Raw genomic sequence first — 72,089 nt, 5'->3', positions numbered from 1 at the left:
TCAGAGCYCAGTAGGCTTGCGTCTGCTCACAGTCAAGCTCGTGGAGCATCACTGACACAGCTGAGAACTTATGAAGCGGCCTGTGATGTTACACAGGGAACAATGAAGTGTCTTTAAAGGTTTGCTTCTTTGAAGGGATGCAGTGTCTCCTGGGAGAACTCAAGGGTGCACATTAGTGTTTTAGTTTTGTTGAGAAGTGTGCTTCTGAAGCGACTCCCCTGATCATTTTTACTTACAGCACTTTGATTAACGTCAGGGACTGCTTTCAGCTCACTCTAACTGGGTTTCTTTTGAATGAAACTAAACACAGAGATGCTCTCCAGGAGCACACTGAATGTACTCCAGTTGCGGATGGGTATCCCATTCAAAGGACCAAACTAYAACTAGTCCAAAGTAAAATCTCCTGGATTCTCAGTGCTGACTATTTCACTTTATGAAAGCTATGCTCCTTTATGTCCACTTGCAGGGTAGACAGAGACTCTGACTGTGCTTGAGTCCTGGGAACGTGAAGTAAACAGTTCCTGAGGCAGATGAAACTGCTGYTTGAGTCAAGAAGAGTAGCATGATGTTGTGCCTCAGATTACAAATCATGCCTCACTTTGTTSATATGGATATGCCTTTTTTCTGTTCCACAGTTGGCTCAGGCATAGCTTGCTATTTTCTTTACTGGACTTATTTGTATGTTACATTTATACTCATAGATAATAGAGAGCTTTAAAAAAGAGGATAATACTGCGTTGCTTGGTGGATTCAAAAGTGCTTTGTCCACTATCATCGCAGTTTCAAACAGCATTAAAGTTAGGATTACAGTTTACCTTAATGATAAAATGCTACTAATTAGGACTTCTGCACCTAACAATGCTTAATGTCCATAGAGCTTCTTGTTTAGAAATATCCAAACAACATATCTGAAATCCTGAATGGATTCCAGTTTAAACATATCCTTAAAATATTTTTTGATTCAATTCAGCAGTCTATAGAATTTTCTGATTACAAGACGCAAGCWTAAAGAAATAACAGCATACATGAGGATACATTCAGCGAAGCTTGTCTATTCAGTCATTTTATTCTATTTTATTTACTCTATATAATTAATTTTTGAAATACCCAAAGAAAACTAGACCTAGTTTATCTGTCTGATTTTCAAAATTTTTAAATGTATCATTGATGTAAGGAGAGTATGCTTTAAACTGCTGGCTTATAAACCTAGAATGTATATAGCAGGAAGTAATATCAGTGAATCTATTTCTGACTAAGTTTATGCAGGTCTCACTGACAGAAGGAGAAAATCTTCCTCTTCAGTTAAGATGACAGATTTGGCTATTGCTTCTTCAATTATTATATTGCCTGCAGAATTGTGCATGGAACCTTCATTCTCATTATAGAAAATGAATGGCATTGCAAATTATTTAAGCCAGAATGACTTAGGACCTGGCACAACCTAGACTAATATGAACAAGGCCAGAAAATACTACTTAAGTAACAAATGTAGGGTGTCTGGCATAGTTACTTAAATCTTTTCATCGTCTTATACTAGTGCCAGCACCTTTCAAAGAGGCAAGAGTTGGATTTTTTAATACTGGCTGCAAATTCTCAAATACACTGAAAGACACCGAAAAAACACCCAAGCCTCAATGTAATTAGATATCAGTTATATTAGTTTTGAATATTTATGTCAAATAAAAGGTCAAGTACAAAAAGTGACATTTTTTTAAAGACAGAGAGAGTTTACTGTTATTAATTTGTGAACAAAATTTGACTTATTGAAGGAAAGACAGGAAAAGAAAACTGCCTGGGAAGCTTAGCATTAGCTGCTGTAGTGTATATCTAGAATTATGTTTGACTATGTAGCCCTTTACTACCATAGTTAGCTGTGGTACCTTATTTTCCCCATATTCCTAATATTTATAATAGTGTAAACAATTACTTTGATAATGAAATACAAACATAGAAGTAGCTATTTTCAGTGATGACCTTAAAGCTCTATTTATGGTCTAAAAAATGGTTTTCCATTTCTTTTTGCTATTTTGAAATAAGTTTTGATTATTAGAGGGACAGGTTGTATCGTTAATTACAAATTATGCAAAATTCTGTGTGTAGCTGTAGTTTGGATGAAAAACTGAAAGGTCAGTATGGAAATTTTGCTTTCTTCTTACAGTTTGTTTAGTATCAAGTATTCTAGTTGAGTTTCTTTTGAGACATAACTTTTGATATTTTACTGTTGCAAAGTGTYATGCTGCAGGTTGCTTGAGCATCTAATTTCAGGAATGCCTATGTAGATAACTGAAGGAACTTTTGAGTTTATTCAGATCTTCTCTCAAAAATTCATCTTCCACTCATCTACAGTACAGATCATATGTTTCTTCCATGATTGTCCTTCAAGCCTGGAAAAAATAAATCAATATAAGAATCTAAATGCTACTTAATATTATTGCCTCAAATCTTCTCTTTAAACAATTTATTACTATGAGGCTTACAAAAAATGAACAATGGAAAGTTGCAGGTATGCTGATTCCACTGCACAGAATGCTAGTCAATAGTGCCTCATCTTTTGGTAAAGTTAAAACTTTATACATATATGCATCTTCTTATTCTTGTCTTAGACATTGATTGTAAGATCTTAGAGAAATTTACTTTTTTATTTACAAGCATTCAGCACTACAGAAACTTAGTTCTTAACTGGAGCTCATATCTTAAAAGATGATAGTAGAAAAATATATTCAAGACTTTGGGCACTATCATCTTTTTCACTTATGTATAATCATAAATTAATACAAAAGAATCACTGCAYATAATCATCACACTTATTTTTCCTTCAGAGGCTGAATTAATARTATTGGCAGAAGATATCTAATGTCATTTTTAGGACTCTGAGTGAATATGAGCCTACCACTTTGCACTCGTATGGATTTTTTGGTATTTAATTACCTTTGTTGTTAGACAAATGTGCATCCAAGTTGAAGGCTGAATTTGTGTAAGTTCAAATTCCAGCCTTTGGATCTTGTTACATCATTATATTCAAGACAGAAAAGCTCCCTACTAATTGCTGCTGATATAATGATGTTATGTACAACGACAGATTCATACCCCTGCGTGTATTGGTATTCTCCTTCCAAGGAGTCTGGAGATCCCATTTCCCTGGTTTGCCTCAGCAGTGTGTTGTGAGCTTATCACAGAATCATGGAATCAGTAAGGTTGGAAGGGACCTCTGGAGATCATCTGGTCCAAGTGCCCTGCTCAGCAGGTCACCTAGAGCATGTTAGACAGGGTTGCATACCGGCGGGCCCTGAAGATCTCCACAGAAGGAGACTCCACAACCTCCCTGGGCAACCTGGTCCAGTGCTCCGTCACTCTCACAGGGAAGACTTGCTTATGGTAAGTCTTTAGAAGTGATATGGTGTACTTTTCTTAAGTCTTCTTCTTCCTAACTCAACCTCAAACTACCTGCCCAGGACAGCATATTTTAGCAGTTGCTGGCTACCGGGATATCACATGTAATGAGAAACCTTTGAAAGGGGTAACTCTTTTACCAATGATTTTTCAGTAGGGCCCTGATAGGTGTATTTGATGTAAAATACAGAGTTTATCAGGAGTGTCACATGCCAAATATAAGCCTGAAATATATTTTCCCCATTCATGATTAGTTTGGTCATTTCTGATAATAAATGTACATGACATATTTGCCTTTTGGGGTTAGTCCCTGTTGCCAAAGTTAATGGTCAATGAAATCTCTGTTGGTGAAACTTGTGTTCAAAATGCAAACCTGAAATAAATAAAAGATTGGCTGCTGAGGGGGCAGGCAGGGTAAGTTATCTCAGTCATGTATGGCATGCCAAATTATATAACTCTACCATGTCTGTAGGCACACTGCAATTTCTAGCTTTCAATAACTAATGCTTCTCTTTTAATGCTCATCTAATAAGTAAGTGCTGGAATACTGCTGCAGGCTTGTTTGCATGGCAGTTGACATTTCAAAATACTGACAAAGTGACATATCTTGAGTAAACACTTCTAAATAAGTTGGCTATTTCCAACGTTCTTTTTTTTTTCGTATAAACAACACTAAGAATGCATGTACACTGCTGTCATTACTGACATCTGCAAAAAATGTTGTAAAAAGTGGAAATTGAAACAAGATTACATGAAGTGTTACATCAATGTGTTTTATATTTGCCAACGCAAAACTTGACATTTACACCAGTCAGATCTGATTTTAAAAACAGACAGAACTAAATACGCAAAATCTTCAAGTTTTAAATTATTATAGACTAATACGTATCACAAAGCATGATTTTGCTTGTTTGTTTCTTTCTATTTGTTTTACAGATTATTAGAGAAAAAAGGAGGAAAATTTTCTCAAATACTTGACAACTCATTTATTGTTTGAAATTTATTCTTAAGCTGAATAAACTTGTAAGAAGGAAATGGTATGAAGGGATAGGTGAGTACAGCTTAGATTAAGCCACAGTTTGAGAGACAAAGATTTGTTTTTCTGTAGCTTTTTTAAATTTGGCTTATATTGAGCTTAATAAAACATCTACATTTTTAACGTATATAATTAACTAGATATCTTTTATTTTTCTATTCTATTCTAGTTTTGCTAACGTCCTTGAAGTTTGTCAGTCATTGTATTTGCCCAAACTGCATTCCATATAGCAATAACATTCAAAAATTAATCATAACAAATTACCAGTACATACAGAACCAAGCAAGCTAAACTCCAGTCAAGCATGAAGAGAAAGAAGATAGCTTGTATCTAGAAAAATTCAGTAAGTATGGTTTGGCTCACAACTTATGTTCCCTAATTTAAAGCTGGGCAAGATACAGTTATCTCGTCGTGCACAAAGATCAAGAATCCCTATTCTGCACTGACATGAATACAAGACTTTAAATAATTCACAAAAAATAAGGTTCACCAACACACGAAATAATCTTATAGTGTCTCATTTACCTTTTAGGAATCATGGCCTAAATCAAGTTTTTTAGAATTGTGCAGGTCCCTACATCTCCCAGAAACCTCTCCTTGGACGTCCCTCTGTGCGCCCACTACAAATTGTATTTTCAATCTAATAAACATTTTCATGTGCAAATGTGGTGTTCAGAAATGAAAGTTTCCATCTGAATTAAGTAATAATAAACCATTTTATCAGAAAATTCTTAACTGCTTTATCCTAGCTTATTTCCCATGACAACAGTGTCTGTGGATAACAGCAATATAATTTTTAAATTTTTGCTTTCTTATGATAGTTATTAGAATTGATTACTTTGAAGAGAGAATCATTTTGATCATGAAAATTGATGTCTTTCAATAAGGTTCAATATCTAGGAGGTATGTTTCAGAATATCCCTTTTTCATATTGAAAGGAAAAAGGAAGTATTATTTCATCTGGATCTGGATGATTTCCAAATAATATTTGTTTTGTTTCTGATTCTAAATTTGTAGTATTATATTTCAAGAATTAGTCTGTCGCTAAAACTCCTGCTGCACCTAGCAGACAAAACAGCGTCTGCAGGTTCTTGACCTTCTGCTAATTCCGCAGCAGCTCTTCCTTTGGCAACGTGCACTCTTCTGATTTGTTCCGCGAACAGGTGTAAGAAGGATAGATTGTCACACTTATGTGTTGTTTTTAGAAGTATTCCTGATTTTCTCAAGTAGTTGGTGACCCAATTTTTGCAAATGTTCTTAATGGCACTCTGTACTTTCTMAAGAGAAAATGGCTTAAGCACTGGCCACAAGCAGCTAACACGTTTTTAAAAGCGTTGAACTTTTCTCTGTGATGGCTGAGAAGCCATTTTTAAAAACCTGCTAGCAAACACGTTTTACAAAGCATCYTATTTTCCTGTTGTTGAAAAGACCAGAACAATGCTTTGATATAGCTGAATTACTTCTAAAAAAAACCAGGCTGAGTAATGGGCATGTGCTAACCATGGAGTTCTGTGCGCTAATTTATCCTTTCGTGGAGGTTGGGAACACAGGAATAAAAATAAGATGTTTCTTTCCAGATTTCATTAGACAAAAAAAAGTGCATTTCAATTTTTCATCTTTCTAGTAAAGCCCAAAATTGAAAATTAAAAGTAATTTGTGTTGACCTCAGCAAAAGTTGTTTTTCAGATTTTTGATTTGGACAATTATCCAGAAAAATAGACTCATKTCCAGATTTTTAAAGAATAACACATAATATATTTTTCACGACAATTTTATAAGAAAAACGTCATAGACAATTTGGACAGAARTTATTGTTACTGCTATTGAAAAATATTTATTTTCAAATGTAAGGTGTTTCCACAGATTAGTGAAATGATTATAGGRTGTGAAAAAGGTTTCACATCATTTCTTGTTCTTGTTTTTAAATAATTTTGGATTAAGTTTGTTTGAAGAGTGAGATGTTTTATGAGAAACACTAATTGCATTTTTTTATGTCCAAAAGAGAATGAAAACAATTTTTCTCCCAGAAAATGATTTAAAGAAGTGATTTCTTTACTGTACTACGTTTTAATGTTTTGCTTCTCTATATTATCTTTATTCTCTTATATTATTTTATGACACATAAACTGTCTCGCACAATAATAAAAATGGCATATCATAGYTTAGAATTATGAAATATGGAGTTGGAAGAGACCTTGAGGTGTCAACTGTCTCCTATTTAGATAAGCTCTGTCTAAATCTTTTCTGATTGATGCTTCTCTATACTGTTTATTGTCATTTTTAGCAATTTTTCTGGGAAAGGGCAAGAGGGAGAGAAGGAAGGAAGAGGAGAATACAGGGTGTTGCTTTATTAAACTCCAGTGACAGAGATTAAGCATGTGATATTTCTTTCTTGTTAAGTAGATATGGAAACAAAAAATCATTATGACAGTTTTTTGCTTCTATTTTGCTTCTACTTTYACCTTCTGAAATTTGTTCGTTAAAGAATACAGCATTTATCAAGCCAGACAATTTAAACAAACTAATTGGAACAAAGAGTATTTTCCTGCTCTTCAGATTCTTGCATTGTGTAATTCTGCCTATTGTGTAATGAACTCTTTTTTTCTGCATTTATTCTGACTCTTTTAGAGCTAGGGACATGTTCACCTTCATTTTAGCTCAGGCACTTTTCCAATTGCWGTTGTAGAAACCTAGATTCCACCACAGAAATATTTAGGAGAGATAGGTGGACAGGAAAAATATGTATTGGTATGACTCACCTTTATTAAAACCTTAGAACTGCCCATTTATGGTAGCAGCTTTCCCTTTCTGTCCAAGGACTTTGCTTGTATTTCTGGACTACAGGAAATCATTAAAAAATTACAATTATGACAAATCTTTGGGAAGGACGCAGTTTTTTGTTTCTCATATTTGAGGCCCGCTGTTCTCATATGCCCCTAACAAACTCTTTTAAAGAATCATATAGTGTCACTGGACAACCGTTTTTACAGTCCCGGACCCTGTGGGTTTCATGGGGCATGAGAGAGGGGAGGAGGGGGAGAAGGAGATTTACTGCATGACTCCACAGCTTATTTCAAAGATCAAAATTTACTACACAAGTTACAATAGTACAAAGCAACAACTCTTACTAGCAAACTTAGCTCAACTAGAATATTTTCTAATTACACTAAAAGTTATGCTAATGGTAGCTACTTAGTAAACAGACAAAGCTAGCTAATTTATACTAACTAGCTACCCAAATAAATGAACTAGGCAAGCCAGTGCTTGTTGATCTTGATTGCTGTTGCCTCAGCGTGGGTAAGCCAACATACACTCAATCCCAGAGAAGTARATGCAGGAGGATGTCCCCATCTCAAGGGCTTCTGCAAGTTGGCAGACCGACTGTCACCTGCAAAGAGCCAAAAACAGCCTCTGGGGCCTACCTATTTGTACCCTTCAGGGGAAGGTGGAGGTGGAGTCGCGAGGCCAGTTGCAGTTCTCTTCACACGGTTGCAGTAGCTTTTGGCCGCTGCARGGTTCAAGTCCCCTCCATCGTTGTTATGATGATCGCACCCACAGTCATAGGGTGGGAGGTGGCTAAATACCCCCAACAGCAAGCTAGCTGCCTTGAGTAGCACTGAAGAAATGTTTGAGTGATGCCAGATAACTGCTCTACTTTTACAGTGGTGGATCCAAGGAAAGATTCCACAGCTGGAGTAAGGAGTTAATTCCAGACCACCACAATTAACAGYGTCCCAGCAGYGAGAGGAGGCTTTGTTTCKCAAGGTCCTGATGCCCAAGCAGGCCTTATCTTAAAGTCTTGACATCTTMCCCTGTGGAGTGTGAGGCACAGCAATGCAGACTGCTTGTAACYGGCACTGGATGAGGGGGGAACCTGGAGCATCCCCCCAACTATGGTTTAAAGAAAGTATAAGGTGCTTTGGAATTCGAATATATTCTTACAACTCAGTTAAGAAAATTAGTATATTTGAGTATTATATCTTGCAATATTTTTCTAGTATTCAAAAACTATGAGTATTTTATGGCACTCTAGGTTGAGGGGTTAGACTGAATATTTTAATATCAACCCATTCCTCCCTTCTAAAGATTTCATAGCTGGCCTTAGACAGGCTTACTTTTCTGTTTATAAACTTTCATATTGCTCTCATGCTTAAGACATATATTTTTATTTATTTTTAAGGGGTGTTATGTTAACCGTTCCCTTTATAAGAAGATACGACATTTTTGTCAGTATCTTGTTTCTTCTGTCTATGATTCTGAATAAAACTATAATTCTCCATTTAGAATTATGATTGATCCTATTTAATAGTTGATGTTGCCTTTTTTTCTCAGTGTTTCTTTCAGATTGCCAGTGACAGAAATAACAAGTGTATTTCTTGAAATCCAGACACTTGAAAAAAAGCAAATGAGTCCTATTATCTTATCCCTGTTCTCATCTCCAGGAAAAACTATTCCATAACAAGAACTGAAGACCTCAGTTGTGTAAGTAGAGAGACAGTCTTACAGTTTCTTCACAGTAATAAAGTGGAGCACTTGCATAAGTCTGCAAGATGATAGCCAAAAGCAATTTTTCTTTTGACTTCTGAGAGTAATTTTTGCTACTGTGGGAGTTAGGAATGCACATCACAGAGAAAACAAGCTCCTCTAGCTGATACTCTTTATCTAAGAGGAAAATAAATAAGCACTAAATGGAAACTGCTCAGTTTTGACRTTGCTAGTGGATGCATCAGCAAAACTGCCTGCAACAGCTTGATGACATCACTGACAGGGAGGAATCAGTTCACCAGAAACCTGGCGCTCGGTGAAGCACTGGAAGAGAGCGCAGAGCAGCAGATGGAGGACAACTCCAGTGTCATTAACTAAATTATGAGTGGAGCAAATGTTGTCATTGAGAACTGTTGTTTTTCTGTTCTTATGGTAAAAGCATTGCTACAAGTTTTTTTTAGATGTGACTGAGAAACAAGGATGGTGATTTGGGGTTGTTTATTTTTCCTTGAAACTGTCAGACCAAGGTGACCTCCGTATCTGGTAATACCATTTAAGCAATCTGAATTTATTATCAGGGTTATAGATTCCTGCATAACCCATCATGGGCATTATAGGCCAACTTCAGCAATGGCAGCTTGCAGCTGTGTATGGAACAAATGTAATGACCTCCTGAAGTACATATCTTCTGCTTAAATTTAAGAGTAGATTTAAGCTGCAGCGGCACTGGACCTTTGCAAATGGGAAGGGAAATATACAATAGAAAACAATGGCTCTACAAGAGCTAATTCTTTTTACTTCTAAATACATAACAAATATTAGGATTGTTTTACCAAGTATTAATATGCCAAGTCAGTTCTATTGCCACAGAAATCCCTTCTGATTTGATTGTTAGCACGATCAAGAATCACCTAATATAAATAATGAGGAAAGTGGAGTGAAATGAAGTTAGGCAGGAGGCAAGGATTCATAAGGATTCATAGGATTCATAAGAAAGGCAATTTAACTTGGTTGTATTCATCTCCCCTGTAAGTACAGGCAGAAGAGAGTAGACGATAAGAAAAATTCCACTTCATCCATTCCACTGTTTAAGCTTAGATACAGGTACATATAGGGAAAAAATAGTTTTACAGAAACAGAAAGAAGCAGTTCTTTTCAAATATAATTGGAATTACACTAAAAACAAAGGTGAAAATGAGGACATTAAAACAAGCCTCCAAAAAGAATGTCACACATGCATTATCTTAGTAGGGAAAGGCTTTTGCAGGAGATATTTCTATCAGCAAAATGGTTKAAAAGATAATTACAGTAATAGCCACAAATCTAACCAACTTAATAGAAGTAAAACGTGAAAGATTTCAGTCATATGCTTGCAAGCACTRCTGAAAAAACAAGTTAGGAAGGAACAGCTATTGTTTTAAAGCAAACCTGTCACATCAGCTAATGTGATTGTGCACTGTTCCTTGGGGATTTCAGGTGGGGAAAAAAATGCCACTTCCTCAAGCTGTACCTGGAAATTTTAATCATCTCCTAGAAAATATTAGGAAATGTTTGCTTCCAAAAGGACAAATATCAAAAGCATAGGAAAAAAATGCTCTCCTTTTCAGKATGCTAGAAGCAAATTAATAATGCTGTAAAGTCAAGGTTAGGAAGCACTAGACCTGATTCATCCCTCTTGTGGATATACAATGTGATATAGTGTTCAGTTTCATGATCATTTACTGTTTTTTCCATTGATCTTCTTCTTTTTACGTTGCACCAAATTGATGGTTCTCACCTAATGAGCAGTATTTGAATATTTTATTTTGTCTTCTTCATTAAATGTGAGGTTCCATACCTTATTTACTATTTCATTAAAGAAGGAATTTTAAACAGACTTTCTATAGCATTTAACATCACTGTATAATTTCTGATTGCTTCAAAACATTAATTAATGGATTTTCACAAATGGCCATAGCATGGAAGGGGTAACATTATCTGTTTTACAGATAAGATCTAAATCAGAGGGAGATAAATATCTAAAGTATCTGCTAATTTTAGATGCCTGATTTGGAATGCACAGAACCTCATTTCCCAGTGTACCTAGTATTATAAAGTATTTCATACGTTCAAAGCATAGCTCCGTTTGAGCTATAGCGCAGCTGTGAAGGCTTAGTACAGCTGTAAATGAGGTATTCAGAGCCTGAGATCAGACACCCAGAAAAACAGAAAACCAAATAATTGATGACTTAGAAAAATTCTGTTGATTATCCTGGCAATTCTGGACAGAACAAAGGAGAAAYAGCTCCTGAGGGCAATCTTTCTTTGTTTTAACCCCGAGTTTGTTTGGTTGGTTTTTTAATTCTGCCTCATTTATTTAGGTTGTTTCTGCCTGAAACATAAGATCTGTAAACAAAAGGTTTCCTTTCTATAAACAGTGATTTATCCCCAAAGAACTTCTATACTATGCATTCACAAAAAAGAAATGTGGAGTAAGATAACAATACCTAATTTAAAAAATTCATTAAAAATACTGAATTAACGTATTTTATTAGAAGTTGGTTTGGCAGCTTCAATGTCCATTTAACATACCCAAAGTGAACGTATTTGCATGTATACCTACGTGCTTAATATTAATACGAGCTGTTTCCCTCTGTGTGGTGTGTCTGCACAGTTTAAATTTCTAAACATGCTGCTATTTCATCTAAAGGAGAAAATAATAACAATATYAGTGGCTTTCTTTCTCTATAAGTGACCTTTATCCAAGGAGTTTTTGTGATATTAGCTGTTAGAAGAGAGAGGGATCCAGGAGTCTTGTGTTTCGTTCTGGGCTACAGAAAGCAATGTACACACAATTTCACCYCCTAACTTGATCAGTTCTTCCTTAGCCTTCCTGCTGTTTGCACCTTACAGATGCTGTACTCTTGCTTACCCACACTTAATTTCACTCATCTCAACTTTCTTCTTTATTTTTCTCAGCTTCTCTTTTTGTTGTTTCCCCAAATAGTTCTGTATCAGATCAATACCCTTATTTCTTTTGAACCGACTCTTGTCCCTTTTGCAGAATCAATAGCATCCATACTGCATCACCCAAACTGGAAAGACAGAGAAAATGGAGGATGGCTAAGGGAACTTAAACATGGGGTACACATGATATTTTTATTTCTAAAGTTTGCTTTTGCAGAACTGAAAAATGAATTGCCCGTGATCTTACTAGACCATTCACACACTCTATTTTCCATATAGCCCAACAAGTTGTTTCATAGCTGGCTGTTCCCAACAGCAGCTCAAGAGTACTGCTCTTCATTCCAGAGGTTTTCTTCTAAATATACAGTTCTGAATATCACTTGTTGTCTTTTCGTTCCTACAACCCTTAGAAACCATGAAAATCTCTTTGGAGGCAGTATGAAACAATAATTGAGTTTCATACTATAGAGAAGGAGAGCTTAAATGTATGCGAAAAGCATAACCTATTCTGTAAAAGTGCTTAAATCTGGTTTTCTTTCTCMCTATACTATACTATAATCACCAGCAGCAGTGACTTTTTTTTCTTCCTTATTACCACTTAGGGCCTTTCAGCATGAAACTTCCCTCTACTGCAATGAATTATCATCACTGTATATGGTAGTTGCACATAACAGGACTAGAAGGTCAAATTACTTTCAAAAATAAACTTCTCTGCAAAAGAAATATGCTTTTATACTACTACATACTATAATCATAATTAGTTTTCACTCTTTTCTTAATCAAGTCTTTTTCAGAAATCTATGATTAAGCTTAAAAATCTACCATATGCTGAAACTTCTTAAACAGCTCTCCTTAAATATAAAATGAATTAAAGAAATGTGTTAAACCTGTTGTGTGCAAATTTGTGATATTCAGTGCTTTTATTTAATATGTGCTTGCTATATCTACAACACAAGTGTCAATCAATTTTCATATTTTGGAGATAGAACTTATTTTGCAAAATATAATGACATTCAGTTTATTTGTATGGAAATAGACCAATAATGAAGGATGGAATTTTAAAATATCTGTATCCTGGTAGAATCCTGACATTGAATGACTCCTGCTGGCTACCCCTCAGTTTCAACTGTTGAAATTAAGAGTCTTGCAGTATTCAGAAAAAAAAATAGATTARACATTCATATGGAAAACAAGAATATTTTGGTTATAATAGTTCAGTAATGCACATATTCAATGTTTAAGCTAGCTTTTAGAAATTTGTCTAAGGGCAAGGAAGTCCATAGCTGTGCTGCAAGTTTTCTTCAACCTCCTCCTGAAATATTAGCTTCCTAAATGGAGAGATGTGACCCATATCTTATGACAATGAATTCCTTTGAGTGTCTGATGCAGAAAGCTATTTTATTCTGTTAGTTTTGAATTTACCATCTTTCAGTTTCTTTGTATGAACTCTGAAGAGTAAGTAAGTTAGCTGTTTCAATCCGTTCATGCACTAAAAGAAATATTGCTCTAGRACTTCAAAAATTTAAATCTCTGATAAACAAGTCCGCCTAAGTCTCAAAGGCAACCTTTAGTGGTTGTATGCCTACCAAAATACAGCAGATCTTCAAACTATTAGATCAGACTTTCCTATACAAACCAGGAAAATAGAATTAAATGTTGATTAAAAGATAGTAAGGATTGAATTTTCTTTTTTATTCCTAGGAATTGTTTTACTGAAATCAGTACAGATCRGTACTGGTTCACATGAGAAAAGCAAAATGGGTTGTAGCCCTCTATAGTTAAACTTGCTGTTCTTGCACACATGAAAATACATCTRTAGGTTAAGCAAAGTATAGTTGTTGCTACAAAAATATATGCAAGCTTACAGTTTCTTTTGGAGATCATTTTGATGGATTTCCTATATCCAGAGAATCAATAATCTTTGAATCAAGCTCCTCTGAGATCTTATTAAGATTCCCACTAAAGGTTTTAACAATATCCTCAAAAGAATTAAAGAAATATCTTTTTTGGAGTCTGATTTCCTCCAGTTGCCTTCAATGGTTCTCTTCCTTTTACCCATCACAACTACTGTTATTGAAATGGAGTAATCGATTTCCCTACTTTTCCCATATTCTTTATATTACATTTAAAAATAATTAGAGAGTCATTGAGATTTGAAATGAAAACTCTGTCTGGTTTATTTACCTGGAAACAGATTAATCTCTGTATTCTATGTATACCTACATAAAATGAATGAATATCATGTATGATCTCCAAAGAGGAATTATCACTACATAAGAAAGCCCTATCTATTCAACGAAAAWAAATATAACTGGATTGTATCAACAAATGTCCAATTGTCAGGACATCGGCTTTTAAAGCATTTTTTAAAATATCTGTCATTAGGCTTTCAGATAAACAATGAGCAACAACAACAACAAATTTGTAAGGCTTTGGTTTCCTCTCTTTGTGGAATGGCAAAATTCTGAAACAATCTGGTACTTGCCAAAACTGGAAAAAATATTTCTAACATTTTTGAACTGATTAAAATAAATAAAAACAGTGGAAMCTAATTCTGATAGTAATGTGATTATACATGCAGGTTAATAAGAAAAGGGAAGGGGAGAAAAAGAAAAAAAAAGACAGATACTTCCTGGCTTTCATTGCTATTCTAAAATACATGATTCATMATAAACATTTTTCATGCAGCTCAACTACGTTAACTTTCCAGTTAAATATAAATCTCATCATTTAGATGGCCCCGTTTATTAAATAGACTATTATTTAGCCAAGTTGATCATCATTGACCACAGTACATTGTGGATTGCATTTTATATTATAAAAATTTGTTTTACTACTTTTACAATATRTCTTCCGTTCTTAAAGAGTATACCCCAAGTTATGATAGAGCAACGAGTGCATTCTTAATCAACATCCTTATCTCATGCTGTCAGCAAACCCTAAAATTAATTTTCACTTACAAATTTCTAGAAAGATTCAAGGCAATAATGTGAGAAACTGAAAAGAATCATTATGTGATTGAGGTATTACGAGCATGTTTAATATTTAGTTAAAACTTCACAATCTTTTTTCTTATTTTATGATATTTAGTTATTTTAACTGGAATCAAAGAAGAAATATGGATTGATATGATTTTTTTTTCTTTCAGATCTTCTCTGATTATCCAGAATAATGCTATAAATTTGGGTTGACCTATCTTGGCAAATCTTCTGTTATTGATGAGACATCAGTCATGACACAAAATCTTTTTTGATCCYGTCAAAATCTTATGTTTCACGCCACATGTTATCTTCTGAGGAGCAGAGGATTACTGTAGCAGATGATTTCCTCGTCCACTACCCTCTTCCCTTTGTCAAATTTAGAATTTCATAATTCTAGAGATCATTAAACAATATTCTCCTAGCTCTCTGTCAGACAGTTTCTGCCACCATTACATGCTTTGCATCACCCAGGAGGTAGTTTGGGTTTTGCTTTTATTCCCTACATCAAATACAAAACAGTCCATCTGTGGCTTGGTAGTTCCTGGTCAGATGAAGCAGGTGCATCTCACACAACGAACATAAGCACTCACCATCTAGATTCACGTTTATTTTCAGTTTTCCGCTTTGGTTTATGTAGTATTAGCTTTACCTTCCATCTCCATAAAAGCTTTTCGTTGAAGAAGACATTCTTAAACACTTGTACTAGAAGTAACTAGTATAGCCAGCTAACAGGTTAACTAGTATTAAGTGCCCTCCGTGCGGTCTTGCTGTGGGGGGCACGTTTTGCCTCGCGACCCTGGTCCCGCAGGTCCCGCACGCCGTCTGGGGCTCCTGCCGCAGCAGAGCAATGTGCACAGCTTTCAGCCCAAACCGAAACTCCAAATGGAGCCACAGCTGTCGGTAGTTCCACTGCAAAACTGCAGAGATTTACCTCATTTGGAGGAAGGAACCTTATTAAATAGTAACATTCCTGTGGCTGATACTGTCTAGCTTTCTCTCTTTAGTCTATTCTGTTTTTAGAATATATTCCCGCAATATTTATAGAACATACTTTGAATTTCCGCACTTTAAAATGTGTGACCCCTCCCACCTCCAAACTGCAACAGTTTTCCCCAAACAATCTTATTTCAGGAAACAAGGTGTTTTTTTATTTAGTATATATAAAATAATGATAATCCCTGTGCATATCCTTAGACTTAAAAATTCTCAGTCTTTAATTGTATCTTCAATATTTTTAAATACTACCCCATATTTATCTAATATAGCTCATTGTTTTTCTRTCTGATGCATATCTCACTTATAATTCAGAAATTCTCTAATCTAATTTCTAATAACGTTAAATCCCCTAATTTCTCCAAGCAAGTAGAAACACCCTTTTCAAATGGGACTAAATGATGTAAATTAATCCTGATCTCAATATATGCAGTCCTCAAAAATTTTGCCTCTTCCTTCTTTCCAGAATATCCTGCACTTCTGAGTGATTGGTAAAACCATCTAAATKATCAACTTTTCATTTCCTCCTATTAAGTTTCTCTTCTTTTTCAGTATGAAATTCAAGATACTGGAGAATGAACTGTTTTCTGTTGAACAAAAAGCTTCTTTCTCCAAATGAAAAAGTCAGGATGTTTGCTTTCTTTTCACTTTGTTGCTGAGGCAGAGGATGATCGTATTTTAATATGTTTTAAGATTTTTTTTTCCTGTGGCAAAATTAGCCAGCCTTAAACCATAAGGATCATGTAATTTACATCACTCTCTTAACTTTCACTCAGTGAGCTCCCACTGTTCATCAGTGTTTCTGAAATTCTTTGTGTGGGTTAGGATAAATTGAAAATAAAGCAAATGTTCATGTGTTGGAAAAAAAATAAATTTCCCTAAATAGAGGAATAAAAACATCTTCAAATTAATCACCTTTAATTTTTTACTGAAGAAAAAATAGCATGGAAATATTCAGATAGGTTTTTTAAATATTTTTTTCTTTATTTGAAAATATTTAAATCAAAGAAATAAAATAATAAAAATCTTAAAGATTTTTTTTAATATTTTTTAAAAAAACAAAGTCCCTCCTGGCTTATTTTTTCCATTCGATTGCCAAATTGGAAAAATCAGAAAAAAATTGTATAGTCCTACTATAATATTTACCTTCCTGTCCCCAGGCAGAAGGGGCTGGTTTCCAGAAATGCCATGTATCACCTGAATGAACAACTCTTATCATTGTAACTGCACTGTAACTGCAGCCACAAAAACCTTATGCTGGATTTGCAAAAAAGCTGCACGACAGAAGCCAGTAAGCTGATTCTTCACAGAAAAGGAATACTATACTACTGCATAAATCTTCCCAAAAGGCTACAGTATTGAAGAAAATTAGAAATCAAGTCCTTAAAATCTCTATCATTATTTGTTTAGGGATCATTTCTAATCTGAATATGCTCTCTACACTATAGGCACCTTCAGGAACCACTGAGTTTCAGAAGCCTCTTGTACTGAAAAGAACATTTTCAATTTACAAATGGAATCTTCCACGTTAAAACTTTTGTGCTCTTCATGATGCCAATTACTGGCATACTATTACAGCACATCCAGTTCTCCATATTGTCAACCTAACCCTGCTGAGATTCTATTATCCTCTGCATTTTTTTATTAGATTTTTCCGACRTGTGAACTTTGCCTTCCAATTTTCCATTTTTATTTTCTATTCACACTGTTCATTTTCAAATGTTTTCAGGTTTATTAAAAGAAAAAAGAGCAGACATCTTTTCTATTACTGGCTTCTTTTTGAATTTAAATGAACTCTTAATTGCTTAGGTTACAAGGAAATAAAATTTAAAATGTACATTTTTCTCTTGTCATCCTATCTTATCTGTTTAACATGTAGGTTAATTCCAGCGTTTGAACTTTTTTACTGATAGATAAAACAGAGTGAGGAAAAGCTGGGTCATTTAGGAAAAAAGAATGACAAAACTGGCCTTGACTATATAGCTATCTAACGAACTTGAYTATGTAAAAAAATCCGTTTAAAATAAAGTTACAACAAATAGAGGATTTTGGCAGGCTGAGTAAAAGTAATGGAAAAAGCAGAAATAATAATAATAATAATAAGATGAAGTCTTTCAAATCTCTTCTGGTCTTTTCTTCTATTCTGAATACAAACAGTGGTTTTATTCTGGCTGAAAAGATAGATGCCTATATCCCCTTCAGCCAGAGCTATACGGCTTTTCTCTTCAGAAACCTGCATATTTTTATTCTGTATAGAAAGGATGAATGAGAAATACTCAATTAAATAAATTTCATTACTCCAGCACTTAGACAGATAGACAGACAGGTTTGATGAATTCTCTTGCTTTCCATATTTTCTATGGACAGGATAGAATCATCTCAGCAGAAAGGCCTCTCATTTTGAACTTTTATTTACCCTATACTTTTTTATTTAACCTGAACTTTTTTTTTTTGATTATCCAATAGCTCACACACTTAAAAATAAAATATTGATAGCTGAAGAAAAAACATTTCAAKGAATATATTAAAATGTTTATTATAAATTTCTTTCTTTTTCCTCATTCTCATCATTTAACATAAGGTATCATATATCTTATGTGTTCCTTGAGATTTTTAAATGTCTGCTTTTGAGAGACAGCATTCATTTTCCCAATATCAAAAAAAGCATTTGTGCTTTTTGAAAATAATCAACATTTGCAGGAAGCAGGAATGAAGATGCAAGTGCAGAAAGGATTCCTTAAATCTCTTCCTTTTCTTATTTCCCATATACATATTTTACTATTACRTATACATTTACCATATGTATACTTTACTCTATTCACTGAAGATTTTACTGCATGCACTTAAGATTACTACCACCTCTCAGACCTAAACTTCATCCTTAAAATGACGTACGAACAGATAAGCATGTGTGCTAATCCGTCTATCTTAAAGCCAGTTTTTGGATCCCACGCAASAAGCCAGGAATCACATTTGGTGTCCTAGTGAGCGTAGTTATCTGCCTCACACCTCCCCTCTGCTCACAAGCCAGCCATAAGAATTCATACGGATTATTGTTACCTTGACTGGACAAGAGACCTGATGACTGCAGAAAATGCTATTTTCTTAAGGCTCAGAAGCAGTCCTTCTAAGTCAGGGTTGAGCTGTAATGCTCTGAGCATTGCAGAGTCAAAAACACTGAGTTTTCCCTGCTCTTACTTCGTGTGTTACAAATAGAGGTTTCATGGCACGCTACCTTTCAGTAGCCTGGGAGATATTTAGAGTGAGGCTAAAAGATTTTCACAGCCACCTTGCCTCCAAGATAGTAACGTAAAGAAAAAAGGATAAAAAGTTACTGAATATTGTAAAAGTAGATTAGCTCATTAGTAGAGAAAAGCAATTGATTTACTGTTTGTATTTGATATTGACAAGTAAAGGACAAAAGGGAGCCACAGCCGAGCTAAAATTTCATAGCACTTTATGAAGTGCTGCATTTCACAGCGGCTCCCCCTGAAAAGTGTCCTTACCTGGAGAGCAATTTCCTATGGTTCCCTTTAACGAGAAGCCCAGGGCAGGCTGGAGAAAGCGCAGTTCTCCCCTGAAAGCGGAGCGAGGGGCTGGAATCGTCGTTCAGGTGTCAACGGTGAGAAACAAGCAAATAGAAGCAGCGTAACAGGTTTATTCTTAACATCTTTTCAGATTGCTTTCTGCATTCATCCGCACTATAAGCCACACATTTATTTCCTTCCCGTTAAAACTATCCAAATCACAAATGCCCTCTAAGGCCTGGCTGATACAAAAACGCTGCTCTGGAATACTAAAGCAGCTCTCTATGAAAATTGGCTCCTGTGGTTTAATGTCAGCACTTTGTTTGAGYGTGTTCGGTTTCAGCAGTGACAGACATTTCGGTTGGAAAGAATACTTAAGGAAGTAATAAGCTACTGAATTTACATACAAATCCCAAAGATGGGAGAAATTTATACGATGAAGGGAAAAAAAGATTTTAATTTGAATTCCACTTATTTATATGCAATACATAACCGGTTTAAAAGCATGATTATTTTATTTGTGATCTAATACATGCTGTTTCTTATCCAGTTCTACCAGGGGGACGGTTCTTAGGGCTTACCTCTTTAGTGGCAGAAAGGGAGAGGGTTCCCATGAACAAAGAGGTGACTTACACCTGATTTCATCCTAAACAGGAGGCTTCATCAGCTTCATGGCATACAGTAATTCCAGCCTCAAGCTTCCCTTTGTCCCAGGAATGGCAACACAAAGAATTTCATAATGCCAACGCTGTCCTGCAGTGCTCAGAAAAATCAGTACTCACAATTCTGTGTCAAGTGTAAGTATTACGCTGCAGACTGCTGTACAAAATTTCTGCAGAGGGATACTTCTTTCTGCCTATCTATCTATCTATATAAACTATCATCTGTTGCACATGTCAACTCAGATGTTGACTTGAATTAAAATTTAATGTATAAATAACAAGGGGAATGGAATGAAGAGACAGACTATGGTAATATTTATTTTTCTATACGGAGAACCGTGACACAATCCATTTGTCCATCTTGGTTTATCAAACTTTGTTGATAAAACTAGTGAGTGAGGCTCGCTGTATAGTCACTTAAAAAATAACATGCACGAATGAACCYTACTGGGAGTGTGATTCAGAGCATTAGCAGTCTCCTTTTTTCCATTGGAGGCATAATTCAATGCTTGTAGTTAGTGTGACTACCATTCAGTGCATGAAAATGTAGCTAGAAAAAGCAATTTTTTAATTAGCAACTATTTTAAAATATTTCTTGTAACAACTATAAATATAAATATATTTGAAATCCTTGAAATTTTCACTTTTAAGCAAAATATAAACTCATATATCATTCAATGCTTGAGACAGAAGACACCATCAGATCATCTACTGTGAYAGTCTGTCTATAACAGCTCATAGCCTTTCAACTAGTTTTAAGCCAAGAACTTGTTTCAATAAAACACATCTTCCCCACAAAAATTTAGTCTTGATTTTAAAGCAACAGGAAATGGTGGATCGGCTATTTCCTTTTGTAGTCTTTGTTACATTAGATAATCTGCAGATAAAAAAGATAAAAAGTTTTTRTTCATAAAATGCATTGTTCAAATACAGTTACAGACAGCAACACTTCCTCTGTTACAAGCAACTACAATTAAAGCTTCACTTATTATATTAATGGAACATTAATGAAAACCTGGAGACATCTAGAGATATATACGTCTCTTCAGTTTTCTCTGAGAGCATTTGCCTCCATAAGTGCCTACCTCATTCAGTGATGTCGTATCCTCCGGTCCAGATCTGCAAGGAGATGAATGAAGCAGGCAGGCAGGACAGGCTGCTGTGCAGTTTCCACCGTTCGGCAGGTACCCATCACGGAAAGCGGAAGCCCASGTTTCCGGGAGGTACCATGGTGTGCATTCCAATAAGACACTGGGAGGTAGCAATTGAAATACAAGATAAGAAATTCAAAGTAAACCAAAAGAGTTTACTACGCATGCTGTGTAGTTAACCTGGGGGACTCTTGGCAACAGATTGTTACTAATGTTGAAAGTTTATCTGGACTCAAGAGGAAAGTTTATAAAAGATAAAACCTGTGAAGATAATGAAGTACATGGAGAACAATGATTAGAGAAGCAGATAAGAGATCCTCAGAATCACCTATTTCTACTGTGTTAATGCTGTGAAAAATATACATTGTTTTCCAGAGAAATTCRAATCAAAGTGATACTTCTTGAATGGGACACTACCTTTCCTTGAAATAAAATTTCATGCTTTCCTTAAATCATTGGATCTGTTAAATATGCATAAGAAGATATTAAAATATACCTTTGGGCATCTCATTGTTTCTACGGTAGCTTCTGCTAACTTTCCTTCATTAAAGAACCATTGCTACATTTGATTTGTACCTCCTGGGCCTTAAACTGCTTTCTTCAAAAACATACGCAGATTAATAGTTTTATAAAGACAAAATCATCCTTATGCCAGTCCAAGAAGCAGATTCTGCCATGTTTTTGAGCTGTTTACAGTCAGTTCTGGTTCAGATTCCATGTAGCAAAATGACTGCTCCATTTGCAAATGCTTGCCTGGTTCCCAGAGGCCTTCCTGCTGGTGCAGGCATGCTGGATGTAGTACTGAGCTCWCTGCTATCTCCCCATCCTTGCTTGAGGTTGGTGTCCCACCACCTTGAGGATGATGTCCTTTCACCRTCCTCATTGATGTGACTGGTTTCTGTGCTACAAGGTGTTGGTTGCCACTGAGCAGAGAAGTGCTGAGACTGGCGTGACATTAGTTTTCTTCCAGTCCTCAGGCAACYTTCCTGTTCTCCAAGACCTCTCAAAGATGATAGAGAGTGGCCTAGCAATAACACCCACCAGCTCCCAGTGCATGCATCCCATTGGGGCCCATGAATTTGTGGGTGTCAAGTTTGCCCAAAAGATCTCTAACCCAATCCTCCTTGACCAAGGCATAGTCTTCCTTTCTCCAGACTTTCTGCCTTGTCTCCAGGCTCTGGGATTCCTGAGGGCTGTGTTTAGCTGTAAAGACTGGAGCAGAGAAGGCATTCAGTAACTCTGCCTTCTCTGTATCCTTCAYCAYCAGGGCACYCATCCCCTTCAGCAGCAGGTCACRTTTTCCCTAGTCYTCCTTTTGCTGCTGATGTATTTGAAGAAGCCCTTCTTGTTGTCCTTGAYATCCTTTGCCAGATTTAATTCCAAATAGGCCTTAGCCTTCCTYGTCACATCCCTGCATACTCTGACAACATTCCTATGTTCCTCCCAAGTGGCCTGTCCCCTCTTCCACATTCTGTGTACTTTCCTTTTCCGTTTGAGCTTTGCCAGGAGGTCCTTGCTCATCCATGCAGTCTCCTGTCCCCACTTGACGACTTATTCATAGAGATGCACTGCTCTTGAGTTTGGAAGAAGTGATATTTGAATATTAACCAGCCCTCTTGGACCCTCCCCCCTTCCTTTTAGGAACCCATGGGATTCCTCCAAGTAGGGTCTCCGAAGAGGCCAAAGTACTCTCTCCTGAACTCCAGGGCTTCATACTTATTGCCTTGCTTCCTCCTTGTATGATCTCGAATTGCACCATCTCATGGTCACTGCAGCCAAGGCTGCCCCCAACCTTCACATCTCCAACCAGTCCTTCTTTGTTAGTAGAAGGTCCAAGGTCCTTTGTTAGAGATGAACTTTAAATGAAAGTTTCATAACATAAAATCTTTTTWAAAAATCACTTATTTGCCTATGAAATAACAGATTACATGGACCAAGATTAAGTTATGTGAATAAAGTTATTCTTAGTACTCTGTAAAAGGCTGCGTAATTTTTCTTGTAAATAGAGAGAAGGTAAATATAGGCTAAAATTGCATATCATGAATAGCTATTAGATCCCTCTCTCAACCAGGCAAGAAATCGCAAGAAGTTTAACCAGTTGCTGAACGGGCAGACAAAGCAAAGCAAGAGGAATCTGATGACAAATTATCCATTAAAAAAAATCAATTCTATATATTTTTAGGAGATTTAACATAACTTTACAAAAGCTTTTTGTCCACCTTATCTGCTTACTAATGCTTCTTCCGATTTTTGAAATTTGATTTCTTTTTTACTCTTTCCATTTAGTCTTCTGAAGTGACTGTATTTCAGTGCCATGAGGATGTTTATAGATGTCCATTAGTGTCAACAGGGGCTTCTGAAGAATCACAAAACTCATTCATGCAACTCAGTTCAAAATTTTACTTTTGATAATTTAACCAAACTTTTGAATCCAAAGCTAAGAAGGATGGACTGATAAAAGATCAGAAAGAAAAAAAAAATGTGGCTGATATTTTAAGCCACATTATGACTGTGTGCAAAAGGTAAAACCTCCAGTATTGATGTGTGTACAGGAGTACATCCAATATTACAAGTAGCTTTCAAATCCTGTCCCAGAAATGATTAAAAAGCTAAAATAATAACTTTTTGTCAGATACTTTATCTATAYAACCTAGTTAAATTATTCCTATTACCATCGTATGTGAAGTCACATTAGACATTGAATACATCAGGATGCCAATCTTTTGCAATAAAGAAATGYTACCACCGTTTTTCAGATAGTGAGCTGAGCTATGCAGGAATAATGACTAAGTTAATGGCGAGAGAACATAATAAAGATGATGAGGCCTTATCGTCTTCAGAATTTTAACACAAAGATTGTATTGTTATCTTATATAAGCTGTCATGTCACAATATTAAAAAAAAAAAAAAAAAAAAAGATTTGTCTAGATTGCATGTGACTACCTTTGACTGAAATTTAACTTGTGAATTCCAAACAGACAAACGTATTTTCTTATAACTTTCCATAAGGAATTAGTTTTCATACCTATCCACCACATTTCATAATTTACTTATTTTAGGGTGAACAGGGAAATATATGTAAAACTTTCTCTAGACTACATTGCTTTCAAGGCCCTATACTACTCAATGTTTTSTGTGGACTTACTAGCTCCTTTCTAGATTTAGTACTCCTAGAACTGTTAGTCCATATGCTGTCCCAAAAAGGTCACTAAGAGTTGTTTGCACAAAACCCAGAATGCTAGTGTGATCAGTTTTTCAAAATCAAAGACAGCACCGCCCTGGAATAGAAGAATTTATCCCACCAAACTTCTATGTCCGGRGGAAAGGTACCCATTCATGCTGTGAATTTAGAGCCTTAACGCTACTGAAAAGCATATAAATAGTTAATAAAATTCTCATTTTTGTTTCCTTAACACATTTTCATCATTTTATTTCTTAATTACTTTACATAAAAGCTATAGAGAAAGGCCATCTAGATATGTAATACTGGATAATATATCTTATTAAGGGAAAATAAAAATAAAATAGCAAATGGAACCTGCAAAAGYTGGGGATCATATGAATCTGCAGTTGATGCAATAGAAGGCCAAAGCTATACTTCTAATTACCAACCCAACATAATTTGCGTCAATAAAAATACATTTATGTTTGTCTGAGATTTGGTTCTTTAATCTCCTCCCCCTGGAGAGTTATCAGAGGTTGTTCTCTTGCTGGAGTAGTATTCCCTTGTCTCGAGCTCTGAATTTCACGATTAGAGTAAAAAGCTGCTTTTTGGCTGCCTTTGAGCGGATGCACATTGCTGAAGGAGTTGCTCTCTGCTGATTCACCAGTGTCCACCTCAGCACTTCCAGCCTCCAGGGCAGCTGTTGGTCTTAATCATAAATTGAATACATGAGGAAGAATAATTAAAGAGCAAACTGTAATTATGAGCAACAGCCAAAGGGAGCAAAACTACCATTGAATGTAGGCTTTAGGTTTCCTATTAGTGCATTTAGGATTAACTATAAACAGTCTTGTTAAACTCAGTTAAATAGTTCATTAGATGTATTTTTCTTATTAGAACAGGGTAAATGGCTTGACTTTTAGAACTATACTGTTTGCTGAGGTTTTCTTTTTTCTTAACTGTTACTTGTACACTTGAATTGATTTCCTTTTCCTAGGAGATATATTCCAAATAAATAAATAAATAAATAAATAAAACAGAGAAAGGGATTCTTAGCACAACTTTAGGTTTAGGGTGCTTGGGTTTTTTGGTTTGTTTTTATCACCATCCCTTCTACATCCCAATGGTGTACTGATGTGATAAACAATGTTGAATTATACTTGCCTGAGAAGCAGTGATATCCCCTTGTTCATGGGGCACCTGATAATTAGGTTATTTTTTTCTTCCCCTACAATTGTCACAAGTTTACTGTTACAATTCTACAGTGGATATCAGTTTAGAAAGAAAGAATTTCTTTGCAATATCTGCTGAGTCAGGTTGGGGTATGTTCTGGTGCATTTCCTCGTGCTCTGTTCTGTCCCAGTCTGCTCAGTTGTGGCAAATGTGTGACAGTAAAATTAAGAAGGATGAAGTAATGTGCATTTCATACAGTAGAAATATTGTCAGCTATTAATGCTTAATTGAACTGCATGAAGCTATGTTTGAGGATTTCAGTGTGAGTAAAAAAACTCTTACAAATATTTTAGGGATCTATCTTGCAGAGTGCTAAGCCCTCTGGGCTTTACCCATTGTATAACTGCATATTTAAGCTTCATTCAAAATTTAAAATCTACTTAACTGGATGAACTTCAATTACTTTTTGTGAGTGCCCTACTGGAGCCTGAAGAAGAGTACCAGTAAAGTCTCTTTCTTGGTGTGGTGAAAAGTTAACAGTGCTTGATTTGTTTTTCTCCTGGTACCCCAGTTTAGCCTCATCCCCTAAGTCATGCATGCCAACTGCAGGTTCAGATGCTTGGAAAGAACAAGTTTATACACAATTAAATACAACAAAGAAGGAATTCCTCTTGAATTTAAACTTGTATAGCCTACCTAACACCAATACTAAACTGTGCTTATTTAACTGTATACTATATAACCCTGTAGCTCAGTAATATAGCATTGACATTCCTTGTAAAGGACATGTCCTTTATGCTAAGACTGATCCTGTGCTTCCCCTGTCTGGACTTGCCTTGACCTGCCTGGAGCTTAGCTGAGCTGTGATAGTAAATTTCGTGATCGCCAGGTAGCTATGGAAAATTTGTTTGACTTTTGCTTATCTTTGTATGGTACAGCCACACTTCTACATCATAATAGTGACAAGTATTATTCTTTGTAGAATGGGACATTTACAAYTCTAACATGATGATGTAGTACAGAGAAATAGTCTTGGTTATGATAGCAGAGGCCTTGAGAAGTGAAGACAGGATGCGGCGCAGAGGGGCATGGAGTGGGATGACAAGAGCATGGGGGCACAGGCTGGCACTGGAGACCCCACACCTATAAATAATTCACCACAAAGATGTCATATTTATCACATGTAAAAAGCACTTACATGCTAAAATCAGATGTGATGTGATTTACAGACCAATGAAGAAAAAGCAAGGTGTAAAAGCATGTTAGCACATAAAAAATATTAAACATAAAAATCACTTCAAGAAAATCCTAGAACGAAGAAGAAAATACAGTCAACATCCTACTCATGCCAGCGAGTAACCCTCATCACTGTACCCCACAGCTCCCACTGGACTGCAGCTATTCACCTTCAGAGCCAGAGAAGCAGTGGAAAGATGGGCACAGCACTAGCAGAAACAGGTAGATACCAGGAAATGTGTGTGTGTGTATAACAGTTTTAAGTGTGTTATCCATTTCTTTACTTTGTTTTTCTTTTTTTTATATAATAATTAGATCTGAACTAATAATGAATCTTTGATTAGTCTGATAATRTTTTAATTCCGCTAACAATAATTTTTTTCTCTATCTATATGAAGTCTGTTTCCCTTTTTGCCATAAAAGATTTTGAGAGTAACAAGATGTGTCATCTCCATTTAGAGAGCTTAAAACAGCATTTCGAAAAAAAGTCAAAAAAAATATTTGGAATTGTAAGTTTTAACTATCTGTGAACTGAATTAATCCATTTAAATAAATAGAAGTTAGGGGTCTTTGAGCACCTTGTCCTTAACCAAGCTAATCAAATTTGAAATCCAAGCTTATCACAGGTAACAGAAATTTTAGATTGTATTTGATTCAAGAGATCAGAGCGGATGATCTTAACAGTCCTTTCTTCTTTATCATCTCTGAATCCACAAGCCTGAGCTTTCTTAAATGCATTTTTACAGCATCTCTCTGGTAATTCAGTGCTCTCATTGCAATAAAGACTACAGTCTGTTAGCGTTTCTGTTATAGATCCTGTTTCACAATGGATTTAAACACTCAAATATGAATATATGCTTCCAGATGAAATTTTATCTCTTCTTATTAATGTTCAACAAAGTAATTTCCTAGATTTCTTTGGATGCAATACCATTTTCCTAATGCATTATTTTAAGCATGTGATTTTACAGCTAAGTTTTCTTTTAATTTTTACACTGTGAAAGTGGCTTTTTTTACAGTGTTCAGCATCTTTGTTTATCCCACCCATTATTCCTTGCCCCTAGAGAAAAAAATTGTTAATGAAATAGTAGGCAGCCAACCACTAATGCCCTAGGCTAACTGCAGAGAATTAAAATAAAAAAATATGAGATGTAGAACTTAATTTCAAATGCCAGATGCAGCTTGCTTCATTATTTCTACAAATTCTATTGTGTGCAATTATTCTCAAAACTTTGTTCAATTACTTACACTAAGAAACCAATTTTTCTTGGTCTCTTTCTGAAAAACAAATACTTTTACTTTTAGTATAGTTTAACACATTTAAATTTATATTAATGTTTTAGAGGAATGTGCTCTGCTTTAACAAGGACAAAGATATTTTAAATGGCTATTTCTTCCACTATTTACTAAATGTAACTGTTCCTATTAAGGTTTATTAGATAATTCTGTCAAACTATATCTCCCTTAAATACAAGCATGTAAAATGAAAATATATTTCAAGAATCAAGAAAATAATTTGTTTATTGGTTTATACTGTAAGATTTATGATCTTACTGTATGATACCATATAGGCTGCTGCTAGAGCTATACRGTGCCAGTTTGAAATTCCATCTGGCTTGTCAGAAACAGCTCTACATTGCAAAGTACATTTTGTCTAAATTCCCGTGTGATATGTCTTGTACAAGTGTTTAGATCACTTTATAGTCTTATTATAAGAAAAATTGTTTTAAAGAGGTTTTGAGGTCCTAAGCAATTTATAGTTCAGAAGTCATGAGGGAAATGAACTTATGTCATTGCTACATCAGGAAGGTCTAACTCCCATGGACGCTGAACAGCTCTGCATATAGGATTCTACCACCTAATTAAATAGAAACATTGTCGACTTTCTAATTACATGGACAATGGAGAGGAAAAATGAACATGAAAGGACAATAATGGAAAAATTACTTCTGACCTTCAACTCAAGACTGCCAGCAGGCAGAATGACATTATTGCTTTGGGGGATTTATTTTGTTCTTTTTTAATCACAGTAGCTATATGCAAATTGTTTTCTATCCTTTACAGTTTTTCAGAATTTCAAAAATCAGTCCCTCTTTTATGATCCTTTTGTATTAGTTTTGTTCTGGTATTATATTTTATATTTTGAATGTAGTACTTTAGATGTCTCAGCAGACAGTCCAGCACATACCAGTACCGGTTAGCTCTCTAACTGTTCTGATGTGACTTCCCTCTAGCACATTTTTTTCTCTCAAGCTCATCTTAACTCCAGAAGATCCAAGAAGAAAGAGACACTGCACAGCTTTTCTTGGCTATTTTCAACCATTTGCCTCACAAAGGGGTAATATCATCTGAGCTAAATGGATCTTTTATTTTCTCACCTCAACTGCTTTGTATGTTCACTGTACTTTTAAGAAGGTTGTTACTTTCCAACTGAGAAGTAGCTGCCTTTTAGTGTTAAATGAGCTGATTTTTCTCCCAGGAACCTGGAACTCACTCCCATCCTTTGCAAAGTGCTTTGCTTTATTTGCATGAAGGTTAAGCAGTGTCAGTTGTTATTGTTATGTCATAATTATCAATAATTTATGCTCCCTTTCATATGCGTGTGCTGGTGGGAATACATATTCTGAAGCACTGATGTCGACCTTAGATTGTCATTTACTACAATAGGAGCAAGAGATCTTGAAAAATATTAAATTGATGAGTAATTGTGTGTAAGATGCAAACAAAATGATCTGAAATTGCCTGTTTGAGAAAATAATACTTATATTAATATATTGTTTTCTTTATTTTTTTTCTTTAAAATAAGTGCAATACTAATTTGAAATCAAGACCTAGGTATCAGTCACTGATGAGAGGGTTTTTTCCTGTCTGCTGTTGCAACTGAATACATATATATATTTATATGTACATCAGTTAGGGAACTAGAGATCACCATGATGGAGTATTTGGAAGGCTGATGAATCAGYCTGGTTTTAAGCTTTAAATTAAACTTCCCTGAAGTTATTCATTCACACACTCCTTGCTGATGGTACTTTCTTACACAATATTAAGCATCATGACTTATGAAAAAATATTAGTCATTAAAACTTTTCCTAAATTAGCAGTGAGTATACGGTACCCTGAAGCTGATGCTGGGTTTGAGGACACAATCCCTCCTCAAGGTTGTTAGTCACTGAGGTCCGGGTGATCGGGCTTGAGAGCTCCTGACCATAGAAATGGGAACTGAAGAAGTTTGGAGCTCTTTCTTCTCTGATGTTTCTTGCTTGTCTGATGCTTTTATGCTACTGATCTCCTCCCTTGCTTTCAATACTGTATGTCTTATTTATCTTACCAGTCTCCTCCTTGCTTACTCAATACGATGCCCTGTCTGCTTTTAGTCCCATCTGCTTATCTCGTCCTCTGCCTGGCAACTTTTATTACTTGGAGGCCTCCTACGTGCAATTACACTCATTTTTCTTTGCTCCTTTCGTGACCACATTGCTCATCTAGCTAAGTAAAATTGTGTTTGGCTATGCTATCACAATGTTATAAAATACTTATACAGTATTGTTAGTTATACTATTTTAATACACATATACAGGTTCAAAGCAAGCTAATATTACTAGTATTCTGACAGATATTTATAATTTACTGATGTCATAGATCTTTGCTTTGGCTATAACCTTCACAGGAAACCTAAATACTGGTATTTCTTACAAGAACATGTCTTTGATTAGGTGGAAAGAACCCAGACCTTACTAGTCTATGGTCTATGACCAGATAGTTTTGCATATTGTTACGATTAATGAAGAAATTGTATTTGGTTACTACATACTGACGGTTATGTAATTAAAACAAGTTCCAGCCCTTCTCTTCCAGAATTTCGTGCTTATATTCAAATTTTATCAAACTAATTGATGATCTAAACCATCCTAAATTTAAGTTAATATTTAGCCTGTTAACCTCTGTGTAATGGAACTATTTTCTGTTACAGTTTCATAAAAATATAGAATAATTTTCATTGTCAGTGACCCCTGAAAGTCATCTAGCCCAACTTCTTGCTCAAGACACAGCCATCTTTAAAGTTACTTCTGGTTGCTCAGGGCCCTTCCTAGTCAAGTTTGAAATATCTCATGGAGCTACTGGAGAGAGTCCAGCATAGGGCTACAAAGATGATCAGAGGGCTGGAGCACCTGCCCTACGAGGAACGGCTGCGAGAGCTGGGCCTCTTCAGCCTGGGGAAGAGAAGACTGAGGGGGGATCTTATCAATGTGTACAAGTACCTGAAGGGAGGGTGTCAAGGGGCCGGGGACAAACTCTTTTCAGTTGTCCCATGTGACAGGACAAGAGGCAATGGCCAGAAATTGAAGCACAGGGAGTTCCGCCTGACAATGAGGGGGAATTTCTTCCCTGTGAGAGTGACAGAGCACTGGACCAGGTTGCCCAGAGAGGTGGTGAAGTCTCCTTCTGTGGAGATCTTCAAGGCCTGCCTGGATGCAACCCTGTCTACCATGCTCTAGGTGACCGTGCTGAGCAGGGAGGTTGGACTAGATGATCTCCAGAGGTCCCTTCCAACCTTACTGATTCTATGGTTCTATGATTCTATGATCTCTAAGGATTAATATTCCACAGCCTCACTGAGAAACCTTCTCTGGAATTTGACCATCTTCATCTTGAAGAGTTCTTTCTTATATCTGCTGTGAATTTGCTCTGCTGCAATTTGTGTCCATTGCCTATGACCTTACCACTGTGCACCTCTGAGAGGTGTATGTCTTTGTCTTATTTATAAACTTTCACGAGGAAGCTGAAGACATCAGTAAGATCCCTCCTTGGTTTTCTGTTTAGGCTGAACAAACTCACTTCTCTCAGCCTCTGCATTATGTGCTTCAGCCTTTTAATGAATTTCTTGGCCCTCTCTCAAGTTCACTTCTGTATATCACTGTCTTGTAGTGAATGGCTCAGCTCTGGACACAATAATCCATATTCAGGTTCAGAAGTGTCATGTAGAGGTAGGTTACCTCTTTCTTTGACCTACTGGCTATGCTCTTCCTGATACCTCCTAGTATAGGTTTGTAGGATCTAGTTCATGCCTTCACTTACACGGCTTACAGCTGCATAAAATCTCTTCTCTTGGCCAGAGCTGACAGCCAAAGCAGAAGGGGACTGCAATCATGATTAAGTCATCTGAGAATGAATAAAAATGAGTTCATTCAGTATTTCATTTCAAGAAATTGAGATAAAATTATGGACATGTCAGCTGCATAGCTGAATTTTATATGCATAGAGATCAATTGCCCAGGCTTTTACGTGTTTAGCAGCTTGATTAGAGCAAATAACTTCCTCTAGCCTGATTGTACTCATTACTGCTGTATCTATGAAAACATAGTTTAATCACGGTGAGTACAATGCAAGCCTGCTTTCACCTGACTGAAGCCTACTAGTTAAAGGAAGACAACTTATAAAGTATTGAAACAGTTATAGCTGTGTCTCATTAACAAAAGATAGCAGATGCTGTGGTAATGGCTATGGTGTGTGTATCAAAACTGGAATAGAAAATCTCCATTTGTTGTATTGTGATGATGTCCTATGAGGCTTGCTCACCCCTTTGCTTGGTATGACATATCCATACATTAAAAAGGAAAAACTAGTAGACAAAAAAAAACCAAAAACTAGTAGACAAAAAAAAGGCATTCTGTAAGGGACAGCAAGGTAACCTGGGCTGACATGATGGAGATCTGTTTCATTTCACCTACAGACACAGAACATACATCTAGGATGAGCCACCTGGCTCTGATTTCATTGCCTGTAGATATGTGACTTAGACRTATGGTCCTAAAAACGTAACAGAAAGCAGCAAATCAAAATCTGTTTCTTTCTTCTTTGCGCTACATCAGTCAGTAACACAGACACACTATTAAGGTAATCTTAGACCTTCTATTAAAGTTTTGCATGAGCTGTGGTCTGGGAACATCTTTCCTACTTTGGGGGAAAAAAGAGAATGATTTATGGTATACAATCGAATTCAGTTATAATTAAATCAACAYCCCTCTGTGTCTAGCCAAATTATCTCACACAATTATCTCAGTCTTCMATAAAGAAAGCAGCAGAACAAAACAGGTCAAAGTAGGAGCAGAGAACCCCCAAATAGTAGTCTTGTTTGCTGAAATTATTTCATGCTAATATTAAGTCACAACAGAAACGTATTTTTTTCTTTATAATAGACATATTTTGATTGTAGTTTTTTGGAAGGATGTCTTTAAAATGTCCCTTTAAACTACTGGTCTTCCAGTTCAGGCACCTAACCCATCTTCCCTCCATTATCATAGGAAAAACAAAGGGATAACAAGAGGATTTGTTTCAGATCATTGTTTTGTTCTACAAACTTTAAAGGAGTTACTGTCTCACTGTTGTGACATGCATGATTAGAAATGTAAGCTACTTACACAAGCTCCTGAAAGCCTCACTTTTCAGAATACCTACAAGCAACATAATGTACGAATCTTTTTCAAATACACTGTATATATAAGGAGAACAATGTTTGWAGGCAATTTATTTATGAAAAACATCATTTTATTCAATAAGATTCATAATAACTCTGATATGTCACAATGTCTTCCTAGCATAGAAGCTGTAAAAATAATTAAAAGATACAATTTTAATGGAGGTTATTTCATCTCTGCAAAATATCAATGTATTGCTAATGATTTAATGCCACTTAGCAATGCCCAATTTAGTTCATTTTTTATATTGCCACACTATCCTTTGCAAAAATCCACAATCCATAAAATGATTTCTTCTAATTTTAGGAGAAAACAGGTATTTAAGGAAGAAAGACACTTGGATCCTTCTCAGTCTTCATTACACCCATAGCACTCTGTCTCACTTTAAACTTTAATATGTGTTAGCTGTAAATTGTAGTATGTGGAATTTCTCCAAGAAGCGTGAAATCAAGTTCCAGTTTTGCAAGTGAACATTTTTTCCCTTGAGCTGAAAATACAGTGTAGAGGATGCATGGTCAGCACACCAATAAAACCCTACATTTTTTACAARCAAGAGAGTTAAAACATAAAGAAAAGATTATATTAAAAATATGACAGTTCAAGGCCAACAGAGAAATATGCATTTTGTTATTAAAAACGAAGCTTCTAGTTTATAAATCCTTTAAGTTGATATTTTTCAGAATACAGAAGAATATATCGTATTAGTTTGACTTAGCATTTGTTTCTCTACAAATGGTTAAAGAAATGTTAGAGAGCTGGCTGCTCTTGTCAGAAGCCACAGTTGGGGCATAGCCTGAGGTTTGGAGGGAAGTAACTCTGATGATGTCAGCGTAATCTTTATTGGTTAGTTGTACATATCCCTAGACCAAAACACTGGGGGCATATTTTTCCCTAACTAACAGTCTGGCTAAAGTGAAGTATTTGCTATGAAAAATTGGACTTCTTCACATACTGCAATATAAAGGTGAAGAATGATCCACAAGGGCTAAATTTGTATCACATAGGTTATATCCTGTAACTTTTCTATAATTCCAATTGTAGATACAAATTCTATATCTATCTTTAGCTGGTTAAACACTTCAGTCCCGTTTTTAAAATTTTTTATTTCAATAAAATTATAATACAGAATTAAACATCGAACAAACATAAAAATAAGAATCCCTGAGTCTTAGAGCTTATGTCTAAATGAGAAGGACAAAAGGAATGCTGTTATCTCCCATTTACAGAGAGAGAACTGGAGCGCAGAACAATTACTCAGTTTGCAAATGCTCTGCATCAGGAATGTGTACGTAACGCAGCGGCGCACTAAGCAGGGTTACTGCAGCTAGCTCTGAGCAGGCTATCGCTAGAATCGGGAGCGGTATAGATTTCTCCTGAACGAGATAGCTCTGGAATAAAAAGCATTATAGCAATATAATGCTTTTCTTAGGTGAGAAATAAGGGGCAACTATGCAGTGGCATAGTAATATTTTTCCTGAGATGGGAACTAGCAGCCCTGTATGTTGCTATGTAGATAACAGAGATTGTTCAGGCTAGACTTTATGCCTGGTAATCATACTCAGCGAGCAGCAGGCACCAAAATTGAACCCAAGTCTCWCATGTATATCTCCCAGACTTAACCACCATATTCTCATGCTATTTCTTCTTAGTCCTCGGTCAGATTTACAATAGTGGCCAATTTGTAGTTACTAAGATTAATTTTGAGGATAACCTGGGAAATAACRTTTCGAAATTATGTCATCCATATTTGGAATGAATTTTAAAATTAAGAGCTGTCCATAGAAATATTGGAAAATAGAAGAAGGGAGAAAATGGTGGCAACACTTTTTACTCCTCTTGTGTTTTGTTAAAAAACCACACCTTTCTTTCAAATTTGACAACAAAAAGTTCAGTTTCTGACTTCAGAAGAAATTCAAAGCTATGAATTTAACAGCGATGCATTATCCTTACACTGAATAGACGGGATTTAACACACAGCTTTGACCTTGCTATTTTTTATGTTAGACAGCTCCCTTCTGAGAGTATTTTTTATGGAGACCATTCTCAGTTAACTGCTTTTCTCCATTGCTTTTCTCTCACTTTGACCTGTAAGTGTATTAGGGAAGAAATGGACAAATGCCCAAATACCTTTCAGGGTCTGGGACTGAGTGATCACAGAACAGGACAGTTTCTGCATAATGTGGTCAAGATGAACAGATTTTTCCACAAAGGCAGACTGAAACAGATGGTATCGCTGTCCCATTCTCTCTGAGCTGAGGGCCTGTGCGAAGGGTATGGAGCTGAAGTTCTAAGTATGAAGCTCAAGTTTGTCCTATAGCTCTAACTGTGGTGTAGCTGGGTATCAGAGCTATGTCTGCATGAACAGCCGTGCATTTGAGTAAATTTTTGGGTGGTCCAGGAACTCCCYATCTAGTCATCTGCATGAGTGAGATAACGGACTGATTTTAAGTAGTGGAAGGATTTGAGACAGGGTATTTGACTGAAGTCATTGCCATCATTCCCATACTCTCTGGGTGGGAATTTTRGGCTGTCCTGAAGATTCCTTCCAGGCAGCTCCTACTGTGTGTAGACCAATTAGTATGTTTCAGTGTGTTAATTACATCCTTGGTGGAGAATCTTTCCCTTCCAGAGACTTTCTTGAGACTTCTTATTGAAGATAGTCAGTAGAGATGGCTTGTGCGTAGACTGGAGTGGTTATGGTCAGCTGGGCACCAGCAGAACAGTAGCTGGGCCCATGCAACGGAAATTTCCTTCTCTGTTTGGTTAGAGACCAACCATTCTCGGAGAAATTTGATTCCTCGTGCAAGGATCAGCCTATGCCAAGATCCCAATTTTTTTTTAACAAACCCTCCATCTGTGAGTGTCCACGCAATGAAACAATGATACTATTGCTCTCATGTTAGAAAAGTGCTAAAAACCTCCTGTTTTTTCATTCATATTGATTGATGCTATTAACTCTTCTAATGATGCTGCACAGCATTGCTAGGGGAGCATTAACACCTACAACTTTGCCTACTTGAAACTGTATTTCTTTAGTTGTGCMGTTTTTCACAACGAAGAGTTAACAGAGTCTCTCCCAAGCTGATTCCAACTTCCCTGCATCTAATTTCAGAGTTACTCTTTTAAGTAGAAAAAAATAGCATTCAGACTTGCAGAGCTAGGATTCAAAATGCCATAACCAAAAATAGTATTATGAATGAATTATTTTACAACATTCTGAATTGTTCACTATAACTTTCCAAAATATGCAGCTTCTAATAATAGGTTATGTGAGTTTTCTCTCACCTACTATATGAATGCCCAAAGTAGCATTTTTGCCAATACTATAATAAATGATAATATTTCACATTTATAGCTCACTTTCACCCAGGGGACTCAGAACACTTGAAAAGTAAAAGCTAATAAATTTTTCTGTTACAAAACTGAAAAAATGGAGATATAAGGAATTTGCATAGACTTTTCAAACACAATGAATTGTTAGTGAAGTTGCAAATGCAATTGAGTAATCTTGTTCAAAACCTTTTCTGGAGCAACACTCTTTCTGTTATTATCATCATTGCCATTATTGTTACCACTGTTCTTTATAAGACAATAACATCTAGCTTTCATCTAGACAAGATCTATTTTATTAGTCTAACAAATACATAAAAATGATATCAGTCCTTCTAAGGAGTATACAAAAGAATAAGGCTTTCTATCTTTATCTCTGTGAATATGTCATACACAAGTTTGCCTGTCAGCATACAAGAACAGGGCTATTCTTTATAATCCAATTTATAATTTTTATATGTAATGATATCATACAAGATCAGACAGTTACCAACTCACTCACAGTTCTGAATAGGAATCAATAGCACTGCTTATGGGAGTAAATGCTCCCTAATGTGGTCATGCACAGGGCTCACTGCTGACCTACAGATGTCCCCATCATATTAATTGATTTCTTCTGGAACACTGGACAGGATTCTTGATTCTGAGATTTTTCTATGATTTGCCAAGAAATGAAAGACACCTAAAGAAAGGAAAACAGAGAATCCAGAATAACATTAAATCAAAGGTAATGTTCAGTGATAACACATATCTTTAGATAAGCTGAATTCTTTTAAAGTTGTATTGCTCTGTTTTTGTTCCCCCTCCCAGCACCTCACGTTAAGTCAGAAAGAAAGCAACCCCAGAATGATCATTTCTCTTACATGAAAGACCCTGAATCAAGATGACACCCTAGATAGGTCAGCAGACTGTGAACCATGCATGAACTCTCACCACATGATTTAGGAAGAGAGCTACTCATAGCACACCAAATTTTACACATCGTTAGTATGTTTCTAACAAAGGAATTGATTTTGCAAAATCCACATGAACATATGTTTTTGGAAACTTCTCAGCTAGTTAGAAACTCATAGAAAAGCACAAATACTAAACAAAAAAAAAAATAAAATTAAAAAAAAAAAAAAAAAAAAAAAAAAAAGAAAGAAAGAAAAAAGAAAAAGCAAAGAAAAAGAAAAAGAAAAAGGTCCTGCTGCAATGCTGCAATTTCAGGTTAGAAATTTATCATGATTAATTACTGGTTTAAACTGTACAACATGAGTGTTTTGCTTTAAGTGTTCTATCCAAGTTGCTGCTTAGTATTTTCTACACTCCACTTTCAATATGTTTCAGTCTATGACCCTGGAAGTTGCCTGTGACTCCAAGATGTATTAGTGTTGCATTCTACCAAAGCTTTTAACCTTCTGTGGGAGTTGAAGTGCTAGGATTTTTCCAGGTTATTATGAGTTAGGTTTCCASTGGCAACTATCTATCCAGCATATTATATGTATGCTTCTGAATTAACAAAGAAGCCGATCTGAAAAAAAAGCCTAACATAAATTCATAGAATAATAGAGTTTGGCAGGGACCTTTGTAGATCATCTGGTCCAATTTCCCCTGCTCMAGCAGGGTCATCTAGAGCATGTTGCACAGGATCGCGTTCAGCTGGATTTGAATATATGCAAGGACGGAGATCCCACAGCCTCTCTGGGCAATCCGACAGTGCTCTGTCACCTCCACAGTGAGTAATTTTCTTCTGTTCTAGTAGAACTTCCTGTGTTTCAGGTTGTGCYGTTGCTGCTCATGCTATCACAGGGCACCACTTAGAAGAGTTTGGCCTCATCTTCTTCAGATCCTCCCTTCAGATACTTGCACACATTGATAAGATCTCTGCTCCATCTTCTCTTCTCCATGCTGAACAGTCCCAGCTCTCACAGCCTTTCCTCATATGAGAGATGTACCAGTCCCTTAACCATCTCTGTGGCCCCTTGCTGGGCTCTCTCCAGTAGTTCTCTGTCTCTCTTGGGAGCCCAGAATMGGATGCAGCACTCCAGCTGTGGTCTCATCTGGAGTGCTGCATCCCCTGCTGGAAACCCCTAGGGAAGTCCAGGACACTGTTGGCCTTCTTTTCCACATGGATGCATTCCTGGCTCATGTTCAAATTGTCCAGTAGGACCCCACGTTTAGTTGTAGTTATAAGAAGATATTTACAAGCACAAACACAGTACATAATGTAACTTTTATATATATATATATATATATATATATATCTGATGCCTCATACGAAAATATTACTGTTTTTTTTATTCTATTCCAAAAATTCTTAAATGTTTTCTTCTTTCTTGCTGATTTTTTCCTCTAGAGCTTAATGTTGGACTCCCAACTGTTACACAACATTTTCTGTGCAACTATTGCATTGTAAACAATTACTCTTTGTTGTCTTCATTTCTAAATTAATATAGTCAATAACAAGCAGTAAAATCTTCAAACAATTAATCAGTAAAATGAGTAGAACTCATATATACAGCTGCAGGATTGAGACACTAATGGCTGCATTTATAAAAGAATTTCATGATTTTTTTTAATACCAAATTACATCAATTTACTTTCCAGAAGAGTATCACACATCATAATAGAATAGCTTACTATCATTTTCCCACTAATTTGATGCTATCATGCATTCTTATTTATATATCTATGTTCCAAAGTGGTGGTTAGGGCAAAATGTATTTCTAAATGGGAAAAAAACAGAGAGAAAATGTATACTTATTAAGCTTTTTCTTTGTCACTTCCTTATTCTTGAGGTTTCTGCTGACATTTGGCTAAAATTCTCATTTGTCTTTTATGAAAATTTTTGCAATAGTGGTAAATTCTTTGCAGTTTTTCCCTTGAAAATTAAGATCAAGTCTTTTTATCTATAACCATCTCTCAAAGGGACCAACACACAATTAACTATGCTTTCTGACRGATAAATCCGTTTTGTTTTCCTGAGTCCCATCACACTCAGAAGTTGAGAATAAAAATGAGATTGAGCTGTTCTTTGTGGCTTGGAGTTGTGGGGCTTTTTATGTTTTATTTCTTGCAAAACCAGGAGCAAAATGTGAAAAAAAATCTTGTCATAGAATTTCAGTGGAAGAGTGGTGAAGTAAGCATTTCTGGAAGAAGGCTCACCCTCTTGCCCTCTAGCATTTCTTTTTGGCTAAAAAGCGGCCCTCATACAAGCGGTGACGGCTCATCGGTGTTGAACATTCCCGACAGTATCTCCAAACCTGGTCACTGCGCAGTATCCTGGACACAGGGTCAGCGCTGCAGAATAGACACTGAAAGATTGGGGTCTTTCTGCTGACACAAAGAGCTTATAATGTTTCAAAGAAGCTGCTTGTCAGTCTTTACTAGTCAATAGCTAAACAGAGACGGACATTGGAACAGGCTCTGTAACCCACACTTTCTCTCTCTCAGGGAAAGTCCCGAACATAATGCTTAAAAGAATCACTTCCCTTTGACTGTTCACCTTCCCATAACTAACTTGCTAAGGATTGCTAGGATACTCTTGTCTCATTTTAGGGAAATAAAAGAGTTTGTCCCACAGTGGTCTTTGAATTTGTATTGTGGCTCAAAGTACCATAAAAAATGGAGTAATATTTTATGACTCAATCTTCTGTTTCGCCTGCTAAGTTTCAAGTCATGCATTCATAGAAAGCAGAGAAACAAGAGGCCACACAAGTTGGCTAGTGTGTTTGATCACTTAGATTTGAATGCACTTTATATTCAATTGTTTTTTGCATGTTTTTGTCTAACTTGTTCTTGAGAACTGTTTATTCCACAGTATAATTACTTTTCCAGACAGAAAGATTTTCTGTGCTGTTTACTTTAGTCCCCCTGTGCTATAGGATAAGACTATTATTTTACATATTTAAAGAATTTTTGTCATGTCTGTTCTTAGCCTTAGTTTGTCTAATTCAACAAAAACATTTAACATTTGCTTGTAGGTTATGTTTTCTGGTCCTCATTCTTCTTGTTTTCCTCTACAGTCTTTCCAGTTCACACACATCTTTCTTCAAGGTGCCCAGAGCTGACACAACTCTTGGTTTACAATATCAAGTAAGCAGGTGGATTACTTGAAATATCTTACATCAAACACTGTTTGTACATTCAACTGCAGTGATTATGAATTTCAGCTTTTGATGAGTATGTGATAGTATTTATATTCAGCTCGTGATGGGCTGTTATCCTCCCATGTATGCAACATTCAGAATGGTTTCCTGGAAAATGATTCCCYGTTTTGATAGAAGACTCATCAAATCTTTCTGCTAAACTTTCAAGCTTTCAGACAGCAAATGAAACCTGACTGATAAGAGTCTTGCTTTTTGTGGTGCTTATCATATTCTTCCTAGAGTCATTGAAAAAAACTCATTTAGATTATATTTTTTAACTTGTGTTTCTAAAAATGTCACATGAAACATGATCAACAACTCCACAGAAATGAAAAATAGTATTATAACTATATGATTTGGTTTTAATTTGATTTATTTATCAATTTATTGTCTTCTAAGTACCTGTAGGTCGTTTAATTATTTGCTGAGAGTTAAGGATAACCAATGAACAATAAAAAGTGTTTTATAATTCCCTAGGGCCTTTTCTTTCCTTTTGAAGAGCTGGTGCTATGTTCACATCTCCTTCCATCTAATTCCAATGTAGACTTCTGAATTAGAAGCTTAGCCACAGTGTCCCTCTTCATCCAGCAATATACTTCATAAATATATTCTTCCTTCAGACTCAGTCATTGTTAACTCCGATCTATCTGAAAAAAAATGTGGTCAGTTAATGTGGCCAGAGTGGTGTACTCGCACGTTAAACTGGCCAGAGTGGAGTGAGAATGGGAATATAGAAGATGTATGCATTTTCCTTTCTGTTCAGTAGTAAAGTCTTTTTTTTTTAATTACTAATATTGTTATAATTTCTTTKAACCCCTTTTGTTTCTTACTGTTATTTCTCACATTGTATATCCTCTATTTTTTAACTATAAGCTTACTTTATTCTTTCATAGCCAAACTTAGTGATTTGACAAGATTTCTATTTCTTTAATGAAGAAATCAATTTAATTTATTAATTAATTAATTTAATTTTTATTTCTTTGTTGCCTTTCAGGTCATTGGGGAGATCTAGGTTTTCCAAGTTGGTCTCTCCATAATACCTATATTTTCCTTCCATTAAGATAGAGCTTATAGCCATAAAGGTTTTTTTACAAAACTGCCAATTTTTGTGAATTTAATGCTTCCCTGTGAGATCTGCTTTCTAGGATCTATGATTTTTCCTGCAGTATCTTCTATATTTTCCTTCATCAGAAAAATTGATTTAACGATTCACCATGATCATTTTCACCCAAGCAACCTTTCAACTTCATGTTCTCAAGCATTCCCAACTTGTTGATCAGAATCAAAACCTAAAAGTTTTTGCTTTTGCTCTTTCTCCAACTTCTGCATCACAAGCTGGCTTCAACAGACACCAAAGAACTCACCTGATGATGTGTTACTGACTCCTGGATCTAGCTGTGTCTCTTCCATTACTTATGGAGGCACAACTGATCCTTCATAACCCAGTCAGATGGGTATAGCCATAACCTATATCAGAGGAGCTCTGTGTGCATTCGCAGAACCTCACTTTCTGTGGAATGCTTAAAAATGCTCCTTTGCTAAAATGCTTGCAAAAATGATTAATGCAACAGTAAACTATGACCGCTGCTTTCATGCTAGATGTTCCTGTTTCCTTGCCTGTTTGCTTGTTTGTYAGTTATGGCCATCTGTCGTTATTGCACCCTGAGCTTGCAAGTGGCATGGATTATCTTTTTCCTATGCGTTTGTGTGGAGCTTAGTCAAGCCCTTGCCTGGGATCACTTGGCACAGTTGTAACAGAAATAAAAGATATTCATCATCATCACCATCATCCTGCTTCGGAATAGCTGGCACACAGATGCACACGCTCTGCTCTTTCAGATTTATGAATAGGTTTGGAGCAACKGCTGCTCCACTCATGAAAGTCAATGATCACATTCCTTTTTACTGAAGGTGGAATTCGGTTTCTAGACCTCAGTGACAATTCAGTATATTCAATATTTCTGAGAATCTCATAACTTATTTTGTGCACAGATGTTTAAGAAAATGTTTTTATTTGTGTATTTGTTGTTTTTTTCCTTTTGTTTACCTTTCCAATATAAAATCAGTAGTACTCTGTGAGGAATTATTCCTGATCACTTAAAAATATAGTTATGAGGAACAAAAACACAAAAGTACCAAGATTTATGAATATATGCTATCTGACAGATATCATAAATATACATTTTAGCCTGTATGTTAAGATGGTTATGGCTTTCTAATTTGAGACAGTCAAACTTTTGCTTCTCTGCTATACTTAAACTTCCCAGATGTATTTCTGTATGTACTTACATCTGAATCCAAGTAAATGAGAGGCCTGCCAGAAAAATAATATGGACTCCTAGCTATAACAGTATTCCCGCAACCAAAAGTAAAAGGAAATAGACTTAGCAATAGTGAAAGATATTCTTCATTGTCATTGTGAGCGTTGTAGTAAAGCTGGCTGTATGAATAACGGGCATTATTAAAGACTGGCTTGCATACGTTTTGAAGTTATTTTCAGGCATACTCTGCTTGTTYATTTGGGAGGCACAGGGAATGACAAATGATAGTAAATACTAAGCAGGAAAATATTTAGAATACCCTTACATTTAAAAGACCTTACGTATAAGAGTAAAAACACATGCACAACAGATCTTTGAACTCTTATTCATTTTATATCAGTCATTCTCACTGAGCTTCAAGCATGATTCTGCCAATTTGCATTAAAAGAAATCTTGTTAGATGTTTTGCTGTCTTACTGCTGCTATCACTCTGAGTTACTTATTTTTTTGAAATAATAGAGTGCAAAATTTAGTTCTAAATTCTAATTTAATGAGAAGGAAAACATCTTATAATGGGCCTGACTCACTATGAAGTGAGAGTTCCAGTATGGATTAAGACTTTGGATCAACCTAAGAAAGAGAAAAAGAACAGTCAGGAGAAGAAGCAGATACATGAAGGTGTTACTAGAGAAGGAACTTGGGAGACTGCTTATTTCATGATGACTCTAGTGAAACAGAAACTAGATTCTCTTATTTTTGGTCATTTTTTAATGTAAAAACAATATCCAAATGATTATCTAGTTAAGGTTTGTGGTATCCTCAGAGACTATATTCCTACACAACAGACATGATCGAAAATATTACTGTAATTGTTTTTTTTTTTTTCCTAGAACTGTCGCAGAGATAGATGACTTAGTTAAGGTCAAAGAGGAGGTCTGAGAAAAAGTAATTATTAGAATTGTATCTCAGTAAAAAAGTTATATGTAACAGACCTGAKAAAATGTTCTTCATAAACATATTGCAGATTTCTTGATATGAAAGGTAAGCAGAAAAAATAAAGCAAAATTTACCTGTATGTAGTAAATAATTATTTGTGAAATTTTACCTATTTTCCTATCAATTTTGGCAATGTAGAAACACAGATCAAGCAATGTTTCAAATTTCAGTACTGGAATAGGTAAAGTTCAAACAAGTAACTTACCATAATCATACAAACTTTTAACTTCTAAATGAACATGTACTCCAAACAAAACTCTAGTAAGTCATTTTTTCCAGTTCTGATGAGTAGATTTCTCTGTGTGATTGTTTTTTAAATTTGCGGTAATTCATCAGTTAAAATCTATTGTAACCAAGCACTTGATGCGTATACCACAAATTCTGGAACTTGCCAGGTGTAAATTCATAGACTTGCAACAATTTTTTACAATCATAGTGTATCAACCATTTTCCTGTAGATATCCATTCTTTCTCTTTTTCCTTCCTGTTTTCTTCACGGTACATTAAACATGGCTTTGTTTTACCTTGGAGTTTTCTTGTTTGTTTTAAAATGTGTTTAATCACCTCCCCTATCTTGTATTTTACAACACAACCTCAAGAACATAGGTTCCTATTTCCTACTGTACTTGTAAATATATGTTGAAATTGTGTGGCAGTAAAATTATATTTAAAATAAATGCAGGGGAGTTAATGAATGAATAGCTGAATACCTGTTCAATGTTGCAATAAATAGGACAATCTTGTGTGTAATTTACAAATAGAAGTTTTGTTCAAAAGTTATTTGGTAATTATATTTGTAAAGCCTCAGTGCATATTATGTCCTTCCTGCTTTTGGCACCTGACTCTAAAGAATACATAGAGACACAGAAGAAAGGCTCAGTAAGAGGTCAGAAAACATGACCAATGAAAGAAAGAACTATGTTTGCTTAGACTAGAAAAGAGAATAATGTAAGGGGAGGGACAAGCACAGAAGTCTTCAATTATTTAAAAGCTCATTATAAACAGAATTGTAATCACTTGTACGCTATGCTCCCTGGGAGTAAGAAAAGAAATATCTGCAAAATTTGAAAAAGAGTAGAGAAAATATTTTAATCTGAAAAGTTGTTAACTGCTTGTGTGGTTGCATGTCTGGGTTTTAGAATTGCTTTTACTGAAGGTTTTTAAGCATGAATTTGAAAAACATCAGCTGTGAATTTAGAATTTGCAATCCTTCCCAATATCTGAAGATCTGTCAAATTACCTTTGTTCCTATGACTCTTAAAATTTCTTAATCACATGTACGAAGAACTAAGGATCAGTGACAAAAATCTCCAAAATCTATAATATGATTCATGGTAGTTAAAGTGGCAAATAGTAAGGTCTTAGGACGTACCTCCAAAATTTCAGTCCTATTCATTACCACATCATTACAGATTTTWAAAAAAATCTCATTAGCTATTATTTTATACTTTGAAAAGAATATTTCTGGATGTTACCATTCAATGGGAACTGCCAAAGGAAAATGTAATATCTGTTCACAAAGTTGGCTGTATTTTGCAAGTAACTTATTTACACTTTAATTCCCAGAAGACTAGGAAGGCTTTCTACAAAGACAAAATGGTGATTTTAACCAAATAAATGTAGCTCAGTATCTTATCATATTACATACTACACCAAAGTATTTTGATAATTAGAATTCTAAGGGGTGATTTCTTAAATTTATAGGATGCATTACCACTTTATGTACATTTTAATTTACTACTTGAATTAGTAGTTCACATTACTGACATTAGGAAAAAATGGAAAAAATGCAAACAAATATAAGCACTAAATGGGATTGAGTAAGCATTTTTGTTAGCCCCAAAGCTATCCTGATAGCTTTATTGTCTTAATCAACTTAGTAAACTCATTTTATTGCTCTTTTGAGGTGGATGTTGTGGACACATGCTGGGGTACTAGTTCACTTCTGCCAAATTAAAAATGATAATTCTCATGCGTGAAATAACTGCATGGACTAATGACCAAGTCTCTGCATAATTTGAACTGAAGCCCCAGTAGGTGGCAAACAATTAAACACTTAACAGAATATAATACAGTCACAAGTCTGTAGRAAAAAAAAGAAGCGTAACCTCTTCTTTGCCTGCTCAGTTCTAAACTCCCAAAGTAGTCAGAGGAAAATATTAAAAGAAGCAAATTAAAAATATGTCACTGCAAAGTCACATGCTAACAGGCCTCCAAAAACTCATATAGTTTTAATATTCTAAGTACTCAATTGTTCTTTTCTTTTGAAAATTGAGATATGAACCTACTTCCACTGAAACAATAACAAAACCCAAAGGTTACTTCAGTATCACAGAGAATAAACCTTGAGACACACCTTGGTACTTCTGCAGGCTTGGAAACAGAACCAAATTCAGAACCACATGTGCAGGAAGTAGATTATAATTTAGATGAAAAAAATATCCAATTATTCCATATTTTTATAATGGATACTTTATACATGACTTTTAAGAATTTGAAATCTAAGCTGAAATAGTGAAGACTTTGTCTCTCTCAGATGAACACGTGCAAGAATTTTCTTGAAAAAGATGGATTTTATATAATGTTGCATGTTTTTAGAGGCTTCTTTCAGGTACAGGCAGACACTTTCAAAAAAATGCCATAACTGGGTCATCTCTACATAATAGAAACCCAATTTAGCTCAGAAATATCCTTAATCTGAGTTAAATATTACATAGTATAAATTCATTTCTCTCTGTGAAATTAGGGATTATTTTAATATTTTGGTGACTGGCTTCCTAAGGATGTATTGCAACACATGCTAAAACAGGGATGGATGACTGTCTCCAGCAGAGACAGCAGTTGCTCCATTTCCTCTTATTTAGCTAGTGTTGAGGTACAATTTACAACTATAGTTGCCATTTTTAAAAGGCCTCTTTTCCAGAAGTTTATGATGGAAAAACAAGTGGATGGGCAGAGGGCAAAACAGAGGCTGAGGATCTCCCAAACACAAAACACTCCTGATGAGGAGGATGCTCCCTCCCCTCAGTCACAGTGTATGGAAAACCAGAACAGAAAGTTCAGGGAAGATCTTTGTCTACAGAAACGTGGAGTAAGAAAGAGCGTGAGCTTGCTGAACTGGAATTTGGCTTTTATTTTCCCTTTTCCTTTTTTTTTTTTTTTTTTTTTTTTTTTTACTTCCCTAATAGCTTTTTAATAACTTCCAACTCTCCTTTTGTTTTGACTGTAGTTCGGTCTAGTCAGTTCAGCACAGACATCGGACACTCATTTGGAAAGAAAACACACCATTATTTCATTTGGAAACATCATTTTTTCTTTAATGTCCAGAATTATATTAACTTCACTGAAGACTGGGCTTAATGTTGTCACACCTCCAGCTTTAATAYCTCTTCTGCTTTTAACTTAGTGCCAACGCATACAGATAGCTATATTTTAAAGCATCCTTTTCTTCATCCGGGAAAACACCTTTTGSTACTGCTGCATCGAACTTCTGTTTCTCCAGTTAAAAGGCTGGGATGCTGGCATTCACCACGAAGAAACACCCACAGGGGGATATGTTTTCCTTTGCACCACCATCAGCTTCAGTTCATCTCCTGTAGTGATTCATTCTTTTAATTTTCACAAAGCTCAAAGTGATTTCATTCATGAAGCCCGAATTTTACTACTGGCATGAAAAGGAAAGAGGGATGCAGGAACAAGAGGAGAATTATTTCTCCCACCTTTTCACAAAATCATCAGCAGGGCAACATTTATCACTTTTGCTCTGTGCAAAACTTTTGCGTACTGAGAAGGCATAGTCGTGATTTACCTGTAGTATGTACTTGTGCTATTCACAGATGTAATATTCCTTGGAAAAAAWTTAATGAAAGAGTTGTGCAATGTGATCTGAAATCTATATCTATCCAAATTCATTAGTGTGGATTTTCTTTAATATTTTTATTACATTTTGCAATTATTTCTTTTTAAGATSCTTAATACAAGGTCCACAGGAAAAAATCAAACTGCACTCTACAAGATATTCCCTGTTAACTTAGTGTTGTAGGTGTTCAACAGGAGTGTTCAGCYGCTTACATTTTCACATAAATGTAAGAATGAGAGCCTGAGGCAATATGAATGCAGGCTTTTCGAACTTCAAAGGAGCAGTGAATGATTCTTGCCCTGCTTTTGCCATCCAGAATTGGCCTATGCTTGGGGAGCAATTAAAATTAAATAGCCACTGAACCGCAGAAAGTGAAGATCGGCAACTCTGAGCACGAGCAGACTTTTATGAAGTCCCCTGACTAATTCATGTCTTGGTGTTGGTAAAGCAAGGAATGAAACCAGAATGAGAATCATTTATACAGAAAGAGAGCAAAAGAAAGCAGTTTAACCTTGAATACAATGGACCATATCTTTGTTTAAAACCAACTGTGTTTCAAGTTATTTTTGCCATTTCTTCATCCCAGGAACCCTCGGTAAAAACTCTCAGATACCGGAGATCCGAGCAGCTCCGCACCAGCCCTGTCCTCCTGTCTCTTGCAATAGTTATCAGGGCAGTTAAATGTTTAGACAAAGTAAACCCTGTACCAGACCTGCACGGCATTTCCTCCGTCCTCCCTCCCTCCCTCCCTCCCTCGCTTCCTCTCCTCCTCTCTCCTCTTGCTCTGTCCCCAGGGCTTGGCCAGGGTAGACCAGTCTGCGGGTCTGTGTGCAGAGAGAGCGTCGCTCTCCAGCGGAGAAGACACAGCGTCATGAGAACGGTGAAGCCCTGAACAGGCTCTAAAGCATGAACTAAATACTGCTTTCTTAGAGACAAACAAGACACTCAGAATATAAATGAACAGGTTTTATAAGGGCAATGSTTACAGGGTCCTGCTTTCGTTGCCTTTTAGAGTGCCTTGCGTTATCTTCACCTACAGATAATACTAAATGATTAATTAAATTCTGTTCTTCCAGAAAACAGATTTTACTCATGCTATCAAGTCTGAGAAACAMAGAGGGGATTATAGAAGCTGAGAGGTTAAATATTTATTTCAAAACTGTAATATTAATTTTTAAAAGGGTTTTATTTATATTGTTTCATAAAGATCAGAAGTGTTTGGGATGGATATAATTTAAAATAATATTTAACAACATAAACTAGACAACTGCATTAAAATATACATAAAACTTATATCCTGACATAGTTTTGAATTTTGAGGTCAAGGAATATATAGATATGGTATAAGCTTGTAAGATAGTAACAGGTCATTTTATTGCCAGTGCTTCAAGTGTCTTTTGTTCAGCAAAAAAAAAAATACCAGAATAGCATTTTCAGCATAGCTTCAGAACAAATGCAGTGAAACAATGTAAATGTAAATTAGCAATCTGATAGGCACAGATGAACTCTAATGCATTTAATTATCTTTGAAAGAAAGCACACATTAAGACTATATCTGTTGATGGCACTGTACATCTAGTAAATATTTTGTATAATTTTCCATGTCATGTTCTGAGTGTTTGGGGTTTTTTGTGAGGAGAAAGAGAAAATGGAAGAGACACAGACATTTTGAAGGAGAACTGCCTGTGCAAGAAGAGGAGCCTTTCAAATATATTCCCATTAAGTCCTCAGAAATATGTTCTTAGCTAATATAGCAGTTTTCTGGCTACTTTGTTCTTTAGGGGGCTAGATAAAAATTGTCTTTTATCTGTTGTTTATCCATTGTTACTGACACAGCTCAAAAAAAGACATAATGCCTTCAGTGTAGAAAATGGAAATTTCCTGATAATCTGTGTTTCTGGCTACATCATTTCTTCATAACTGCTGAATTAACACATATCACCGCCACATAACTGGTGTTTAATAATCACTAAGAGGCCTGTTTTCCTATTCAGTTCATGCTAAACATTTTGTCAATTAGCATTTTGACGCACGCAGGCCTCTAACGTCGAGTAATATACTTGTAAAAATCATTGTGATACTTTTCAATTTTTATTTGCCTGACAAATATTTGCAGTGCAACCCTGGAATGTCTAGATTCCCCAATGCTTTGCAAAAGCTGCTGTGTATTTTAAGTGCATCTGCCTTTACTGTTGATTTGCTCTTCTTTTCCCTCAGCACATAGACTTATACTTGTCACTGCGTAGCCCTGTAATACAGTGTCGCCGTGGCTAGTAATAGACCACGTGCTTTGTACCGAGTTTGCAAGGCCTCTGGACGGGGGCTCGTTCAGGCTAGCTCTGCTGAACTTTTCTTGACCTGTCTGCAGCTTTGCTTTATTTGATTTAGCTGTAACAGCAATATTTCTAACTGGCCGGGTGTCTGTGGCTAGCCTATTTTTGTTTAGCTCTGTAGGGTAGTGCCCTGGCTCTGCAACCGCGGCAGTGTGAAAGGAGTGCAGACTCACTAGGACAGCAGAGGTTGCGAGAAGGGGCGGTGCGGGACGTGGCATGAGGGGACTCAGGGCTGGGATGAGGAGAGATGGGGCACAGGCTGGCGCTGGAGACCTCACAGTTATAAACAAGTCATGCACGGCCAAAGAAATGTGGACTTGGAATGGGACAAAACTGATTTTAAAGGTAGCAGAAAAGAAAAAAAATACTATCTAAGAATGTAAAAGGCACCATTTATATGTAACGTGGATGTACAGACTAACAAAGAAAAAAACAAAGCAATTAAATCATGTTAGAAAACATATTAAAACAACCCCAAGTGGATCCTAGAGTAACGAAGAAGAACCCACCAACATGCAGATCGTTTTCCTCCCATCAAAAGACTTCAGGTGCTGATGAATCACCGTAACACCAGAATAAAAGCACCAACCATAGGACCCACAGGAGCAGGAGAAGGGTGGAAACTAAGATGTGTGTATAATTTTAACTCTATCGTTACTATCACTGAAATGTTTTTCTGCATATATGTATTATTTATCTTCCTGTAGTAACTAGCTTTGGACTAATAATGATTTGGGAATTAGGCTTGTAAGACTTCAATTAAACCAACAACCAGTTCTTGGCATTACACTAAAGGTGTGTTTCCTCTTTGCCCATAAACAAGATTTTGAGCATAGTGCACATTCATGTTTTCAAAAATGTACTCTATCACTCTTATTATCCCAAAGACAATGATATCCCTCAAGAGAGGCTGTAAAGGTTACTTTGCTGCTTTTCAGTTCTTATCTGTCCTTGAACATTCCTTTCGGAGATAGAAATATGTTTAATTCTCCTTGCTTGTCAGCTATGTCAGATTTTTGTCTTCTTAGGCTGTATTTTCTGTGATTGTTTTCATCATTTTCTGTTGATTATACTGCTTATGGAAATGTTTTCATAGGTTGTGGTTTATGTTTGACAGCAATCTTAATAATGCATCAGTGTTCTTGGACTGGTAATGAGCATTTTTGTAGGACTCTGCTATATCTTTGGTATAGAAACAACTCATATTAGCTACATTGTCTCTTTGTGGTATACCATTGTCGAGAGCCCTCCTCCTCCTTATTATGAATTTTATTTCAGTGGATGAGAAACAGAGATTCTGTGACCAGGCTGAAAGGTAATTTTTCAGTTTGCTCCTGAGATGCCTACATAGAAGCCACCATGGCTCTTTGGAAAAATTATGCCATAGGGCCACAGAGGCGGTGCTGTGGCACCATCAGAAGGATTTTTTCCTTTGATATCTCTTCACCTCTTCCTTAAAAAACATGCAATATACCAGCAAAAATCCTGAGTGTCCTGATTTATCCACATTTAYACTTGCAGCTTTCCTGCCATAATTATGTCAGCCAGAGATACAGCTGATTCTTTTTTTTCTTTTCTCTTGGTGCCTGTAGCTGGACTTTGCAGCATAGATGAGATATACAACACATTCATTCACAGTACAGAAACTTTTGGTGATTTCAGAAGTCTTTAGACAAGGCCCATGGCTTGGTGCCTGCCCGCAGCACAAGCCTCGTTTGCTTACGTTGGATCCTGATGACACCTGAAAGCCGGAGTGCAAACTGGGCCTGCAGAAAGCAATGCACTAGCAGATTTAGCCACGCCATCATAATTAAAACGTAGTAATCGAACCGACCGTGGCAATACTGGTGTCCTTCTATTGCTCCAAAACATCCTCTCTTCCTGGAGCAACATGCTGGCTGCTTACCAAAGTACTTAGTACACTAACAGGCTGTAAGCCTCACCAAACCAACAATTTACATTGTACTGCCAATTTGTACAAGACAGATTGAATCTTCCGATATCTTCAAGTTCAAAACCTGTCAAGCTGCATATTTTAAAGTTTAAACGTGACTTTTTCACCACCTCTGCAAAGCTTTACAGTTCCAGGTTTATGTGGATTTTTCAGGAAGATTTGAACACAAAAACATGCGTGGGAGATGACTGCTTTCTTACAGAAGAAACACCGTGTATTGCTATCATTTATTCATTCATCAATGTTGAAGTAAAACTGAAAGAATATAAATTCCATGCTGAGATCTTAAATTAGCTCTATATAATATTGAAGTCAAATTAAAATTCTTCTTAATTTAATCCATTCAGCTGTAAATATTCTTCAGATTAGTAGAACTGTCCAACCTAATTTTACTTAGTTTTAGCTACTTAATTACTTAGATATAGTATGAATGTGTATGGAGATATATGTATACATATATATATATATATATATATTGCATAGTTATAGTTATTTATTTAAAAGCTAAAATTAAGAAAGTACTATTGATCTAGATTCCATTTAAATGATTAATTAATTGTCACAGAACTAGCAAGGACTCAAATATATATTTTATATAAATAGAGGTAAATATCCATTTTTTAGGAAGTATGTAAGTACATTGCAGTAACAATCTCATAGCTGATGAAAAGCAGATACACAGTATTGAGAAATGCTAAATTGTTCTTTACAAAAATAGATGAATTTATAGTGTAAAATCTTAATGTAGTCAAGGATGTGTACAAAATTGTCAGTGGACCATTTTCAGCTGTAGAAAAAACATTGTTTGTGGATGAAAGCTGTKGTAGGAATATGTAAATAGGCTATGTCTCTATGTATTGCTCAAAGAGCTTTTGAAACGATATCTTAAGTGACAGAAATGCTAACTGTGGAGAGTTGTGGCTTTCCAGCATTATGTAGTAAAGCGGAAGATACAATGTAGTGCATTGGAACACAATGGTGATTTAAAATCAGTGTCATATTAGATGTTAGGTGAAAAAATAATGTTGCTTGCATGCAAGTTTCACAGTACTGTAGCAACATACTTGAAAATTTTGCTTGGTGTTAAGAAAATGAGTCTTAGCTATCCACCCATTGTGTGCTGTCTATATTTAATATTTTACCAACATACACTAAGTAGCCATTTTAAATTAATTAAGCCAGCTGAGTACAGAATGAGGTAGATACTTTTAACATAACTTATATTTGCTTCACATTAAATTAACATAATTACATATCAAATAAACACAATCAATCAATATAAAGGGAAAATTAAAACACATTAAGAATAGGTCTTTCATTAGGAAGATTAACGATAGGTATTTCTCACCTATCATAAAGTTTTATAGCTGTCACTGTACTATTTGAGCATGTTCTAAGAAAACCRTTGATAACAATAAGGTTGGGGTGGAATCGTTATACATCTCTCTTTCTGGGGTGAGAATATTGGCCAGTAATGGGGACCTTATGCTATTTTACATGYTAATAATTTTTTTTTGAGTAAAGGGGATATATTCTCTTTTCTCTAGAGCAAAGGCCTCTTAAGCATTGTAGGGGGAAGCCTGTCAGGCTTAAGCTAATCMTCGTTGGAGATATGTTCCAAAGTCAGGTGCGCTCTACTAGTAGCAYTTTAACTCCCCAAAATGCATTCTTCCTCTAACCTCCACAAAATGCACTCAGCCTACAAAGGAACACAGTTGTTATAATGGCTCACAGACAGAACTGTATAATGTTAGTACAGCTTGTAACGTACAACCTGCTGTCCACAACAGCTGCGATTTCTATTGCTGTAGCTAATATATTTTAAAACAATCAAAAAGAAAACCTACAAAAATCAAAGTAAAACACTTTGAAAAGTTAAATAGATGCAACACTACATGCAGACTAACCTTACATTAGATAGGGTATATTACTTCTACTTTTTCCCTCTATATTTGCCAAAAAATACTCTTTCATATATACACATATATATAYAYACACACACACACACATTACAGGGCTGAAATCAGATCAGTATATTCACAGGTAACTTGTCAACACATTTGTTTTTCTACYGACTTCATGCATCTCTGTATAGATCATGAATACGATTACTGTTTCAGCAAATTGGTCTTAGCTGCACTGTTCTGAAAAGTAAACCCCAAAGACTCTTCAGATAATGTTTTTTAAAAAAATGCAATTTCTCATTACCTCTTTTGTTCATTATCTTATTTGGCCTCTAACTTTGTCTTGATATGATATTGTTTTCCACCATAATATAACAGATGATTGAAGTTTGCTACGTTGTATTTTATGGAAGTGTATGCAACTGCAGCTTTATGGTATGTATTCAATGCAATATATAAAAACAAATGGAGTGAGAAGAAAGGACGATACCCAACACATTTCAGTCTGCTCATTTAATTGCAATAATATGTTAATTCCCTCCTTTCCCATTAAAATCAAGACTGGATAAGGCCTGATTTAAGCTAGGTAGTTCCTATTCAATTTTCAGGACAACTTTGCTCCTGTATAATCATCTCAATAAAGTGATTAGGTTTTCAAAAGCCTGGGAAAAATTAATCAGGAACTTTCTATGGATTAAGTAATTTCTTTTCTCAAATCAGTATTTGAAAAAGGAAAATTTAAATTTCGAATATGCCTTTTTCTTTCTGAATTCATAGAGAATATTGCCTGTTGTATTATGCACACAGCCATGGAGAGTTGTGTGAGTAATAACTCAGCATGACAGAAAGACAGCTATGAATTAAAATAAACAATAAAATAATGATCAATGAAATATTATATCTGAAAATTTCATTTCTTAACATTGACAAGGATACCATTGTAATGCTTTCATTTGAACAACTGAAAATCTTCAAATTAGATAGAGATCCAAGAAGACATAATGAATGGTCTAACATTTCACCTGAATATTTACCCCTCAAACTTGTTAAGGGAAATGATCTTTCATATAAGCCAATGTGCAAGATTAATATCAGTTTTCATATAAAAGAAGTGAATAGTTTTGTATGAAGTGTTTTATTAAAATGTTATAATGAAATATTGAAGGCTGCCAGAAGATGATACAATGTTTGTTTCTGTGAGGATTGTATTACAGTGTCAAAGAAAAAAAACGATAGACTATATCTATGTAAGCTCTGCATCTATGACTAGTAAATCTTGAAAACAGGACTTTGGCTGTGACCTCATTAATGTCCCTTAGGAGAAACTTGACTATTTGATAGGAATAAAAACCGTAGGGTGAAAAAAAAATTGTTCATACAAATGCAGAATTTTATAGGCAATTCTGTCTTGCCTAAACTTCATAATGAGCAATTATTTTAATTAATGGGCAATTAATAATTCTAATAAGCCGTGATCTAAAAATATCCATAGACACTTTTTTAAAAAGTATATATGTAATAATTCTGTTCAACATTTTGCCTTAGGCGTCCTTAGATTTTGTATTGCTGTGAGCCTTCCATTTTTAGCTAGACAGCCTGCCTTTCACTTGGAGCTCTATAATCTTACACACAAGCTGCTGTGAGTGTATGATTTCCAGATCCTCTGTAGCAGTATTTTTAACTTATTCTTGTGGCCTTGCATCTGCAAACCTTGATATTTTTATTGTGGTTTCTCTGGGGAGGTGACTGCCACTGGTGAGGGACTCACCCCTTCTTTCCCCATTGCTCCCCGTGGTTGTAGCTTTTGGTTTTCTGTAGGAAACCGTAATAATCTGCATGCCCAGAGCTTAGGAAGCAGCCAGCATGCAACACCTGCTCCTGATCAAACCATGCTGCCATCATCCATCATAGAATCAGAACTATGAGCAGCCTCTAGGGAGTTTGAGCAGGTCGTGATAAAAAGAGTCTAGTTACTATGAGCAAAGTTTGGTGATGGTCCACGTGCTTCACTGGAGAGGACACCCAGGGCAGGAGGCTCACYTTGGGACTCCAGTCACTTCTTTCCTGGCTGGCTCTGGAGGACAGGTTTGGCCTTTCCCCTTTTCTCCTCTCTTTTTGTCTTCATTTTTCTCCAAAAGTAACTTTCACCATTAGAACTCATGTTGCCAACACCTATGGACTCAGCTAATAAGTCTTTGTGCGTTAGAACTTGCCTCGACATCCTTTGTGCAATAAAGACATTTTATTTAATAAAATAATTATTTAGAAAATTATATACTTTTTCTTGCGATTGATTAAGACTTTTCTCTACATGACATAAATCTTTGAAAGCCTTTCTCTTCTTTACTGAGTGAATCTACTTTTATTACTTCCTGATAGCCAAATACTGGCTAGTTTTAATTATCTCTCACTATGTGAATTTCACCACCACCTTTATGAAAATACTGGTGCATATGTGTCTCTGTGTATATCATGTGGGCTGTAACTCCTGCAAGTTTTAATAAAGAAATAATAAAAAAAACTCTCAGAAGGACTGTGTTTTTACAATCAAGCCAGTTAATGCCTGCAAGTCCTATGTGCTATACCAATGGATAATACACCTAAGGCACTCTGTTGTAATCCATTATCTAYGGAATCTGAAGATATTTTTTATTAAAGTATCTTTTGATTGTGCAAAATAATTCCATGCCCTGAAAGCATGTCACATTGAAAGAAATCAGCAGAGGGTTTTGCTGACATGGACATTTCATGTTAGAYGCTAGATTGTCTGTGTTTATAAACATTTGTAAGAACAAGTATAGTTTATTCAGCACTACTATGAGCACATATCTAGCATATTAAGAGCCAGAAGGCATTGGAGTAATGAGAATGCACACAGGCTAGTTTTAAGATCAATGAAAAATTAATATATAACTCAAGATTCAATTTTGAGGGTGGTATTAAGAGAAAAAAAACACAAAATACCATACTATAGCCAAGAGATATTGTCATGAGTCCAGGTTAAATGTCTAGCTATTTTACTTCATTTGTGGATATTATCACTAGAGGGTTGCAAGTTCTGTCATTTCCATTTCTCATTAAAATCATTGACACTGAAACCTTAAACTGGAATTTTAATACCATAATTTGCAAATGAGGTTTGCAAACTGCACTGTCTTAACCTTTTAAATATGCTGTTATTTGATTTGCTAGGCTTTCTTATTGACCTGCATTTTTAGTATATGTCATTTAACAGATAGAGAGCCATCTGAAAAATTAACAGGATTTTCTGGACTCTCAGAAACAGATGCAGAAAGGACTTAATTTTGTGTTTTATTTTACACAGGTACTCAACCCCTTTACTTTTCTACTTTTACATAGAGATTCAGTTTTTCAAGGGCTACCACTATCTATTATTCATGATTATTTATTTTTTATTGTTTTATTATTGACAAGGTGTATCWGTTCCGAGACGAAAAGAACAGTGATTGACAGCAGTAGATAGAAAATTTTTAGAGTTTTGCTTGCTTGATTATTCTTCCCGTGTGTGATAGAGCAGCTGTGCCAATTACAAACAACCTTTATTCATGGATATAGGTTTTCCCATCCTAAAAAAGGAAGGGTGATCATGCACTGCTGGTTTCTGCTGTGGAATGTACAGTTTCAATATGAACTGATGCAAATGATTTCGACAAGACTATTGTTTAGTACTTGGCCTGAGTAGTTAGAGCTATCAGTTGAAGGCTGAATGGGTTGTTTCCATTAGGAGAAAGAAATAAATGGGCTCTATGATTCAAATATATGCGCTTAAAAGGAATACGTAGAAAGTCCTGTTTGCTTTAACACRGGTTGAACAAATAATAGGAAGCAATTTCTTCTCTCCTAACTTCCAAGTCTTCCATTTCAGAGAGATCTCTGATCATGCCCTCTCAGATCCTCTTTTAGTAATTTTCTATTGCAATATGGAACAGGAAAAAAGAAAGCATTTCCAACTTCGGAAGCTGGGGAAGGAGAATGTGCAGTTACAGATGGCAAAATGGGTCAGGAACATTAACAATGACCAGAGCTTCCACGAACGCAGRCGAAAGCCCTTCCCTTGTCCAGTTTGGTAAGGGCCCACGCATGCCTATGACAGTTTTGACGGCGTTCRAAGCTCTGTCCTTTCTCTTGTTTTGGCAAGAAATTCTATGCTGAATCTGAAAAAGCTTTCCAATGAAAGTTTTGTCAAGGTGATGCTCTATGCTAAGAAGCATCTACTTCAATAAATCACTGGGGAAGGAGGGAGGAGGGAAAGAGGGGTGTGCGTTAGGCTTAACAAAAAATTGCAAACAACTTTCCTCACATTCTTGATTTCCTCTCTGGGGCTATTTTTATGCTGTTTACTTATTTCCCAGTTTTACTCACATGTTCTCAGATATCTGTAAATAATGTTTGTATTTGCAATTAGTCTCCAAGGAAACCTGCTGGTCACTTGGCTCAGCTTCTGCTCAGGCTGTTTTATGGTGGTTCMTGCTTTATTTGATGGTTTCCATTATTTCAACTATCACCAAATAAAATTACATTTGATTGCTAAAGTACTTGGCCTAAATTAAAGATATCCAGTCTCTGAAATCCATGGTTATTYACAGATTCAAGATATGATTTAGAGCAACCTCCTTACATAGCAAATCAGCTATGTAAGAAAGCATATGGGGCAGGAAAGAACATCAGACGGATGGAAATTTGCCTCCATTTTCTGAAGTATTTGCCCTCTGGGTAACTATGTACACTCTTTTTTTTTATATATATTACTGAATCAGTATTGTATTTTTCTGGTTCTTAAAGATGTCTAGCCACCCAGTCAGCAGTCCAGAAAGCAAAATTGTACAGTACCATGCCTAAAGAGCTTATGGAAAAGCATATTTTAGGATTTAATAAGGTAAAATTTGCTTATATAGAAAGGAACAAGTCTTTTGGTAGTTAAGTGTAGGTGAATAAGCTTCCTGGCATAAACATCAATTTTGAAGACACAGMTGTTTCTCTAAAAATGTAAAATAATGTTCTTAAATAATTATACCTACTCAAATTAACAATTAAATTGAAGTGCTTCCAACATGTGGTTTTTGGCATACATCATGATAATCTAGGTAGATGAGTTATACCTTGGAGAGAGGAAAAATATAAATCACATTGCTGTGCTCCTTTGGACCTCTGTGCAAACATTCAGGTTCACAGAAGACTGCAGCTAAGATAGAGAAAGTATGCATAATAAAGCTATGAGAAGGAAATTTCTCATACATAGAGTCAGTACTGATTTTATATTTCTTTTTTTTCATAGAATATGTTTACCCGTCTTTACATGTGAACAACATTCACAGGAAGAGAGGAAAGAAGCAAAATTACTTTAAGGGCAGTAACTACAGGATGCCAGTGGATTTCATTTTGGATGAAACTTTGCTGGACACAAGTGAAAGTAGAGTTGYTGGAGTGTAGAATTATTATTGCAATTTTATTTCAAGAAATGCAGCAAACTTGGGTGCAGCAGAATAACTGATTGCACTTTATGAAGGATCAAAATCAAACATGATGCAAACTGAAATATTCCCACTCAGTGTAAATAGGCAGATCAGAATTCATCCTGAAAACAAACATTGTATACAGATACAGCTTGCCTTCTCTAAATATCCAGTACAAGACTCTTAAGGATTAAAACTATTTCCCTCGGCCTTACTTCTGCGCAGCTAATCACATAGTGACTGGTTTGGCTGTAGAGACGAAGTGATTTCAGCTGATTCAGGAGAGGACTTTTTACAATACTTAACCTAAATGAACAAAGCACATTGAGCTGCAAAAAGCGATGATTTTTGAAGAGATATTTTTGTATTGTTAAGAAGAAAGGAGTTTTCTGAAGCCACAGGAAAGGTGGCAAGGTGAGTGAATAATGATAAGCTATACTGAAAATATTAATTACTTATCTCTGTTTTTATCACTGACTTAATATTAGTCTCTGCATGAAACACAAAATACATTTTTTTCAATCAAAGATATTACATTACAGACAGATTAGTTTACCATACAACGTGCATTTCTAATCACCATTTATCCAATAGTGCTCAAAGGATTAAACTGCCTTAGTAAGCCTTAGGGCTGCACCACCTAAACATGTCAGGTCAGCAATACGAACTGATTTAAAATTTTGAAATACAGCTTGCTCCTCCTTAGAAAGGCCAGAGCATAGAATCACARAATCAGTAAKGTTGGAAGGGACCTCTGGAGATCATCTAGTCCAACCTCCCTGCTCAGCATCCACAGAAAGATTATCAYCTCTGTCAACGTAACGAAGAAACGTCACAAATCAATGGGCCGTTCAAGATGTATTTCTTCGATGTGATCTCACGGGAAAGAGTTAGAGCGGCTGGGAGAACCGCCGCCACCGCGCCACCCCTCGCTCCCGCTCTGCGTTACAGAGGGAAGCGCTGCACTGTCTTGCAGTGGTTGAGCTGGTCTTCCAGTCTGCTAGCAACTGTRTCAATCCAAACTGTTAACATCAAGCTTTTCCTGCTCGGGATTTTGATGTTAAGGTCTTAATTGTTTGAGCAAACAGCCTCCTTCAGTCCTCCCTCCTTGAAAAGYTTGCGTACTAGAAGTGCTAGGAAAAATTGTGGGAACAAAGCACATGTTGTAACCCTTGGCTCACTTCCAGATATTGGTGTCTTGCTGAATATACTGCCTTTAAGTAATGCTACCTTATGTATTTAGACTATTGGAGGAAAACCTGAAAGAGAGTAGGATATATTAATAAATAAATAAATAAATAAATAAATAAGACTTTCACAAACTCCTGTTATTTGCTATAAGAAGCAGGTTGCCAAGACTTTCAATTACTCCTTCTGCTTCAGCTTAAGTCACTTAAAAGTATAGTTTGATTTGGTTTAAAGCACCCAATTCTTAGATTTCTGTTATCTTGGTAAACTCCAGTTGGTTCACAGAAGATATGTTCATAAATGGCTAAAATGATGTTTAAAAAGATCAGCCATTATTCTGTAGAAATATTGCTTAATTCCTGATGTCATATTTATACTGCTTCTCTTTCAGCTTTTAATTTACCACTAGGTAAACTAGGTGCACCATTAGAAACCAGGTCCAAGTGTTGKAAGAGGACTTTCAAAATTAAACAAAAAAATTAAGCAGAGGATACACATTGGTCTTAGATGTCAGAAAATTAACTCAATAGCAAATCAAATACTAATATACTAACTTTGCCTSGATAGACTATTTGTTTTTTCCAGTTAAGCAGAGACACTAGTTTTTTACATCTTTTTTCAGAATAGGACTATTCTTTTCTTTTCTTTTTTTTGGTACTGAAATTAAGAGGTTTATTGTATTGGGACTAGCTTAGAGAAACAGATTTCTGCACATTGCCTTGAAATCTGAAGTCTGAAGCAGAAAAGTGTTGTAGGTCATGAAGAGTATAAGGATTTTTCTCACATAGTTATACTTGTCCTGACTTCATCAGATTAGGGGGAAATAAATTTAGTCCTGGATATTCGCAGTCAAGAATTTTCAACCATCCCCTGCTGGTTAACAACGACCACAATTTTACCTAATGAAACTGTCTTTAATAGCTCTCACAGAAATTTGTGTATTACAAATTATGAATTTATTAGAAATTGTGCAAAGGATTATTTTATTATTCTCACATAACTCTACTTTGCAATTGGAAAGCAATCTTTTTCTATGATTTACCATCCCAACTGGAAGAAAGAGCACATTAGCAAGAAACTGCAAATATCTCTTTCCTTTCCCTTTGTAAGGAAAAATTCCTAGTGCTTTGTCTCTCTGAACCTCTGAAGATTTTTTTTGTTTGTTTTTTTGTTTCCTCTTGCTGTGCACATAAGCAGAGCTATTTCGATTAAATAGCTCCCAAGAGAACTGCAATTATAATGCAGTAGACGTGTGAATAGTTTATTCTGAAGTGCACATTGTTGTTATACAGAGTACATAATATATCTGTATTTCATAATGGGTGTTTCTATGGGGTCTGTATATGAGATGAGTATAACATTGATTGACATCACTGAATTACAAATAACGAAGGCTAAATTGTTTCTTTGATATAGAACTACTGTATGAAAATTTTAGTAATCTTTGTTATRGTAGTGTCTAAAAGAGAATATATTTAAAATTATAATCCACTTAACTCCACATGGATCCYTTAGATTAGATGATCATTAGAAGTAGATACAAATCAAAGCCCRAAACACTCCAGTAAAAGAGATGCTCATATTCTTCCTTAATTCACACCCCAAAATCAGAAAAACAGCTTTGGAAGAGCAATTCAGGTATTAAATGCTGCTAGGGAGAAGCCTTGTCTGACTAATTAGTACCTTCCTACCAAGAGAAGCTATATATAACCTTCAAAATGTTCTGCTTTCCTTTTTGCTTACTCTTGTTCACAATGGATTTGACAGAAGGGATGGGAGGGAAGAGGGCAGTTTTCAACTAGGTCAGGAGATCAATAACGTTATATTTAAATATTCCGACAAAGACGAGAATGCAACAAACATAGCAATATTCTGCCTGAATTAGATCTTTATCGGTGGTGTTATTTATGTATCTATTTACTTTTAATTTATTGCATTGCCATTGTGATTTTCAGCATTTTTGTCACACTTTTCTTGTGACTACTTTCGTACTTGCTTYGGCTGGAAACTGGAGACACATTTCTGCCAGATGTAGATTAGTCTTTTACTTATCACAAATTATCTTTCACCTTTGCTTGTAAGAAGGAGCCAACCGAACATCAATCATTAGTAGCTGTGAAGTTAAAATGAGGAAAAAAGTTTGTAAAAAAGATTTCTAAAACCAGAAAGCAATAGACAATATTCTTAGGCCTAAAAAGGTAGGGGAAAAAGAAGCACTGAATAATCCACTTAAAATATACGTACGTTTGACTACATTAGTTGCATGAGGAAGAACTACTATTTTCCAGTAATGCTGTGCCAATAGTCACTTTCGATGCACTAAAAAGGTAGGGGAAAAAGAAAAAGGTCCTATTAAATCGCCTATGAAAAGATTCCTTTGGGGTTAAGCAAAATTTTCCATTGAACTCAAAATCAAGACCTGATTTTTGTTTCAGACTTCACATTTCAAACTATGGTTTAGTGACAGAACATTCTAGATGGAAAASCTGAAACATCTTGAGACTGATGAAATGAAATCGAATGAGCTTCCATGCTTTGAGATGTTTGTGTAAACAGCTTTGAAAAATTCAACAAATCTTATTTTTTAAATGGGAAACACATCTATTGAGGAGTTCTGAAAAGAGCTCACTCTTTTTGTGTTTGTTGACCCAAGAAATGGAAATAAGTTTTAGATTTTTATAAAAGGGGAAGAATTGTGTAAAGAAGATTTGCAAGTTTTCTTCAGGTTTTGGATCTAGGCAAAGATCTACTCAGGAAGAAAACTTGGCTGAAAGTTTTTTTTTTTTTTTTTTTTGATGAAAAGACCCTGACGGTCACAGATAATAAGAAGGTCAATATAGTAATAAAGTTCTCTCTCTTTCTCTATCTCACAGCAAAGGATAAGCAAACTGAACATCAAGAAACATCAACAGTATTTGGTGAAAATCAGAACTGCATAGGAAAAAGAAATTCTGATGTTTTTGCCTACAATTTTCCCAGATTTTTGGATATATGTAACTGTGGCCCCTTGGAAAACACATCATATCTCAGGCACTACTTTATCAGTCAGGTGAATATTAGATGGGAGGCTGTGCATGGTGTCCACCAAAGCAGAACCACAGCATGCTGCGACATGCAATCTAAAATGTGTTTTACTAAGCAGGGCAGGTAGAGCGGGTGGATAGTGCTTTCTGCAGCACCACACGCACAAACACACATGCACTCGTGTCACACCTGCCACGGTGCTCCCCACGGCCACCATCCTATGTTTGCTATTGTGTGCACTATGTATGACTTTCTATATTAGATGGCCAGAGTAAGACACCAATGACCTCAAAAATCACAGAGTCCCGGGGCAATATCTTTGACTTTCTCCATATCAAAGGCCAATAAGCAAGCTGTCACCATAGCCACCTGGACTTCTGTCACACTCTGGTCTTCCGTCCCAAATGCGTTACAGAAAGCTTGAAGTTAGCAACTGTTACATAAGTTGATTAGTGCACCTTTGCTTTGCAACCAATACTGGCTTAATACATATAGTCAGTTAGAGTCAGGCAGATTTAGTCAAGGTCTGATTTGCCTGAGCAGTGCTTTTGGGTAGCCTTTGTCTCATGACAGATGATGTACACTAATTTAAGCCAGAACTTCATGAAACGTAGATAAGACGAGACAAGAGAGACGCTATGTGGAAATAGAGCGAAATGTATAAGATAATGTATATTATCTTACTTATCCTTAAAATTTTGAGACATCTCTTTATTCCATATTTATGTGAATAATCAAAGCCCATAATAGAAAAGTGATGAAATGGCTACAACGAAAAGTGTATTTTAAAGGAGAATATTCAGAGTACCACAGGCAATAGTTTTATCTAGTGGAAAGATATATAACAAAGGGAAAGTATGGAAACTGACCTCAGAAAAAATCAACAGAAATAAATATGAAGGTAATTAATCAAAACRAAGTTATTGGGCTCATTTCTGGGGTAGCTAGGAGGAATATAAYGGCTCGTGAGATATAGGTCACACTATATGTTTTAATGGTCCTTACTGGTCTTGAACTTAGATGAATACAAACCAAATTGCAAGGTCAGTGTTTTAACTATCTGCGCATATTTTTTCATATTAGCAAAATTATTCAAATGGGTAAGTAGTTACTGGCAGAGAGCCTGAGGCTTTTTTCATAGGGTTTCATGAAACCGTTTCTCTACGCATGGCTAGTCTTTGCTTACCTAAAGCAGTTTTGAAAGGCCCGATCAGAAGGGTAGGTTTGCTTTCACTGTTGTGCCTTTTACGACACAACATTTTTGAGCAGAGCTGAATGCACTTATTTACATAGCGTGATTCAAAATGCACAGCAGCAGGGGAAATGACAGGACTCCTGTTTTCTCCTGCAAGAGTCACTAGCTCACGCAGTTAAAAACATTCACATAAAGTTTGTAATGTTCACYAGTTATTAAAGCTTAACAAACCATAACTCCATGCTAACCAGAAGAGGAGTGAATGAAGGTTTTTCTTCTGTTACAAAGAAAGCATTTTTAAGGGAGCAAAATGTGAATGAGGGAGAAAGAATCCTGATTTATCTCTCATGACAGGCCATACCAAAACCGATTTACTTCACTTTTACTGCTCCTTCATCATTTTCCCTCTGATCCTCCATACTATTAAAGTCTCTTTTTACTTGACCAAACAAGAACAGTGAAAAAAGCATTTACAGCAGATCTAAATTAATGGATGGACCATAAGATGAAGCACTTGAGTCACTTGAGAAATATTTGTTGTTATAAAAGAGAAGTATATAAGAGGTCAAAGACTCCTTCAGACAAAAATCACATGTAACTAAAATAGTTATGATCTTACAGTAACTCTTTTTAATTTTTAATTTTATCCTGCTTGGCTATTCTGACTGTGGTACCATTGGGAGTACAATAAGGAGAAAATTGTTTATTTTATTCCCCCTCCTTTAGCTGTCTGACAGCTCCTTCAACACATCCCTCAYCACAACAGCTGTTCACCAGCATTTTTAACTTCATTTCTGGCTCTGGTGATTTTGGAAAGAGGAGTTGAAAAAGTTTTAAAGTTGTCTAACTTTTTCCAGTCCTTTCATGTAACATTCGAGAGCAGCATCCTCCCCTGCTGCTACCAGAGCGCTACACTGGCCACARAATTAACCACTGAGGGCCTGGTGATCCCTTTTTGACTTCCACTGAACCTCTGAATGACCTTGAGTAACTTTCCTGTCTTTTCTGTGACTCTGATTTACTTAAACTGGGTATTTTTAAGTCAGGGCTGAACCTATAAATATATGTGTCTGTGTGTGCATGTCTGTCTGTCTGTAAATATTCGTATGTGTGTGCATGCATACCAACACACATACAATACATATATGCACACACATACATACAAACACAAATATATAATATTCATCATCGAATTAAAGGAGATATTACCAGGACTGATGTGAGTATCCTTTCTCCTCTCCTTTGCGGGCTCTCAGGACGCCTGCCTGCCCCTGTTTGGCTATTGCAATTCAATATTCTATTTCTCAGTAGCAGTGTTGTTATTACATTACAGATAATTCCTGCCCTAATCATTTCCCAGTCTCAAYGCGATGTACTGTTAGCCATCATAAAAATAAAAAAGCAACCAAACAAAAAAGAAAGTGTGATTTAGTTCTACACTGTGCAATATATGTCTGTGTTGTCAGTTTAACAAGCTGAGCAGTTATGAGTTGAGATCAGCTATCAGATCAATAATGCAAGAGATCGTTCTTTTGTCCAAATATTAGGCTGGAAGGCTTTTCTTTCAGCAACAGTAAAAACCACAACAAAAAAACCTGGCAAGCCTAAATTACACTAACCTGTAAAGCTACTCTGTTTTAATGCAAGGAAGAACCAGCATGACCTTTTAGATTGTCTTCTGAGAATACAAATTAGATTGCTTAGATTGTTGTGTAGTATACTCTAAGGCCTATTTAAGCACAACATTTTACATCTTTCAAGCAGTTTCCACAGAAGAGGATGAATTATTTCATTTTAATTGCATTTTCTTCAAGAGAAATAAATGCATTCACTGATTTCCTTTATAATGAGGACTGTTTGTTACACAATGGCTAGATGAAGGCTTAATGGTGACCTTAAAAAAAAAAAAAAAAAGGGGGGGCATTAAAAGCATTTGGTCTGTCAATTCTAATTTAACCTGTAGGCTGTCTCCCTAAAAGAGTGCATAGCACTTTCTTGCAAGGTAAATTCATCAGCTGCTGTAAATTTACAGTGAGGAACTGAAAGTTAAATATGCCATTTTCAGGTATTCAAATTGACATATGTTGTGATCAAATACACATGCAGATATAAGGAAGTTACTGACTGTAAGCATRTCACTATGTATTTATGCCAGACAGAACAAGATTTGCAGGACTACGATCACACCATTGCATCTCAGGATTTAAACAGACAAACACTAGACTAACTTTAATTTTGTATTAGGGGAAACAGTTTTCCCTGACTATCAAAGAGTGTACTCTGTTTGCACAGAAAGACCAGAAATGATATAGCCAAGATTCACGGTCTCCCTCCTGACTGCCCCAARAGCAATGTAGTAATATCCTATCTTTTATTACGGATAAGAAATCCAAATGAAGAGATTACAAACTAATAATCTTTCCTGTGGTGATAGATAATTGGTTTCTGGATATTTGAAAAATAAACTTTGTGATTTTCCAAACAAAAAGTCAAATAAAATGAACTTTAGTTTTGTTAAAAAATTCTTTATTATATATTTTGACATAATTCTTAGTACTGCAGTCAGCACAAAGATAGAGCATTTTATGATAGATGTAGCCTCTTATATGTTATTTACCTTGTAATTTTAATTGTGCTGGACAGCTCAGTGTTATTTAAACAAATCCAAAATTATTTTGGTTTTCATTGTTCCTATAAAAATATATCTTTCAAAAAAATGCAGTTAATCCTTTAAAAATTCTGACAAAATACACCTTCCACATTTCCTCTTTTAAGTAACAACTCCAAATATAAGTCCTTTGCATTCAAAACAAATGAAAATTACATTTTTAAAAAGATATTTTTAAAAAATAACCTTAATTATTATATTTTTGTCAATAAAAAAAATCCAGTCATTAGATAATACTGCTGGACAGCACAGAGGTCTTTCACTCTCAGTAACCCTAGCCCATTGATTTATTTAGTYGCCTCACTACACAACATTATTATACAACAGACTTGCTTTGTTTTAAATGAAAAGTTCCAGAATCATAGCAATAGCTACATGGTAGGAAAGCAGGTACTGAGAAATATCYATCTCCTGTGATGCATAAACTGCTCATCCTGAAGTCTTCAGTGTTTATCACTCAGTGGTTTCTGTAGATAAAATCAGCAAATATAGTACATGATCCCTTTATTAAATAACTATCCTTATGTACATATTCATTCAAGTAAATGAGTTCAGTCTTCCCCTTGGATTTTTTTCCTGTATTGTTTGAGATTATTTGATTTGAAGTAGATTCAAAGACTCGGGAAGGTGGATGTGGGCGTAGCAAGCTCTTATGCTGGGAAATAAATTTATTCTGAAAACCATACATTTAAGAGGTTACGTTAAGGAAGTGACTGACCTTTTTTGCCTTTGTAAGCTACATGATTTATAAAGTTACATCAAGTAAAAGCTTCCTAGTCATGTGAATGGTGTTTCATTGACTAACATGCAAGGTTTCTGAGATGGTACAATTATAATAATACATTATGGCATGTTTTTTTTATATATATATATATATATATGTACATTTGTGTATGTGTATATACATATATGTGTGTATATATATATACACACACATACATATTACATATAATAATAAATCTGTGTACTCATGCCACATGGCCAGACATGAAAATCTTAAGCCATGCTAAATATTTTGGCAATGTTTGTCTAACTGATGCAAAAAACATATGCTGGGTGGAATTTACATCAATCCCAACTGTTCAGGTCTCCTTAGATAAAAAATACAGTGTGATCATAAYACAAAATTCACTTGCTTAACAAATGACAAAATCCATAGATGTGTCAAACACTCCCTCTCCCTAGTACTGCATTCTATATTTAAGTGTGGTAGGCACAAATCTGAATTGATTCAGTGTTGCAACTGAAATATATTCTCCATTTCTTCCTCTTAACTAAGAAAATCTGCCTTGAGATTTCTGTTGTCTCAAATGCTCTTCCACACACACTCAGCCTGGCACAGCTATTGGTTTCGCACAAGTGGAAGAAGGGTCAGCAGCTGTTAAGCTGCTCAGCTATTCAGGCGTTTGCCCAGCTCATGCAAAAATGTTGATTGGAAAACAGGCTTTTCAACCAAGCTTTCAAATAAGGAGTGAATTTGAATGCTGTAACTGAATGTGTTTGTAGAAATATGATATATATATATATATATATCATATATATATATATTCCTTTAAAAAAATCACATTAATTCAAAACAATTATACTAGAATTCAAACTAGAATTTTGAATGATAATGATTTTTAATGCCTAAATACCTAAAAAGAAAAAAAAAAAAAAAAAAAAAAAAAAACCACTGGTGCCTATGGTTGTTTCTCTGTAGGTGCAGGACTCTGCACTTGCCCTTGTTGAACCTCAGGAGGTTCCTCTCTGCCCAGCTCTCCAGCCTGTCCAGGTCTCTCTGAATGGCAGCACAGCCCTCWGGTGTRTCAGCCACTCCTCCCAGCTTGGTATCATCAGCAAACTTGCTGAGGAGGCACTCTGTCCCCTCATCCAGGTCGTTGATGAAGAAGTCAAACAGGATGGRACCCAGAACTGAGCCCTGGGGGACGCCACTAGCCACAGGCATCCAACTGGACTCCACGACATGGTAGTTCCCTTTTGCCCRTAACAGGTTTTTGAGTGTAATAACCTGTGAAACAGGGACTGTAATCTGCATTCATGTCAAGATATCTTTAGAAAATTATAAAAGGCTGCATTTCATAATTAACTTCATTTGATTAAGATATATTTGATTTAGCAAGGGAAATTTAAAAAAGAGAATATGTGATATCATAACTCTTCACACCTAAAAGAAGCTGGTATGGCATATGAATTCTACATTGCTTTTTTATTTTGGACTTCCCTGAATACACAGAGTTTCTTGTTTTGTTTCTTAATTGAGAAAAGAAGATAAGAAAAAGAAATCATTTTTTTTCATAGAATCATAGAATCAGTAAGGTTGGAAGGGACCTCTGGAGATCATCTAGTCCAACTTCCCTGCTCAGCAGGGTCACATGGAGCGTGTTAGACTTCCTCATAAATTATCTGGATAATTTATTTTTTCTATTTCCCACTTCAACTTCCTTTCTTTCAAATCTAGTCACCAGGCTTTTTCCAAATATCTTCATAATTCACTGAGATAAATCCAGGTTCAAGTGGGAAGAACCAAGCCACAGAGAATTGTGATTAATCAGTATTGCTTTTTCCAGCCTCACTCCCTCGGAAAGTCTAAAATGAGAAGATGAGAAAACAAACAAGCAAAAAAGAGCAGCAACAGATTAAGGATAAGTACAAGTAAGGTAAGGCAGGAATAAGAAAAGGTAAGGTAATAAGAAGAGTAAGAGCGTAAAGGGAAAGATGGTACACTGAAAAACGTCCTTGATAGCTTCTCTCTCATGGGTGATACTAGYTTTTAATAGATCCTGATGGAAAAGTTCAAGACCCAAACAGTTAGACCGTCTTCAGGGGGAWCAAGAAGCCCCTCAGAAAAACAAAATGGTCATGCACAGAGCAATTGAGATTTTATRACCAGCAGAATTTCCTGCTGTTTTTAAAGTACCATACATTTTATAATGTATAAGCAACGCTTATGCATGAATGCTTTTTGAAAGTTGTACTATAGGTGACAGACATCTAGATTTTCAGATTCTGTCTTTTGAAGTTGAAAATCCTCTGCAGGATCTCTTGGGAATATTTTTCTGTTCACTTTATGAAAAATCATATACTTACAGTTCAATCATTTTTATAATATTCTCCAAAAGCATCTAAATAGAAATGGCTTGCTTTGTTTTGAAGAATGAATTTTCCAATAGTTACAATTTCTTCTTTTCCGGTGACACTTTTTYCCCCCTAAACAAACTGTAGATTTCATAGTTGCTCTCATTTGTATCTAATGAGCAAAAATAGCACATAATGATGATGTTGATTTGTTTTCCTTCAAGTTGCTAATTAATGGCGCATGTGGGCAAACACTTGCCTCCTTCTCAATCACTGCCAGAATGACTTATCTCAGATCATTCCTTTGCGATTTATTTCTCTCTAATAGTTTTTCACTTAATTTTTATTTAATATTCTGTCATGTATGGAGGATRTTCTAAGAGTAAGACCCTCATCCAGGGTTAAACACGTAGTCTCAATTTTGGCTCAGTCACAGAGCTCTTGTGTTTCTCAGTAAGTCACTGGAGGTAGATTTATCTCAGATAACATTAGTCTCCCAACTTTAGTCAGGGGAGACAGTAGAAATGAGATAGGCATATCGAGGGGGCAGTTCCTCCTGTACTAAAATAATGGCCTAACATAGGAAAATGATTTGCATATAATGTCCCTATCTCTCTCAATTGACTATGAAAAAATCACTGATGATTGAACTTCTAAGTGTCTAAAGATGGATGGGTCTCASGTTTCAGTTGGGGAAGGGAGGTTAGTACTGATTAAGAGAAATACTGCGCTGCAGCTTGTCAGGATCAGAGATATTTTTAAGAGAATCGCAACTCATGTCTCAGCTCTTCATCTTTAAAATGGTGGTATTTTTCCGTACTAGCAGGAAAGAATTAATGAAAATCTGTAACAATTATTATGCAGTCAGAACTACCATAAAAGCACGTTATCTACAATTAAATTTCTTCTATTGTGAGTTCTTTATCTGAGTTTATTTTTTTTACTTTTTTAAATATCTCTTCTATCCCACTGTCTCCCACTTCACATTTGTTTCTTAATTTCAATATCAGGTAACATTTACATACAAAATATTTTCTTAAAATCATAAATGTTTACAACAGGAATTCTTATTCTTGTATCTTTCTTAAAAGTATAACACAAACTGTTTGTTAATCAGATTCACCACTGTGAYACCACACTTGAGTATTTTTTATATTACACATAAGAGTTTTTGTATTTATTTTTTATGAATAATATTTGTGAGCCAGGTGTAAATAGGTCACTCAAATATATCTTGAAACTCTATGTGAGAATAATAATGGCCACAAAGTTTTGTGCTTGTATCATCTAGTGAAATATTTCTCATGGTTACACTGGTTAAGTTGTTTGAAGTAGAGTGGAAAGGAATCATCAAGTAGATATTATTGTTTACATCCAAGATACAGGAGGAGGTTGGATATTTTAATTGAGGACTGCTATTATAAAAGCAAATTAATTAAAATAATAACTAAATAAAAGAGATAAATTAAAACA

The sequence above is a fragment of the Rhea americana genome, unplaced genomic scaffold, assembly GCF_003343005.1.
Source record: "Rhea americana isolate MKP2758 unplaced genomic scaffold, rheAme1 scaffold_8, whole genome shotgun sequence".
Lineage (NCBI taxonomy): Eukaryota > Metazoa > Chordata > Aves > Rheiformes > Rheidae > Rhea > Rhea americana.
This window is presented reverse-complemented; position numbering follows the sequence as displayed.